The sequence below is a fragment of the Chenopodium quinoa genome, unplaced genomic scaffold, assembly GCF_001683475.1.
Source record: "Chenopodium quinoa cultivar QQ74 unplaced genomic scaffold, ASM168347v1, whole genome shotgun sequence".
Classification (NCBI taxonomy): domain Eukaryota; kingdom Viridiplantae; phylum Streptophyta; class Magnoliopsida; order Caryophyllales; family Amaranthaceae; genus Chenopodium; species Chenopodium quinoa.
Window position 1 is genome coordinate 4,810,114 of NW_018743331.1, and position 72,089 is coordinate 4,882,202.

The 72,089-nt window shown below is 36.0% G+C and overlaps 2 protein-coding genes across 2 annotated transcripts; one reads left to right on the forward strand and one right to left on the reverse strand.

Moving 5' to 3' along the window:
• Positions 1-8,499: 8,499 nt before the first annotated feature.
• LOC110737563 lies at positions 8,500-10,971 on the forward strand. Its single transcript, XM_021917904.1, has 4 exons — positions 8,500-9,657; positions 9,753-9,856; positions 9,976-10,705; positions 10,798-10,971. Exons 1-4 carry the CDS (start codon positions 8,500-8,502, stop codon positions 10,969-10,971), a joined length of 2,166 nt encoding a protein of 721 aa, XP_021773596.1.
• A 430-nt stretch (positions 10,972-11,401) lies between these two features.
• On the reverse strand, positions 11,402-41,842 carry LOC110737809 (histone-lysine N-methyltransferase ATXR4-like). The gene is made up of 7 exons (XM_021918154.1): positions 40,801-41,842; positions 39,285-39,340; positions 37,788-37,902; positions 34,405-34,474; positions 34,128-34,307; positions 33,603-33,674; positions 11,402-12,067 (listed from the first exon to the last, which is right to left on the reverse strand). Exons 1-7 carry the CDS (start codon positions 41,167-41,169, stop codon positions 11,949-11,951), a joined length of 981 nt encoding a protein of 326 aa, XP_021773846.1. The 5' UTR covers positions 41,170-41,842; the 3' UTR covers positions 11,402-11,948.
• Positions 41,843-72,089: the final 30,247 nt, after the last annotated feature.

Genomic DNA, 72,089 nt, shown 5'->3' on the forward strand with positions numbered 1-72,089 from the left:
AGTTTAGAGACTACAAGACTAACTTGGCAAAAGCGGTCATAACAAAAATACTCCCTTCTATTATTTTTATTTGCATCACTTGGGAATACACAAAGTTTTAGGAGAGTAATTATAATATTTTGAGTGGGTAAATAAATTATTATAGTAAAAGTAAGATGGGGATCATGAAAGAGAAAGTATGTGAAAGGATATATATGTTTATTATTTAAGTAGGGATCATGGAAGAGAGAGAAATGATAAAATAATTTGAGTGGGGTTTAAAGTAAGAGAGAGTAATGATAAAATATGATGCATTTAAAAAAAACATCTATAAAAGGAAAGTGATGTAAGTAAAAAAAAAACGAAAAGAGTAGTTTAGAGACCTTTTAATTTACTCGTACTCTAGAAGACTTTGGAAAAAGGGTTTCTTTGAAAAAGAAAAAAAAGATTATTGATAGTGACTATTCGGCTTAAAACTCAAAGGAAAAAAAAAATGAGCTCCATTGTTATGTTTGGGTGGGAAGTTGGAGAATCATCTGATCTTATTATTATCTTTTTTCAGTTTATGCCCTTTTTATTTACGAAAAATGATGAGTTAGGGTTTGAATTTATTAAAGTTTTAATGTGAATTTGCTGTTGATTTACTTAAATTATGCTTATCTATGATGTTCACAATCATATGAACTTTTTGTGAGGTATGGTTTGAAATTTTTAGAGTTTTGATGTGAATTTTTTTATTTTTTATTTTTTATTGTTGATTAATTAATTGATACCATCAATTGTAAATGCAAATATAATTACTTTTCATGCTTTTTAATAACATACAAAACCAATGAAACTGCCACAATTGTAAAAATAATTCATATCATCGTTCCTAATTGAGATAATTATATGTGTAGGTACATGGTATTTGAGTTCCTAATGCACCCGCAACAAATTTTTTGAGCATATGAAAATTTTGGATGATCAACAACAATCTGAAGAATGTACAACAATATATAGCCAAAATCATTTTGTAACAACTATATATATATATATATATATATATATATATATATATATATATATATATATATTAACAAAACGAATTTTTGGATAATTATTTGTTGTCCCTAAACTATTAACTGATTTAGTTTGTTAGCATTTTTTTCTTGTAACAATAAGCATCTTTTAGGGAAGTCCCTAATCTATTGATGACTAAGCAGACAAAGTCCCTAAACTATTGCTAAGTATGCATTACATGTCCCTAAACTATTGATGACTAGACAAGGTCCCTAAATTATTTGGCTGGAAATAGTACTCCTTGGTGGCTAAGGGACCAAATTGCCTCACTCGGATCGATAGTTGAAGGGACTGAAATGCTACAAATACGTTAGTTTAGGGACCGTATTTGACCTTAACTCCTTTGTTGTTCTATAGCTGCAACAATTTACTATGCAATATTTTTGTTTGTTTTGATGTAAGTACAACATATCCAAAGTTATGTTAACAAAAAAAAAAAAAAAGTTTATCACCTTGATAAACAAATATTGTTTTATCCAATGGTAAAATTTTAAATTAATAACAACTTATATTAAATATGGACCCCATAATTGTTGGTATAGTTACAAAAATATATACCATAATAACTAAACATTTTTGTTGATTTATTTACGATTTTGCAACTTAATTAATGAATTTTATTTATGAATATGATGAATAGGGCTCCCTCACTCCCTCTAGGTTGATACCACCCACAAGGCCACAATTAATGAGTACCCTTCTTGAGTTCTTGGCATTTGGTCTTATTAAATGCCACCCAAAGCAACTTTGATACAACCTGCAAATAATGATGAAAAGGGTTATGGCCTTGTACATCAAATTTTATAATAGGTGCACCGGGTGTCATAACTCATAAGAACATAAACACTTAATTCTAGTAGCCAGCTAGAGTTTTTACTTTATCAACTATGCCTATCAAAATGGAGGGAAGATTTAGCTGCCCATGGAAGCTGCATCTGCTCATAGATGACATTAAGGGACTGTTTGGTTGAATTTTTTGGAATGAGTTGGAATGGATTTCCATGATTTTATTTGTTTGGTTGGACTATTTAAGTATGGAATCTCATACTTGTGGAATTCTAACTCTACCCAATTCCATTGGAATCTCATACCCACTTCCTCCCCTAAGGATTCATAATCCATACCACCACTCAAGTATGAGAATCTATTCCATAGTTAAACCAAACAATTTTAGATTGGTATGGGATAGAATCCATACCAACCAAGTATGAGAATTCATACCAATCCATTCCAACTTAGTGAACCAAACGACCACTAAAATGATTTTGCAGTTTTTCTCGGCTTTTGATTCTCAGCATATCTATTGTGAAGGAAATCGAGCAGCAGATTATGTTGCCTCTCTAGGCTATTCTACGCCGACGCATCAAGATATCGACCCATCATGGATAACAAATTTTCTTATTTTTTACTTTTCGATAAATTAGGTTAACGTCTTTCGAGAAGACGTTCCTAATTTTCCCGTATCTTACTTTTCAAAAAAAAAAAAAAGAGGGAAGTATTTATTTACTCGATTTTTTTTTTAATTTAATTTTTATTGTTTACGCTTGCAAACGCATCAAATATCTCACAAGACAAACAAAAATGGAAAATCTAATATATATATATATATATATATATATATATATATATATATATATATATATATATATATAAAGGAGAGTTTTTTCCTAAGATTTTAGAGAGCCACATAAGATTTTTATTTTAAAAAATAATTAGAGTGCCATCTAGGATTAGTATTTTTAGAGCGTAACTTATAGGATTATGCCACGTAGGCTTTTTTATTTTAAAGCGCCACGTAAGATTAAAATTAAAAATTTAAATTTATTATAAAAATAAAATATTATCTTTTTAAATTGGAAATCTTATATATATATATATATATATATATATATATAATAATAATAATAAAGGGTAGTTTTTTCCCGAGTTTTTAGTGCACCACGTAGGATTTTAATTTTTTAAAAATTATTAGAGTGCCACGCAGGATTAATATTTTTAAAATGCTACAATCGGATTATGCCACGTAAGATTAGTTTTTTTAAAGCGCTACGTAGGATTATATAAAAGGGAGTTTTTTCCCGAGTTTTTAGAGCGCCACGTAGGATTTTAGTTTTTACAAAATTATTAAAGCGCCACGCAGGATTAATAATTTTAAAACGCTATAATCGGATTATGCCACGTAAGATTAGTTTTTTTAAAGCGCTACGTAGGATTAATATTTTTGAAACGCTACAATAGGATTATGCCATGTAAGATTAGTTTATTTAAAGCGCTACGTAGGAATATAATAATAAATAAAAATTTATCAGAGCGTCACATAGGAAAATGTTATATTTTTAGCCAATGAAAAAAAGAATTGCAATTTATTTTAGATCTAAAATTTTATATTAATTATAAAAATAAAATCAACGCGTTTACTGTGTGGCTGGCCATATCGTGTGACGGCTGAGACACACCAAAACACTGACCAAGTAGCCTTGATCGTGCGAGTAACCCCTGATCGATTAAGTAACCCTTGACCAACCGAGTAACCCTGACTAAATAATCCCGACCACACGGCGTGACCAATCATATATGAAACTTTGTGAAATAAAATATTATCTCTTTATATTAGGATTTTTTATCTAAATATGAAAAACAAAATTAATAATTCATTTATAGTAAAAAATTCAAGTAGGAAACAAGCGAATATCACAAAGTTTATCAGATAAATATAAATTTAGTAAAATATTTTGTTTGAAAAAATACAAACAAACCGTGCATCAAAGTCTCACTTTGTATATGATCAAGTAGATTAATTGATTGAAATCTTGAGGAATACCGAGTACTAGTAATATTAAAAAAACTTGTGCTCAAATCTCATCTACTCGTACTAGTTAAACAATGTCTTTGCTTATGAATTATGAATTACTCCTTCCATATTTTATTACGCTCCACTTTCCTTTTGCCATCGTAATTTATTACTTGTTCCATTATTTTTTTGGAAATTTTTAACAATCTATAATCTATACATAACACATAATAAAGTAATCACCGGATAGGACACTTGCTAATTTTGAAATTTTTTTTTGCCTCCAAAATGCTATTTATATTTGTAAAAAATTCTATTAAAAAAAATGAAATTCTTTAATAATTTTATATATGTATGCAACACATAAGAATTTTAAGAGTAGACTTTAAATGAAATTCAAATCTAAAAAAAAAAAGGTGTTACATAAATCATTTAATTTCGATTGACTCTGTTTAAATTGACTATCATTATTAATAAATCTTATTATTATGAAATTGTGCATTGTATTGTGCATTGTATTGACAAAAGCTGCGTAGTATTTGTTTTTGATATTTAAAAATAATGAAATAAACTTGAGTTGGAAGTCTTGGACCCAAAATAAAAGTCTCACTTTGTATATGATCAAGTAGATTAATTGATTAAAATCTTGAGGAATACCGAGTACTAGTAATATTAAAAAAAACTTGTGCTCAAATCTCATCTACTGGTACTAGTTAAACAATGTCTTTGCACTTTTAATTTGCAGCTTCTCTGAATAAAAAATAAATTGTAAGTCCCGCCCTCAATAACTAATGGTAAAACCAGTTCTTGAATGAGTTCTATCTTTCTGGTTGTACAATTTGTACCCAACGAAGAAGTTATGTTACCAATTTACCATCGTACGTTGGCTCCAAAACCAGCTGTAAGTAACATTGCACGTTCCAAAAATCAACCAAAAAAGGCTAAAAATTGAAAAGTTAATCCGTAGAATTCGTTGAAAACTCAACTACTAGGAGTTCTATTTTTCATAGCTTTATTAGCTAGTTGCAAGACTAATAAAGACGCCCAAATGAGTAACAGCAAGACTATGATAATATGAAATGACCAAAGAGTGCAGCAGCAGCCAAGACCACAACTTAATGCTAGCAAGCATTGCGCGCCCCTCGTTGATGTGATTAGACATACATGCATATATTAGTACTAGTACTAGTCTTTGATTCTGCAAATTTAGCAGCTTTTGTAATTTTTCTCTTTTCTTTTTGTTCTTTAATTATTTGTTTCCATGTAGAGCAGGCACTAGTGTCTAATCAACTTATCACCTCGTTTTTATTTTTTTATTTACAGTCTGTTCATACTTCATCCGTGCTTTTATAGGTGTTAATTTTTAACCCATTTATAATTTTAGGCAATTTAATTGATTTAAATAATATAAGAGATTAATGAGGGTAATTAAAGTAATAAAAAATTATAAAAGAAAGATAGTAGAGTTAATAGTTTATGTGATATAAAAGAAATAATAAAAAAACAAGTAGAATTGGGTTTAGGTGGAGACTATAAAAGGAGAAATATATAATATTAAAATATACTGTAGCTTTTTGCCAAAAATAGAAGTGTAACATTTATTAAAATACAGTCGCATTTGATAGAGTAACACTTATTTATTAAAACACTGATTAGAGGGAGTATTTTGTTTTAAAATAAATGTCCTACTTTAACCGATATACGGAGTATTTGCTAACGCGTAAGTTTGATTAACAATATTTTAAATTATCGATAAGTATAAATATAAAAAGTTTATATTTGAAAACGAGACATTTAGGCTATTCTAACAAAAATCTACGTGAATATGCTTAATCTTATGTACTCCTTTCGTTTCATAATAATCGTAACATATTAACTGACACACATGTCAATGAAGAACTATGATCATTAATTTTTAATTATATATTATTAAAAAATATAAAAAGTTCATATAATGAAAATATACATAAAAACTAATCCAAAAATATTTCATAAATTTCCATGTGGTTGGCTACACGATGTAGCCAGGGTTATCACTTGGCAGGTCAGGGGGTTACTCAGTCGGTCAATGGCTAGTCGATCAGTGTTTTGGTGTGTGTCAGCTTGCAGCACGTCGTGGCTGGCCACACCAAAAAAAGCGCTGAAAATATTTTACATGACAAATATGTTTTTATTTATTTATTTATTATTATTATTATTTTTATGTTGTCAAAAAAAATATAGTCAAATTAAACATATGAATAATACAAAAATCAAAGTATTTGAGATTATTAAGAAACGCAAGGAGTATGAAATACAGACATTAGTCAAAGTAGTGTAGGCGAATAACATAAAAGTCAAATTGAGACATCTGTTATGAAACAGGGAGCATGCAGTCAGTAATAAATTGCGATAATAGGGACATATTACTCCCTCCATTTCGTAATAATCGCAACGACGCAACACTTTACTTTTATGTCCGTTTTATAATAATTGCAACACTATCTTATTTGATAATAACCCATTATTATTTTAATATTTTACTCTATCATTAACCTCACTTTTATAAATATTTTATTATTATTTCTGTTTGCTACCAAACCCACTTACATTTTTTTTTAATTGTATCTCTCTCTTGCTAACTATACTTTTCATTATAAAATATTCTCTTTTAGTCCTCACTAAATGCATATCCTACTGTTGCGATTATTGCAAAACGAAGGGAATATTCCTTTTATTTTGTAATAATTGCAACACTTTCTTTTTCCGTCAGTTTTGTAATAATTGCAATATTTTTCTTATTTCGTAACAAGTACCCACAAGCCACAACTATTTATTACTCTCTCCTTATTTTATTACCTGCTCCATTTATACTATTCATTTGACCTACTTTGACTAATGTTTGTGATTTATATAAGAAAAAGAATATAGACTTGTGGGTACTTGTTGAAATAATAGTCTCAATGAATAGATTATTAATTTTCTATTGTTATAATTATACTTATTAATAATTAAAGATATTAATTATCAAAGATTTACATCTGCATACGTGCTTATGAGAAAATGGAGCAAGTAATAAAATACAGAGGGAGTATTTCTCTTATACTAACCTCATTTATACTGTTTTTTTTTTTTTTTTTTTTAATTTTCTAACCTCATTTATACTATTTTTTTTTAAATTTTCTTTCTCCTAATAATAATTACTCGTAAATATATCTCCACCAACTATGCTTTAAATGACAAAAATTTTCATTTGGTCACACCCTAAAATGTTTCTAAAATTTTGTGCCCTCTCTACTGTTGTGTTATTATGAAACAAAAAGGGTAGAGGTGTAATTTATTATAAAATACAATATATAATCTCCATGGGAGCACAATCTCTTTTCTTCATTTTTTGTAAAAAATTACTATCCATTACCACTTGGGAGGTGTTATTGATTGAGAATGGAAATTTATGAAGAAATATAGACAATTTGGGATCATCTTGAGTGATCATGAAAATAAAAATTATTCCCCCCCCCCTTTTTGAGGGAGCCCTAGTTTCTCATAGTGAAACAAAATTTGTTTCTCACATGGCATTTTTGTAAATAAACCAACAACTTTATTCAATTGTGGAGCCCACAATAATGAAAACGTTGTTGATTTATTCACGAAAATGCCTCCATGAGAAACAAATTTCGTTTCTCACTATGAGAAACAGGGAATTTCACTTTTTTTTTTTCTCCAAATTGACATACAAATTCATTCACACTATCACTGTTTATACTTCCTCTTACGTATAAATCACAAAAAACAATCAAAGTTGAGTGTGAGTATGTGAATAGTGCAAATAGGTCGTTATTGTATTTGGTTGGAGTTTACCTTACAAGTTACCACTTGGATGTCACAAGGTTGAATCTTCCATAGTATAAGTACTTGGAGGTGAGAATTCATTATGTTAGGCTCGAGCAAAATTATTTGAAGCTTCGAATATCCAATATGAAAATTACAAATATCGAATTGGAAATGAAATTTTGGATTTTTGGATTTTTGGATATCCGATATAATGATATATGATAAACTCATAAACATTTGAAATATTTCGGATTTTGGGTAATGTAAATACTTAATTATTTTAGAATTGGTTAAATTAGATCAAGTTATGCCAAATCTTTGTTGTGTATGAGGAGATGGTTTGACTAGAAGAACATTTGGAGAAGGGGACGAATAACACGATATTTTGAGGTGCCATACGGTCGTGTAGAAGGAATACACAACGAGCGAAGGTTAAATGGGATGCCTTAGGGGAGAATCATTCTAGACTACTTTTTTCTTATATACAGGCCCGTCGCAGACGAAATTTGATTGTTAGTTTAAAGGATGCGAATGGTCTTTGGCATTCTGATCCAGCTAGTATTCGAGCTCTGGGTTTATCTTTTTACCAGGATTTGTATTCTTCCCCACCTTCTCCGCTGGATGTGGATTCCTGGCAGTGGGAACAACTAAACTTATTGTCCTTTTCTGATGCCCAGCGACAAAGTTTACTTGTTCCTTTTTCTTCCATGGAGATACAAAAGGCTCTGTTTAGTATTGATGATGATAAATCTCCTAGTCCGGATGGTTTTTCGTCGGCTTTTTTCAAGATTCACTAGGATGAGGTTGGTCCTTTCATCGTTCCGGCTGTTCAGTATTTTTTTGCCCACGACTATATGTTGAAGGAGTGGAATCGTACTTTTCTGACATTGCTTCCAAAAGTTGAACATCCTGAGCTTGTCTCCCAATATCGTACGATAAGTCTTTGTAATGTTCTCTATAAGTGCATAGCGAAGTGCCTCACCGGTCGCCTTCGCTTGGTACTTTCCTTCTTGGTGTCAGATCATCAGAATGCTTTTGTTCCTAGTCGTCTCATGTCTGACAATGGTTTAATCACTCATGAACTTCTCTCGTTTATGAATGCTTCAAAGGCTCGAAAGCGATTCTATGCTGCGTTAAAGTTGGATATGAATAAGGCCTACGATCGGGTTAGGTGGGACTTCTTATTTCGGGTTTTAAAGAAATTTGGGTTTCCGTCTTACTGGATTCACATTATTCGACAGTGTGTTACCTCGGTGTCTTACCAAGTGTTGGTCAATGGTTCTCCTTCTGCTTCGTTTTTGCCTCAGTGTGGTTTGCGCCAAGGGGATCCACTTTCTCCCTATTTGTTCGTTTTATGTATGGAAGTTTTGTCCGCTCTTCTAGTTTGGGCGGAAGAACATTCTCTTATTCAGGGACTTCGCATTTCGAGAGGGGCTCCTTCTATTACTCATCTGTTTTTTGCTGATGAATCTTTATTGTTCTTCCAGGTTTCTCCTCCATCTTGTGACCATTTAATGGACATTCTCAAGGAATTTTGTGAGCTTTCTGGCCAAATTGTCAACCTTCAAAAATCCTTTGATAAGTTTAGTCCAAATACGCCTCAGGATTATAAGGAATATCTAGCCCAATGTTTGAAGCTCCAGCATAAGCCTTCCCTAAGCTCTTATCTTGGTTTACCTGTGGATTTAGGTCGTGGAAAGGTTTCACAGTTCTCTTATCTGATTGATAAGATTTCTAATCGCCTTTTGGATTTTGCATCTCTTCATCTTTTTGTTGCAACGAAGCTGGTTATCATTAACTATGTCATGATTGCTTCCTTCAATCATGTTTTATCAGTGTTTAAGATTCCGGCTTCGATTTGTGCCTGGATTGATCAAATGTTGGCTAGATTTTGGTGGCGTTCTTCTTCTACTTCTCGAGGGTTAGCTTTGCGTTCGGCTTTTCTTCTCCATTTGCCTAAAGGATTAGGTGGGTTAGGTGTACGAAGTCTAGGCTGTTTTGATTCAGCAATTGTAGCTCGCTAGAGTTGGCGTCTGATTCAACATCCTCAGTTATTGGTCTCCAGATTAATGTTCTTAAAATATCCCTGTCTTCGCTTGTTGGGTAGGGACAAGATCCCTCGTCCTTCTTGGGGATGTCTGAGCTTGATGGTGTTCAGGTTCGGCTTACTAAGGACTCTTGGGTTCCTGGGTCCAGTTCGATTCAAACAAGGTATTTCTGAGTCGGTCTTACTGACTCTAGTTTCTTCTAATTTTAATTCGCGTTCTTATGCGTGGGATCCGTCTTTAGTTCATCGGTTCTTTGATGATCCTACTGCTCTTTGTATTCAGACTATGGAACGACCCCCAAGAGCTGATGGATGACTTTGTTTATTGGAAGTTTACTAGAGATGACGCGTTTTCTACCAAATCGGCGTATGCTTTGCTGATTAGGCAACTCTCTGCTTCAATTGCCTCTGCTTCAGTTCCTCCGAATTGGTGGAAACGCTTTTGGGGTCTCCCTATTCTTCCTAAGTTTAAAATGTTGGGGTGGAAATTGCTTCATAATGCATTACCCCTTTGTTCAGTCTTGCGAGACCGTGGGTTGCTTGTGAATTCGATGCGTGTGTTCTGTAATCAACATGGGACAATATCTCATTTGTTTTGTGATTGCTCCTTCTCTGCTCACCTGCTGGTTTGTGGTCCTATGGGTTTTGATAGACATTTGCTCAGTGCAAAGCCGTCCGATATATGGTTCGCTAATCTGGTTTCAGGGTTTACTGCCTCTAGCAATTGGGAAGGGTTAACTACTCTTTTCTCCTTGCTTTGGGCTGTGTGGCTTACTCGTAATCACATCATTTTTAATCAGGCGACTTGCTCTCCTGCCTCGGTTCTCCAGCTTGCTGCTGCTTGGGTTGACAGAGATTTTCGTTCCCGAGCTGTCAATCTAAGGAGACCTATCCCTCTTATTTCCCCTTCTTTACAGATTGCTTGTTTGCGGGGGGATCCTTCTGATGATCTTGATGTGTGTCTTATGTTTGATGGTGCCTGGTTGGCAGTGGACAACTGTGTGCTAGTATTGGTTGGTGTCTTCGGGAGGCCTCTTCGGATAGATTGTTAGGATGGTGTACGAAAGCTTGTCAGACTTCCTCTGCTCTTCAAGAAAAATTGCAGGCCTGTTTAGGAGGTCTTCATATGGCCTTTCGGAGAGGTGTTCGTCGCCTCCTTATCTGCACTTACTGTGGTGTTCTTATCTCCCTTGTTTCTCATGTACGCTCCGCAGATGTTGCCTATGTTTGGTTACTTCGGGACATTAGCTCTGCTCTTTTGAAGTTCACAGCTTGTTAGATCTACAAGGTTCCACGTCAATGGGTTTCCCCTGCTCACTGGTTGGCTGTGAAGGCTCGTCAATGACAGTTTCTTTTTTGGTCCTTTTAGTTTGTTTGTGTTTTCTTTGGTGTGTTTTATTGTTTATTAGAACCTCTTGTCCAAAAAAAAAAAAAAAAAAAAAAAAGGAATACACAAACATGTACCTTAACGCTAGAACATCACACAAATTAGACTACACTAGGACACTACACTACTGTGTGGTAAACTATACACGACCATGTAGCCCTATTTTCAAAAAGATATTGCTAGATGAATGTTTGGAAACTATTGTCTTCTAATATAGATAGTTTATTTAGTCATTCAAGAATATAATTCTCATTGTAATTCTCTTATTAGAGAGGTTAAAGAACCAATGAGGAGAAGATTCCTGTTTTAGTGCTAAGTTTTTGGTTTTTACCTATACCATCATCTCTTACATTGATTATAGTTTTAGTGCAGAGTTTTTGGCTTTTATTTATCTCTGACGAAGAATATCCATATAAATTTTTCTTGTGTCCTTTGTTATTCTTCTTTGTTAGTTCTGAGTTAATGCCTATATTTCCACATTAGCATACTGTTGATTGCACAATTTCTAATAAAAAAAAACAGCAATAGTAATTTTTAATTTTTCGAAGATATTCCCTTTACTGGGGTTTCACTTAAATTGTTTAATTTTGAGGATATTCCTATTTAAACACCCAAACACACATTTGATAGAAATTGCTAGGAGTTAGCTAATATTGTTGTTCAGTACTTCAGTAGTCCACGATTGTTGTCTTGTGCTTTTTTCAAATCTTCCCAATGACGACGAATCTTTCCACCTATTTTTTGCAAAACTGCATGCAGTTCCTACTTCCTAAATCCTCCTTAATATGTAACGATATGCATTCAATGGCAAGAAAAGATGATGAAATCATGGGATTTCCTCACAAGCATAATAAAGTAGTTATGGATCACTAGTCACCGGATAAACAGCGAGGACACGAGCACTTGAAACCGAATCCTCCTAGAAGAATATCTTGGCGAGCATTATGATCTAAACTAGCATCAATATAACATATCCGAAGCTCTTCACCTGCAGTAACATCAATATAAGCATTTCAGAACTTTTTTTTAATACTGGGAATGGATAGGCCTAGAATCCCTAATGATTAAATTATTAATACGTAGTAGAAAATATTATTTAACAATGTTGGCACAAATACAGAGTAAATGATATTATAATACTCAAGCCAGTTCCATAGCAAAAATAAGTTCTGCTCGAAATTCCAACCTGCACTGGATTACACTTGACATTTGACAATTTATGCAACAGGGAAGCATTCATCATGTCAAATAAATGAACATCATACCAGTAAAATGGTTTATTTTGCTTAAAAGAGTTATAATTGTACCCACCCTTCTCTTCCCAAGTTCTTTATTAGTATTTTCTCTTGTATTTTGTACCCACCCTCCTCTTCCCAAGTTCTTTATTAGTATTTTCTCTTGTATGGGGTCCAGGTGAAAGTTTGGGATACCTTGCTGTCATACATTTGCGCTCTGTCCAGAATTAAGGGAGAAAGAAAAAAGTACAGAAACCTAATGCTGCTTCTTTTAATAAACGAGGCAGTTTCTCAAATCCAGGAAACAAAATCTCAGGGAAAACAAATAAAACATGTATTTTAGTACCCATAGTGCTGACACAAGCAAGGAAACATAGGTCAAATTTGAGGCGACTGACTGACTGGTGAACAATCTTCTCTTCTAAGTTGTTTAACAATGGAGAGTAAACAAATCCCTTCAGCAGTTCAGCTCAAGAAATTTCTCTATATTCTGGAATCAATTCAAGACACACTGGTGCTGAGCATATCAATGGAGCAATATCTCCTATTTAAGTAGTTTGTCAATAAATACTAATGACTACACTTACCTTCTGCCATTGAACCTCTTCCGTTACTAAGTTACTAGATAGTCTAGATTAAGGCAGACGGAGTGGCCAAACCAGGTGGTAGGGCGAACCCGGCATGCCTGGGCTTGGCGTGCGCATACGACACCTCACAGCTTGGCCTAGCGGCTAGCGCTGGGTGAATAAAGGAGTGCGGCGTGCTGGTTTGGGTGCTGGGTGCGCATCCTAGACACTGCCTTGGCGATCAGGGGGTGCGGGCTGATCAAATCCGCGCGCACGTAGCCCCAACCCTTGGTGAGCACTTCAAGCAAACATAGCTAAGCCAGGCATTTCTAGCCGGGGCAACCAAGTATGCTCGCGCGAGCCTTAGCCTTTGCTACCAGGCGAATGCGGCTTGACGCGAGGAGCCGCATGGCCTTGTCGTTTAGTGCTGACACGTGCGGGTGCTAGGCCTTGTGAGCGAGTGTGGCGCACCATCCTAGCATTGGGCATGCTGGCGAACAAGACCCTGGCACTAGACGACGTGTGCCGAGCATTCGCGTTGGTATCTTGGCGCTAGCGCCGGGAGCAGGCAGACACGCCAAACTTTTGGCGTAGGAGTCAGTTGTGAACCGGACGGAGCTTGGCCCCGGGTGTGGGGGTGTTGGATGTCAGAAAGCCACTTGCTGGGTGAAGGGTGATCATGCTCAAAGGCCTTGCAACCGTGGTGCATTGAGAGCTTAAGTGCAGCCTCGATTTGGGCGACCGTGGGATATGACCATTGCTAGAACTATTTATCCAAGCTTTCTCAATGAAAGATTGAGGGATGAAGTAAAGTTAGCTCCCTTACGTTTAATTGACTTAAAATGACATGAGAATAGGAATTTCTTGTCAAGGGAATGTTCTTGTCATTGTGCTAACGTTTTAACACTTGTTTCATGCTTGTAAGCACGAGAGTAGGTTATGACCTTTGCTCAAGTAATCCCTCTAGCTTGAGAGAGTAGTTGGGTGCCATAGATGACTTCCTACAATTTATTCCCTAATTTACCTTATTATGCATGCTAATTGCGGTTTGTGATGAAGTTGAGTGGTGTAGCCCGAGTCTTAGACTTCTCTTAATATTGTTAATCTCCTCTTAGCCTTTAGTTGATTTGAACTAGTAAAAGTTAATAAAAAAACTTAAACCAAACTTGACTTGATTTAGCTTATTCAAACGATAACATATCGGTGGATGATCCAATGCCTTTCTTGGGGTCGACCTTTTCTTACCCTTGCGATTAGTTTAGTGAGACCAAGATAGGTTTATTATCTTTGGTAAGCTCGACGACGGCCTATCACTTATATAAATTGTCATGCGACTCCGGACAAAGAGGAGGTAAGGAAGATGATCTCCTACAACTAGCCGGGTATTGAAAATAGCTAGGGTTGCCCTTATAATCGCTACCTTCGGGTTGGGTGTAGTCATAAGGTGGGAAAGATTGGAGCTAACTAGTTAAGCTACGAGGTCCTTGCTAATACAGATAAGTTGGTTGGTTGTTCTGTCAACCCGACACCAGACCATCTTGGATTGGTCGGTCGGGGTAGGGGAAAGTCACCCTCTCAACTTAGTGTTGGTAAGATTGTTGTGCTTAATATCTTTGATATTCAAGTTGTTGAGAATGCATAAGGCTCATGTTACGAAAAACGGCCTTAAAGTCGAAAGGAGAGGAGGAAGAGGAAGAACATACCATGTGATCGGGTATGGCGGATGTGGTAGCTCTCCTGGGTTCGAGTGGTGGGGCCTCTACATCGGGAATGATGTCTCCCGCAATCAAAGGTTCATAAGAAACCGCCCAAGTCAAAGTTGCTCCCATTGTTTGGGACAAGTGATGAGAGGGAAGGTAGCAATGCTGTCACAAAGTGAGCTTTAACCGTTGCAGGTGCAAGCACCTACAGAAAGCGCGCACCTTGTTGCGCCTCATACCACCTTTGCCAAGTGCAAGGCACTGCGCCTAGGCCGCTTCAGGTTAAAATGTGAGAGAAATAGAAAATTTGAGAAAATCAATAGTCAAAGAGCAAAAAATTATTACATCTTAATTAAATTATAATTTTTGTATTAATTATTTATTAAAAAAATGAAAAAAAAATTATTATTAATTTGTGATTTTTATCTTATTTTAACTTAACCATTACACCTTCTTTATTATCTTATTTTCATTCATATCTTCCTCCTTCCAATCCTTTAATCAAATAAACTTCTATCTAATATTTCTACTCATCTTTTATACCCAACTACCAACCTAGACTTAATTTGATTCAAATACTTTAACAAACCCCAAAACTTATCATATTTTCTAGTAACCATATCATACCTTCAACACTATAAATAGACTTCTTCTCCCTCTCTTTCTTTCTTGTTTGCTTAAACAAACACCGCAAATCGACCACCACTAACTAGCCGCTGCCACCTTATTGATGCCCATCTACGTCGCCTATCACCCCCTTCCGTGCAACCACAGCTAGCACTCGACCACCTACCTGCATCATCAAACATTGCTGCCCGCAAGGTGCTACGCTTCCCCCCTGTCCTCTTACCTTACTTACCACAAACTTAACACTTTTGTTTTATACTACCCATAACGATACGTACTAATGTGATTTCCTTTCCATCATTATTACTTTTAACTAATAATACTATTATCATGGTATTAGTACAAATTATTACTCTAAAGTAAACTATAATGTTTTACACTAATACTATTATGATAATACTACTATAAACTCATTATAAAGGTTTGATTTTATAAGTTAATATTTTGGTAGTTCATGCACAAGTAGAGTATTATTTATAGTTTTGTGTTTATTTTGTTAACCTTATATCAATTAAGGTTATTTTAATTGTGTAGGAGGAGTCCCTCGATCGTGGTCAAGTGTAGTCGTACCTTAATTTTCTTGTTACCAAGGTACGTATAAGTGGCTAAATCCTTGATACAAGTTTTGAATGCATGTTTTGGTGAATGTTTGTTTGAATAGATGTTACGTATGTAAAATTTGAAATACTGATTTTCATGATGAGTTAAAATATAATCCTACAATTTAAAGGTTTGATGTTTAAAAGTGTTAATTAATAAAAGTTGTTTATAAATCACTTGATTACAAGTTATTGAATTAAAGGAATTAATTTAAAAATTTGTAGCTCATTATGGGCCTGAATATTTAATTTTTATTGTACCTCTACCCGGATTGGTTAACTAGGACCATGAACTTTATATGATCTGGTCTTTCCTCGAGTATAGTTTGACTTGCTTGGGGGTGTGCACACTTAGGTGGGGAAAATTGGTTTTGAAAATATGTCTTAAATTGGTAAGTTTATAAATTGGAAATCTATTGGTTCAGAAAGTTTCTATTGATGGACATTACTATTTTTGGAAGGTTTAATTTTGGAAATTCTAAATTTGGGAAGTCTAATTTTGAAAAGTGATGTATTTCGAGAAAGTCATAATTTGGCATGTTTAAATTGAAATTATTATCTCAAAAGCATGTTTGCCTGATAAAAGTATTTACATGCCTTGCACTTATATGCACTTAGCGTTTTGCTAACCCGTATTCCTTTTTGTTTTGGTTCACCCTCTTTACCATTATTGATAAGCAGATATAATTTCAGGTGTGGAGTTAATCGTGCGCATGCTTGAGTTGGGATTGGGATCACCTAGTTAGGAGTTAATTTATTTATGAAATAGACATGTTTTCATTGGAGTATTTTGGAACAATTATTACAATTATTCTCGTTATTATTAATAAAAGTCAGTTAATTTCCGCTGCCATTTTGAGTAGTTAAATAAGCTTTACGTTTTCATGTGGCAGTAATACGCCCAAATCTATCTCTACGGTAACTGTATACGTATAAATATAGTATTTACGTAGAGGGAGATTTGGGGGTGTTGCAAAGTTGTGGTATCAGATTTCCGAGTCTAAGAAAGATTAAAATTGAGAAATAAAATTTGTGGGTAGACTTATGATGGGCATATAGGATCGATAGAGTTTCGCATTCTTTGAAAGTAAAACTATTTTCTTATTTAAAAAGATGATTGAGAAAAGGATTCTCAAGTTCTCTTCGGAGGCCTATAATGGGTATGACTCTCTGTGTCTTGATGCCGTGGGTAACTTTCTTGGGAGATGCGGGCTCGACCGTCTAATATCATGAATCGAGTACATTATTATTTTCGAAAACAAAATGAGTTGAAATTAATTGATTTGAAAACAACTTATGTGCATTAGTCTTAGTATAGGGTCGTCTAGCTATTTGTATGATGGAATTTTAAATTCCATTGGTGTTTATTTTAGATTTATCTTTGAGGAAATTTGAATTGTTTACTTAAATAGTTTATGTTATCACAGATGATGGAAACTGTTAGAAGACACTTCTTTGATGAAAAGCTAGTAAAATCGGATGCTATACTTGTGCGTGACTTTATAACGGATATTGTTTGGCATGCTATTGATATAAAAAGAAAGAGGAATATGAAATTTATGGGCAAAGAACCATGGATCATCCTTCTAGCCTAAGTTTACTTACCAACATACCCAAATATGAACTATTAATAAATAAGTATAAGGATTTAATTACACCTAATGGGTTGGGAATACAAAAGTCTATATACATGAAGGAAAGTGGCTAGGAACCTTAACTAATTTTAAGGCGGACCTACATTGCACTGAGGTTAACTAGAGCTTACCCTGAGCCCAGTTGCTGAAAATTCCCCTTCGACTTACACCACAAGAAGTACAAACCTTAAATAATCTAAACCATGATATGCCACCTTTACCACCTCCACATTTACATCTTGACTATACATCATCCGATGACTTAGAAATGCTAAAGTCTTGTTTGATTAGGGTGCGTCTCATTCTTTTGTATCAAAATCTCTAGTCTAGAGATTAAAGTTAGAGAGTCCAGTGTTAGTGTCTCTAGATGTTTCCGCTCTAATTGGGGAGGTGAAGAATTGTTCCAAGCTATATAAAGGGGTATCTATCACCATAGCTGGAGTAGAGTTTACTTCAGACTTGATTGAGTTCGAGTTGCAAGACTTAGATGTGATTTTGGGGATGGACTGGGTGGGGAAGTATAAGGCTTGCATCAATTGTGCTGCTCAAAAAGTGAAATTGTTATGCCGGGTAAAGTGACAGTGACCTATAGGAAGGAAGGGAAGAGTTCAAGGATCAAGATCATTTCTGCCTTGCAATTTCGAAATTGTGTCAGGAAGGGTTATCCTATATACATATGTAATGTTCAAGAAATGGGAAAGGAAGATGAGAAGAATGAGAGTATTCCAGTAGTTGAGGAATTCCCAGATGAAATACCAGGTATGCCACCAGTGAGGGATGTTGAGTTCACCATTGACTTTGTACCGGGGACTGGACCTATTTCGAAAACTCCATATAGGATGGCTCCAGCTGAGATGAAGGAATTGAAAACTCAATTAGATGATTTGTTGGACAAGGGTTATATTCGACTTATTTCTTGTCCATGGGTTGCTCCAATGTTGTTTGTGAAAAAGAAGGATGGAAGTTTGAGGTTGTGCATAGACTATCGGGGGTTGTGACAGTCAAGAATAAGTACCCTTTGGCTAGAATTGATGATTTATTTGAGTAGTTGAAAGGGTTACCATCAGTTGAGAATTGCAGATCAAGACATTCCCAAAAGTGCTTTCAGGACGCGTTATGGTCATTATGCGTTCACAGTTATGCCATTTGGGTTAACTAATGCACCTGCAGTGTTCATGGATTTGATGAACCGAATCTTTAGGCTATATTTGGATAAATTTGTAGTGGTTTAATTGATGACATTTTGATCTACTATAAGAATAAGGAGGAGCATGAGGACCGTTTATGGAAAGTATTGTTCATGAGGGAACACCAATTGTATGCTAAGCTATCAAAGTGTGAGTTTTGGTTGGAAAAGGTAGCCTTTTTGGGTCATGTGATTTCTAAGGAGGGAGTTTCAGTAGATCATGTGAAGATCAATGCAGTGAGTGAATGGCCGACACCCAGAGTGTGTCAAATGTTTGAAGTGTCTTGGGATTGGCAGGCTATTATCGGAGATTTGTGAAGGATTTTTCGAGGATTTCAAGGACCATGACGAATTTGATGAAGAAGGAATGTAAATTTGTTTGGACCCAAGAGTGTGAACAGGCATTCCATACTTTGAAAGACAAGTTAACCTCGGCACAAGTATTGGCTTTGGCAGATGAAAGTGGGCAATATGAGGTGTATAGTGATGCATCGAAGTTCGGGGGTTTGGATGTGTTTTAATGAAGAATCGAAGGGTCTTTGCATATGGTTCGAGACAGTTGAAACCGCATAAGGTGAACTATCCAACCCATGACTTGGAGTTAGCTGCGGTTGTGTTTGCTGTGAAAATTTGGAAACATTATCTATATGGGGTAACTCGTAAAATCTTCACATATCATAAGAGTCTTACAAACATATTCACAGTTGAACTCGACATTGGTTGGAGTTTATAACGGATTATGATGTGAATATCTAATATCATGAGGGGAAAGCTAATGTGGTAGTTGATGCCTTAAGTAGAAAAACCAGTCATTCGATGAATATGATGATTTTGCCGGACCATGTGTGTGGAATTTCAGAAGATGAATTTGGAAGTGATGGAGCACGGAAAGGTTAGTAAGATGTTGAATGCCTTGGCAGTGCAACCTTCTATTTATGATGAGATTAGGGAAAGTCAGTTAAGAGACTCGAAGTTGAAGGCAACAAAAGAGAAGATGAGGAAGGGCAGGTTTTGGACTTTAGATGGAGGAGGCCCATAGTTCTCCTTATTCAATGCATCCTGTAGGGGATAAGTTGTATAAGGATATGAAAATCTTTTGGTGGCCAAACATGAAGAGAGAAGTAGCAGAGTTTGTGGCAAAATGCTTAACTTGTCAGAAGGTGAAGATAGAGCATCGAAGGCCACAAGGAATGGTTCAATCTTTGGAGGTACCAAAGTGGAAGTGGGATTCGATTTCCATGGATTTTGTGGGAGCATTACCAAGGACCAGGAAGGGAATGACACTATTTGGGTTATTGTGGATCGATTTACTAAGTCAGCAACCTTTATACCTATGAAAAGCACTTGGTTTATGGATCAGTTGGGAGGGCATATGTGAAGTTTGTGGTGAAGTACCATGGAGTACCTACGATATCATTTCAGATCGAGATTCGAGATTCCTGTCTAACTTCTGGCAAAGTTTACAAAAGGCCATGGGAACTAAGCTATTGATGAGCATAACTTTTCACCCTGCAACTGATGGTAAGATTGAAAGGAGCATACAGACTTTGGAGGATATGTTGAGAGCATGTGTAATGGAGTATCAAGGTTCATGGGAGGGTCACTTGGACTTAATTGAGTTTTCATATAATAATAGTCATCATGCAAGCATTTGAATGGCCCATTTAAGGCCCTGCATGGAAGGAAATGTGGGAGCCCAGTTTGTTGGAATGACATAAGTGAGACCGTTGTACTTGGGCTTGAAATGATCGAGGAAACTGTTAAGCAAGTAAAGTTGATCTAGGAGAAAATTAAAGCAGCCCAAGATAGACAGAAAAGTTATGCCGATGAGAAGAGCAGAGATTTAGAGTACCAAGTAGGAGAGAAGGTGTTGTTGAAAACATCCCCAATGAAGGGGGTAATGAGATTTGGTAAAAAGGGGAAGTTGAGCCCAAAGTACATTGGGACATATGAAATTCTTCAGAAAGTTGGGAAAGTGGCATATAAGTTGGACTTACCCAACGAGTTGGAAAGGGTACACAATGTTTTCCATGTGAGTCAGATTCGCAAGTATGTTCCCGATGTTGCACATGTGCTAGAACCGGAGGCAATTGAGCTAGATGAGAGTTTAACCTATGAAAAAAGACCAGTGAGAATTTTAGATAGTAAAGTAAGAAGCACCAGAAACAAGGATGTGAAGATAGTCAAGGTTCTACGGTCGAACCATAAGGTTGAGGAAGCAACTTGGGAGGCTGAGGCAGAAATGTGTAAAAAGTACCGTAACCTTTTCATGGTGAGTGGTTAAGTTACGGGGACATAACTTCCTTTTAAGGGGGTAGAATGCGATAAAGTTTCGCGCTTGTCTTCAGTGAGTCGAGTCCTTAGGTTGTGCATAAACTTACTAAATTTTAACTAATTCAAGATAATTTAGAGTATTAATTTGATGTATTAAATGTCCCTAAGTTTCGTGACTTCTTTTAAGGGGGATAGACTGTAATACCCCGAATTTTTGGAAAATACTTTCTTAATTATTTTAGTAAATTCTTCAATTATTTGAATTTGGAGCCAAAATAAATTTAAATTTTAGCGCCAAAATATAAGTATTTAAATTATTTGAAAAATAAATTATTTTCGGACTTCAAAATTAATAATATTTAATTATCTTGGTTTAATTATAACTATTTTAATATTCTACCTTATGATTTACAACTAATTTCGGTTTTGATATTATCTAGAATATTCTATATATTTGTATTTTTAATGATAAACTTGACTAATTATCAAAAATTAATAATTTCCTTAATTAAATTATGATTTTTGTCTTAACTATTTATTAAAAAAAAAGAAAAAAAAAATATTATTATGATTTTATGATTTTTATCTTATTTTAATTTAACCATTAAACCTTCTTTATTATTTTATTCTTATTCCTATCTTCCTCCTTCCAATCCTCTAATCAAATAAGCTTCTATCTAATTTTTAAACTCATCTTTTATACCCAATTACTAACCTAGACTTAATTTGATTCAAATACTTTAACAAACCCCAAAACTTATCATATTTTCAAGTAACCATATCATACCTTCAACTCTAACTTTTCCACCCTCTAAACACTATAAATAGACCCTAAATCCTTCACAAATTCCTCACACCAAAATCAGAAAACTCCCTTCACTATTTCTCAAACTCACGGCCCTCTCCTTCTCCCTCTCTTTCTTTCTTGCTTGATTAAACAATCATCGCAAACCGACCACCACTAACTAGCCGCCGCTGAAGGATTTATGTCTTCGTCAAGTGCAATTACTAGATATATCAAGGATCACTATTATGGAGATAATTATTTCATTTTTTTGGGTCGTCATTGTCTGTTGCTAGATATGATAAATGACCTTTGGGCTAGTCAAATAGTCCAAAGCCCAATAGAATGGATCCTATGAGGTCACACTCAAGGGTATTGGATTGAACAAATATGAGGCCCATTAATGGGCCTCGTGAGGTAATGACAAGCCATGTGAATGGGAAGGCTAGTGTAGTTAGAATTGGGTTAAGTGTTTGGGCTTCACATGGACTCTAGTTATGTATGGGATATATAAATAGAGTCCTTGCCTAGGTTTTGATGAAAAGTCACAATTAACCGTACAGTAAATTGTGAAGCAAGGGAACCAAACTCCCTAACCCTATTCTCTCTCTCACGCACGCCCTCCCCTTCTCTCCCATCCGTACGGCCGCCCCTCCTTGGCGGCGCGTGGTGTTTGTGGTGGTTGCTCGTGGTTAGTTCGTTCCTCTCCTCTCCGTAGAAGGTTGATTAAAAGGGTTCAATCACAACTAAATAGCATTAGTGGAGGTTCAATTTGTGCTCGTGGACCAAGTAGAGGAATCACGTTTGGGGTTCTAGTTCTCCTTATTATTCTTGCTCGATCACTCGTGGAAGCACGCTTCAAAGGTATAATTATATATTCTTTGTGTGTTATGCATAGACCTTGGTTATTAGATGCTTATAAATATGATTCATGCAATTCCGCTTAGAGTATCTAAAGTCCTACAATGGTATCAGTTAGCCTTATGCATGTACACATATTGATACTAATTCTTTGTTGTCCACAAATTTTAATTCAATTAAGAGGGAGAATAATTTAATAATGGGTCAATTATTATTATTTTAAATGTTGATTTAACATATAGAATCATTAAAGTGTTTAATTTTGCTCAATTTTAGCCTAGAATATGCCGAATTTTGCCCTCTTTAGGTTTAAAATTTTCGAAACCCCAAACCCTAATTTCGAAAAAATTCAAAACCCTAACCCTAAATTTTGATTTTGTGTTTTGGTTTTTGAATAATTTTGAATAGTTTATGTTTCATAAATTTAATTTATTTGATTTCATGTATAAATTGTGAATTTTGCATGATCAAATTATTTAATTTAAGTGTTAAATTGAATAGAGAATTAATTTCATGAAGAACCCTAATTTTGAGATTGAATGTGATTTAATTTTGAAATTAATTGGACCAATTTAATTTAATTATAACAAGTGCTGTTTAAAATAAAATTAAAACTCAAAAAAAAAAAAAATTATTTTTGGGGCTATTTTTGGGTGGCAGTCACGGCTGGGTGGCGCAGCCACGGTGGCTGCCGCCGGTGGTGGTCCAAGAGGGAGGGTGGGGGCGAGCAGCAGGTCAGGTCAGAGAGAGCAGCAACAGCACTAACAGTTGCGTGGCAGTGCTGCTGTTGTTGTGCGTCGTTGCACAACAGGGTACACCTGACAGTGTACGGCCACCGTGGCTGGCTTTGGCTGGCCACACAACGGTGCCTGGTGCATGTTTTCAAATATTTTTTTTTAATGTATTTTAAAATTCAAATTTAATAATCAGATTTTAATTTTTGAAAGATAATTGTCAAAGTTAAAGTTGTTAATTTTGATAAGTTTTTAGGATAATTTGAGCAAAAGATTCTGTATGGATAATAATTGATTAAATAATGAGATTATCCCATAATTATTTTAGGAAATAATTGATTTTAAATTATGTGATTGGCTAAGTAATTAGAAGAGAATCTCCTAAATTAGTTAGGATAATCATGGAGAATAAATATGATTTATCTTTCCTGATTAAAATAAGATTTGATTTCATCTCATAAATTAAAATATATGATATTTTATTATTGGTCACGAATAAATTATGATATTATCTAATTACAGTTTAAAATATGAGATATTTAGGCACCATGTTTCCTTAATTATGAACATTCGATATTGTAGTTTAGGAAAGCATGTTGAGTGATTTATTATATGTCAATTTTATAATATATGATATTATTTTTGCTATATATATATAGACTAGTATGGCCCATAGATTCTAAATACGATCTGCGCATCGTGATGTATTTCTGTTATCTAAATACGGTCTGCGTACCGTTAAGTATTTTTGTAGTTTATTTTATTTTATTTAAGTAGTAGATAGAATAGAATAGTATTACAGGTTATAGTTAATCCAAGAAGCCAATGGAGTAAAGGCCCAAAGGAGCAAGGTGGATGAGATCCATGAAGGTTCAAGTGGGAGTTTTTTGCTTTATTAGTTTTTTTAGGATTAAGGGGCCATACTATGTCATGTTTTATTATGCATTAGTAGATTATGCATGCTAGGTTTTATCTATACTTGTGATGATGCGCTAGAGTTCACTAAATTAATCACAACATAATAAATCTAGATCCCGGTAATATTGAGGTTGTTTTTCCAATTAAAAACCCAACAAACCTTCGATAATTAATGATAGGTCATGCTAAAGCTGGGTGTCATTTTGATATCTTAGGAGACTTGGGGTAAATCAAGTTTTACAATTTTAATTGGTTATACTCAACAAGGTTACCTAAAGAGTTTAGAACCTTGAAGCAAAGGGTAATAATTAAACATGAGATTGTTAATTGTTCAACCAAGAATTATAAGAGTTGTAATCAGTAAAGAGGTTACTCAACTTGAAAATGTAATGGTTGATGGAAGGGCCAAAGTCCTGTCAATTATTGCACAAATAAAGGGTGCTGGAATCACTTAATTCAAAAGGGGATCATTTAAATTGAATAAAGTGTTTTAAAGTAACCAAATTAATTCGCTTATGGTGCTTTAATTTCATTAAACATAATTATTGAACTTTGCCTCGTTTTTATTTGTAGATGAATAGCTTTAACAACAACACTAACTTGCCAACCAAAATGAAAACAAGGCTAAATCTCAGAAATTTCAAGGATTGGGAAAATAAGCTAAGAAATGTTCTAAAGAGCCACAAGCTCGAAGCTCGGTTGTACATTCCCATTGATGCGAAAGATGTTTAAATGCAGAGAAAGTCAGGAACCTCATGTTAGCCTCTATTCCAACTTGTTAGAAGAGAAGGTTTAAGGATTATGAGCCAACCTTACTGTGAGAGTGCCTACATGCTGTGTGTAGAGGCGGTATAGGGGCATTAGGAAATTGAAGCATCACCGACAAGAATGTCAAGGAAATCATTGAATTTTCCCACGGTATATTACTCTGGCAGTGTAAGGTTTGAGACTTACAATATTCATTGTAAGATAATGGCTAAGAAACTCATAATGTCAGTTAGTTAGGACCCATGTTAAGGAACTGATTGAGTTATTCAATTGGATGGATATCTTAGGGAGACCGTTTGATGATGACTCTGCTCATGATACTATTCTGTTTTCACTCCATGCTAGATTTGATCTCGTCAAGCTAATTCATGATGATGGAGGCTCTACAGTCGTGCTTGTCGATTTATTGATCAACCACACAAAGGAGTACTTGAAGAAAGAAGGAAGCCAGTGTTTCTACTGCGGTAGGTGGTCTTACCACTTACCAGAATGTCCTCACAACATGCCGTTGAAAACGGAAGGTAAGGAGTTACCTAGTATATTTTTTGTTGAAATCAATCTTACTCCTTCCACTTGGGTATTCGATACCGGTTATGGTGGTCTTACCACTTACCAGAATGTCCTCATAACATGCCGTTGAAAACGGAAGGTAAGGAGTTACCTAGTATATTTTTTGTTGAAATCAATCTTACTCCTTCCACTTGGGTATTCGATACCGATTATGGTGCTCACATTGTTAATAACATGCAAGGCTTAAGAGAGAGTAAGAAGTTAGCAAAAGGGGAAGTAACGCTTCGAGTAGGAAATGAAGCAAAAGTTGCTGCACTTGCTATTGGAAGCTATCACTTGAAGCTCCCATCTGGTCTTGTTTTGGTGTTTAACAATTGTTATTATGTTCCAACAATTACCAAAAACATTATCTAAGTTCCAGTGTTAGATACTGAAGGTTTTTCTTTTGAAATAAGAGACAAGAGTTGTTTTATTTCTAAAGATAATATGTTATATGCTAACGCAAAATTGATTAATGGTTTGTATGTTTTAGACTATACAACCCATGTTTACAACATTGATCATAAAAAGCGCAAAACAGATGAATCAAACCAAACCTACTTACGGCATTGTAGGTTAGGTCATATAAACCAATCGCGCATCCAGAAATAACATAAGGATGGACTCCTATCCTCATTTGATTATGAATTGTTTGAGAATTGTGAGTCATGCTTGTTAGGTAAGATGACCAAATCACCTGTTACAGGATAGGGTGAAAGAGCTAGCGACCTTTTAGGCCTCATACATACAGATGTGTGTGGATCAATGAGTTCAAAAGCTAGAGGTGGATTTAACTACTTCATTTTCTTTACTGATGATTTAAGTAGGTATGGCTATATATACTTAATGAAGCATAAGTCGGAATCCTTTGAAAAGTTCAGGGAATTCCAAAATGAAGTACAAAACCAGCGAAGACAATTATAGCACTACGATCTGATCGTGGTGGTGAATATTTGACTCAAGAGTTTGATGATCATTTGAGGGATTATGGAATACTTTCACAATTAAATCCTCCGGGAACACCACAATTGAATGGTGTGTCTGAAAGGAGGAATAGAACTTTGCTTGACATGGTTCGATCCGTGATGAGCTTTACTAATCTGCATATATCGTTCTAGGGATATGCATTAGAGGCAGCTGCGAACATACTGAACAGAAGCCCATCCAAAGCAGTTGAGAAGACACTATATGAGTTATGGACTGAAAAAGTTCCAAAATTGTCTTATCTCAAGGTTTGGGGATGTGAAGCCTATGTAAAACGTTTACAAGGCGATAAACTAGGCCCTATATCTGACAAATGTTTCTTCGTGGGTTATCCCGAGGAGACAAAAGGGTATTGCTTCTACAATCGCGCAGATAACAAAGTGTTTGTTGCTCGCGATGTTGTCTTTTTAGAAAGGGAATTTCTTTCTATAAAGCCAAGTGGGAGTAAAGTGGTTCTCGAAGAAATTTGAGATGAGCAACAAATGGATGTGGATAACACCATGTCAGAGGCGAGGGTACATGAGTCAACTAGTTTTTTCAAATCATGCATCGGAGTAAGCTAATTCAACTAGCGAGACTCCTATCGTCCCACTTGAATCTAATTCTTGCGAAAATCTTCAAAGAGTTGAAGAGAACATTTCTACTATTGCTCCTACCCTACGTAGGTCTAGTAGAATCAGAAACAAACAGTTTGTTGATGTTCTTGTTAACTGAGGATTCCGAAATCTTCTTGTTGGAGAATGAGGAACCCACAACCTACAAGCAGGCTTTGGCAAGCCCCAACTCAAAGAAATGGCTTGAGGCCATAAAATCCGAAATGGACTCCATGTCTGAAAATGATGTGTGGGCCCTAGTAGACTTGCTTAATGGGGTCAAAACCTATTGGTTGCAAATGGGTCTACAAGATCAAGACAGACAAAGATGGAAATGCCTACGTCTATATAAAGCAAGGCTGGTTGCAAAAGGGTTCAGACAAATTCATGGTATTGACTATGATGAAACCTTTTCCCTAGTAGCAATGCTTAAGTCTATTCGGATTCTTCTAGCGATTGCTGCATTTTTCGATTACGAAATCTGGCAGATGGATAACCGCCTTCTTGAATGGTTTCTTGACGGAGGATGTGTATATGACACTACCTAAGGGTTTTGAAGATCCAGAAAATCCTAGAAAGGTATGCAAGCTTCATAAATCCATTTATGGAGTGAAGCAAGCATCAAGGAGTTGGAACATTCGTTTCGATGAGGCAATCAAATAGTTTGGTTTTCCCAAGAGCGAAGAAGAACCTTGTGTATACAAGAAGTTTAGTGGGAGTAGCCTAGTTTTCTTAGTCTTGTATGTAGATGACATACTGCTCATGGGGAACGATATACCAATGCTTGAGTTAGTCAAGGAATGGTTGAAAAGTTGTTTCTCCATGAAAGACTTTGGTGACGCCGAGTACATTTTGGGGATCAAGATCTATCGAGACAGGTTTCGAAGGATGATTGGACTAAATCAAGAGACTTATATTGATAAGATCCTTGATAGATTTGACATGAAAGACTCTAAGAGAGGATTTCTTCCCATGTCTCATGGTATTACGCTTAGTAAAACTCAGTGCCCTCGAAGAGTTGAAGCGTATGGCTAGTGTACCTTATGCCTCTGCAATAGGGTCCATTATGTATGCCATGATATGTACAAGGCCGGATGTTGCATATGCTCTAAGCATGTGTAATAGGTTTCAGGAGAAGCACACTGGACATCTGCCAAGAACATCCTTAAGTACTTGAGAAGGACTAAAGGAATGTTTCTAGTATATGGTGGCGAAAAAGAGTTGGTTGTCTAAGGGCTATAAGGATGCGAGTTTCCAAACAGACAGAGATGATTTCAAATTCCAGTCCGAGTACATTTTCTGTCTGAATGGAGGAGCAGTGAGCTGGAAGAGTTCGAAGCAAAGCACTGTCGCAGACTCTACGACAGGATCAAAGTATTTCGCTGCGGTTGAAGCAGCTTAGGAAGCAGTTTGGATTAAGAAGTTCCTTACAGAGCTAGTCATTGTACCTAGTGCTCAAGAAGGAATCGAGTTGTTGTGTGACAACAATGGTGCCATTGCTCAATCAAAGGAGCCAAGGTCACATATCAAATCCAAACATGTTGAGAGGAAGTATCACCTCATTCAAGAGATCGTTAGCAGACGAGCAAGATGAGCAAAGTTCATACGGATGAGAATATCGCTGATCCACATACTAAACCCCTTCCATAGCCTAAGCATGAGGCTCATACTAGGGCAACTGGATTGTAGCAAGAGATGTAATTTAAGTTGTATTTGTTTTGAGAAAACTTATTACATATGTAATACATTTACTTGCAAAATTATGTTTAATCAGAAATTTATTATTTCTCTTATTTAATTATGGTTTTTGATGTTAAATAAGATGTCCAAAATACTTATGAATTTATGGGCTCATCAAGTTGATGACTTGGCGAATGAAACTCCACAGATGAACTAAATTCATAAATTATTTAAGTTCCAAGTTCGAAATCATTAAATTGGACATCAATGATTTCAGTAAATGGACTAGCATGTAAGATTGATTGGATAGTGCAGTTTCATGGGATATAGGGGCATAGAGATGCTCGGTCAATCACATGGGTATGCATGATTGAACTATTGACCTACTTTGAAGTTCAAGTATAAAGCCTCCGGATATATTAGTGGATTCCTTTGACATGAGTGGAACATTGATTTAATTCAATGATTGATTTAACTGTGGTACATCCAAACGTCATTCCGTAAAAGGGGACTATGAAAGATGTTTCCTGGTTACTTTAAAAGTTGAGTGGGAGCCTTAGTTGCCACAAGATTGGATTGAGTCTACGTATTTAATTAGGAATGTGTCATGGCCCCTTGAAGAGGGAGAATTCAGAAAATGCATGGCTGTGCTCAAATGGATTACATAGTAATCACTTATTTTGTAATTCTAACTCAGTTTTCAAGAAAAGATTTGTAGATTAATATGATTTCGACATGAGATGCAATCATATTATCAAATCGACACACATTGACTTAAGGAATTTGAATATTGCACACTTGTCTCAGATAAATAGGAGATTAAAGGATTTATGTCTTCGTCTAAGTGCAATTACTAGATATATCAAGGATCACTATTATGGAGATAATTAGTTCATTCTTTTGGGTCGTCATTATATGTTGCTAGATATGATAAATGATCTTTGAGTTAGTCAAATAATCCAAAGCCCAATAGAATGGATCCTATGAGGTCACACACAAGGGTATTGGATTAAACAAGGGTGAGGCCTATTAATGGGCCTCATGAGGTAATGACAAACCATGTGAATGGGAAGGTTAGTGTAGTTAGAATTGGGTTAAGTGTTTGGGCTTCACATGGACGCTAGTTATGTATGGAATATATAAATAGAGTCCTTGCCTAGGTTTTGATGACAAGTCACAATTAACCATACAGTACATTGTGAAGCAAGGCAACCAAACTCCCTAACCCTATTTTCTCTCTCACGCACGCCCTCCCCTTCTCTCCCATCCGTACGGTCGCCCCTCCTTGGTGGCGCGTGGTGCTTGTGGTGGTTAGTTCGTTCCTCTCCTCTTCGTAGAAGGTTGATTGAAAAGGTTCAATCACAACTAACTAGCATTAGTGAAGGTTCAATTTGTGCTCGTGGACCAAGTAGAGGAATCACGTTTAGGGTTCTAGTTCTCCTTATTGTTCTTGCTCAATCACTCGTGGAATCACGCTTCAAAGGTATAATTATATGTTCTTTGAGTGTTATGCATAGATCTTGGTTACTAGATGCTTATGAATATGATTCATGCAATTCTGCTTAGAGTATCTAAAGTCCTATTGTTGCCACCTTATTGCTGCCATCTTTACCGCCTATCACCCCCTTCCGCGCAACCACAACTAGCTCTCAACCACCTACCCGCATCACCCAACATCCCTGCCCGCAAGGTGCTACGCTTCCCCCCTGTCCTCTTACCTTACTTACCACAAACTTAATACTTTTGTTTTATACTACCCATAACGATACGTACTATGTGATTTCCTTTCTATCATCGTTACTTTTAACTAACAATACTATTATTATGATATTTGTACAAAAGTAAACTATAATGTTGTACACTAATACTATTATGATTATACTACTATAAATTCATTATAAAGGTTTGGTTTTATAAGTTAATATTTTGGTAGTTCATGCACAAGTAGAGTATTATTTATAGTTTTGTGTTTATTTTGTTAACCTTATTTTAATTAAGTTTATTTTAATTGTGTAGAAGGAGTCCTGATCAAGTGTAGTCGTACCTTAATTTTCTCGTGACCAAGATACGTATAGGTGGCTAAGTCTTTGATACAAGTTTTGAATGCATGTTTTGGTAAATGTTTGTTTGAATAAATGTTACGTATGGAAAATTTGAAATAATGATTTTCATGATGAGTTAAAATATAATTTTATAATTTAAAGGTTTGATAAAGTGTTGATTAATAAAAGTTGTATATAAATCACTTGATTACAAGTTATTGAATTAAGGGAATTAATTTAAAAATTTGTAGCTCATTATGGGCCTGGGTATTTAATTTTTATAATCCTACCCAGGACTCCCTCTACCCGGCACTGGTTAAGTGGGACCATGAACTTTGCATGATCTGGTCTTTCCTTGAATATAGTTTAACTTGCTTGGGGGTGTGCACACGAGAAAATACAAGTTTCTCAACAAGAGAAACATGTATGTTTGGTATTTCCGTCTTTTTGGTTTAACGGAAGCTTAACAACATTAACCCACAAATAACATACCCATCTCTCCTCGAGAATGGAGTTTGAGAATCCTTCACCAATGGAGGTAGAGAAACGCTACAACAATGAAGGAAACGCTCACAAACAATGACAATTACCTACCATTTAGGGTTAACCATGCCCTTAATTTACATATGTTTCTTAGGTTTTTTCACTAAATTTGGCGGCGAAGCCCCTAAATTGGTGTGTTGGGTCAGGGTTTGTTGCAGTGTTAGTGTTGTCGAGGACAATGTACGTTGTGGTGTTGGGCAAATTACACCATAATCACCATTGTTGCAGAAAATTGAAGAAGGAAGAAGAAGGGAGGATGAAGAAGGAAAGAGTGAAAGACAACAACTAACGACAAGAGGATGGGAAATAAAAAACAACATTTAATGCTAATTATGTGAGTTACCAAAAAAAATAATAAAAAATTAAAAACTTTGTAAATATATACATATTTTGCCATTAGAGAAACAAAAGACGTTTCTCAATTTGAGAAACCGGGCAGCCCTGTGTGCACACTTAAGTGAGGAAAATTGATTTTAGAAATATGTCTTAAATTGGAAAGTTTATAAATTGGAAATCTATTGGTTCGCAAAGTTTCTATTGATGGACATTACTATTTTTGGAAGGTTTAACTTTGGAAATTCTAAATTTGGGAAGTCTAATTTTAGAAAGTGATGAATTTCAAGAAAGTCATAATTTGGCATGTTTAAATTAAAGTTATTATCTCAATAGCATGTTTGCCGAATAAAATTATTTACCTGCCTTGCACTTATATGTACTTAGCGTTTTGCTAACCCGTATTCCTTTTTGTTTTGGTTCGCCCTTTTTACCATTATTGGTAAGCATTCTTAATTTCAGGTTTGGAGTTAATTGTGCGCATGCTTGAGTCGGGATTGGGATCACCTAGTTAGCCAAAATCTCTTGCATAGCTTTCTCTCTCAACTAAACTGACTTTAGCATCGGAGGGGCCTTCCTCGGCAACCACCCCCGAGGCTAGTTTACGTGTTCTTTGCTGTGCAGGAAACCCTCGCCTCCGGTGTTCTTTGGACCGAGATCGGTCTTCTCCCTCAAAAGGGATCTGCCGAAGATCCCATTGTTTCCATCCGGAACAGTTATTATCTTTAAAATATTAATTTTTATTATTAAAAATCAATTATTATTATTATTATTTTTAGTAATAATAATTATTATTATTATCATTATTATTATTACTATTTTTATTACTGTTATTATTATTATTAAATATTAATTATTATTATTATTATAATAATAATAATTATTATTAAATGTTATTATTAAATATTGAATATTGAATATTTATATTAATTAAATATTTATTTATTATTATTATTATTATTATTATTAAAAATTAATAATTATTATCTTTAAATATTAGTTATTATCTTTAAAATATTAATTTTTATTATAAAAAATTAATTATTATTATTATTATTATTTTTATTATATTATTATTATTATCATTATTATCATTACTATTAAATATTAATTATTATTTTTATAATTAAATATTAATTATTTATTATTATCATTAAATATTAATTATTATTATAATAATTAAATACTAATTATTATTTTTAAGCATAGCAGAGCAGAGATTGAAGCAGAGTAGAGCAGAACAGGACTCAGCAAAGCAGAGCAGCTCTAATGAACAGGGCCTTACTTTATTTTTATTTTTGGGGAATTTTAAATTTCCTTCTTTCTTTTTTTCTTTTGGGGAAGTTTAGAAACTTACTCCATTTTCGGGAAACTCTCAAAACTCTGTATATTGTACATCTTTTTTTGTTTTTCTTTTTCGGGAGAAAGTCGGTACCCTTCACTTATAAAAAAATTAGGGAAAATTTTTCGCGTCATTATCTATACACATTCACACACAAATAGTCACACTTGCCACACACTAAGTAACCAGTTGTTAGCATTGTACACATTAGATTGATTTTTAACTCTCAGTTAGGAACAACCCGTCTTATCTTCTATCTCTCTCTCTCTAGAATTTCTTGTTTTAAATACAAAGTAATACATAATCTTTTTCTCAGTACTATAATATATGTAGTATTCTATTATAATGATCATTATTTGAGACGCACTATACACCTAATGTATAACGTTTATGATGTGACTTTAATGTACAATTTTTTTCAATCTCTAGATCAATTATTATTCTAAGGCCTATTACAAATTGTATTAGGAAGTCTATGTATGTATCTTTTGGACTATGACTAACTAATAATCAGTAGTGCCAAGATAAGCCATCAAATCGCACTTCTAATGCATGCAACAATAAGACATACCTTCTTCGATGTCACGAAGTGCTTTCAGCCTTGCATGAACAGAGTCCATCCATATAATATGCACGTTAGGATCTGAAAGAAAAACCACTTTTCATCAATGCTAAGTATGACAAAAGTGAACAATTTACTCAATGCTCCATTAGATGTGATACCCCTGGCCAAGCTTGTATTCAGTTTTTTACTTTTGGACTAAGTAGATTAGGGGGTATCATTGAGTCTTTCATGGAAGATATAGGCAATAATTTAAGGCGCATAATTTTTAAAAAATCTTTGAGCTCCAGCCTATGCTACTTGGACTCAAGATTTTTTACTTGTCCAAGTTTTAGAATCAGCCTGTCAAAGTTTCCATGTTTTTGGTCCAAAATCAAGCATTAAGAGTCTGCATCCTTGTCAAAGTTAAAAGGATCAGACACGTACCGAGGATAAAATAGAAGAGTCCAAATAACATAAGAAATTGTTATGTACATGGGTCAAGAATATTTGAGCACTCGAACACAAATCTTTAATTAAGATAGGAGAGCTCACCACAATCATGATTGTAGAATGAAGGAAGGATATAAACAGCATTCCCAACTCCAGATTCAGCTTCTACTGATGCTGCTGCCAGTGCATGGAGATCATCATATGACCCAGCAACCATTTCAATTCGAAATGCATTAATACGTACACGAGCCAATACATCAGCATACCACTGCTCTGACAAAACTGGTATTGTAAAGGATCACCAGCTACTCCATGGATATTTCATTGAATGTTAAACGTATTGCTGATAGTATGCAAGTAACTCAAACGAAGAGGATACAATTTAAATTTTCCTTCGTTATATTTAATCCTTCGATTGCACTCCTAAGCATGCTATATTCCACTTCAATCTGAAAACATATACATTAATAAGCAATCTACATTTGTTGTATAACCTATCGAAGATTTGGAGTAAGGATTCTCATCACATAGCACATTGACTAGTTAGGACTACCCACCAAAAAAGAGCAAAAACAATTGAAAAATATTAGCAAGTTAGAAAGAACTAAAAGTTATGGTTCCAATATCGAACTGTAGCAGCTCATGTCTCTAAAAAGAATTCAAGATGAAATTCGTTTGACATCCATCAGCTGCTAACTGCTAGCGCAATATCTTGGCAGTTGACCAACATCATATCTAGGCATGAAGAATTATCAATGGCAACACACCAACACATAGCAATTTTCAAAAGCTTGCATTGAACACATGGACTCCAAAAGTCAAAGTAGCATCAAGAAATAGTGAAACTTTAATCATCCATAATTCGGAGTTTTATGATAGATTTTGCAAATAACAAATATATCGGACAACTGTAATCCGTATCTTAGTATTATATAGTGGCAGTTGACACAACCATGACAAGCCTTATGTTGTGTACGGTGTCCTTTGTTCACACTAAACTCCGATCATGTTGTCATTATTCAACCTGAATCTACTAAACACTATTGTAGGTAATTGAGCAATTAATATATCACTTGATAACTAAAATAGCCACATATGAAGGCAATGAAGTCATATCTAAGTTCATTCTACATCAGAGAATCTATTAAAGATAGTTAATACGAAGTGCTGGTAGCATAAAAAAGCAAGTGCATCAACTATAAATCAACTAAAGTGCCTTTAGATTATTTTCAAGAGTATGAACATTAATGGACAAGTATAGATGAAGCATTTTATAGTAGATAATAGCACAAATAATATATATGGTAGTAGTAGGTGACTCATTGCAAATGCTACACTTCCCTTTGACCGTGTTTTGTGATTTATACGTAATGAAAAATACAGTCACGATATACATTTTCAAAGTATCAAATGTATATAATTTTTACTTATCAGTAATTAAAGATATTAATGGTTAAATTTGTGCATTAGCAAACGTGACTAAAGAACCGTGTCAACTAAAAAGAAACTCAGGAAGAATTTTATTTTGATTGAAGCTTGAGATGCAATTTTTTTTTTTTTTTTTTTTTTTTTTTTTTTTTTTTTTTTTTTATCATTCCTCAATGTATCTAATAAAATAGTTAAGGCTGTGATATTTTCACCTTATTTTACTTACTTAATGCCCATTCATATTAGAATCAAGACAAATAGATCAAAGTAGATGAGACCACCATTTTTTTATTTACGTTTGTGAAAATGTTATACTCCCTCTGCCCGTATAACCGCACATGCTTTCAGGCAGTATCATTAATGTCTTCTTTACCCCTCCCCCTTTATTTTACGGTGCGATAGTAATTACAGGGTTTATTATTTAATTTTAATCTTTAATTATAGTCATTGGGTAGTGTGGTATTATTTTTATTATAGTTTTTGGGACATTATATTTATTATAATCAGTGGGAACTTAGGGTCTTTTTTTAATTATTATATTAAAAGAGTGGTGGGTTATTTTTTTTTATTTAATCTATGAAAACAGTTAGTGGATAGTGTGTCCAAAGTTGCGCCAACTTGGCTCATTTGCCATAGTTTACCCCACATTCTGTTTAACTTTATATATGCCCAGTAATTTTCTTGCAAAATGTGAACTGTTAAGAGTCTATTGAATTACACATACTTTTTTTTGTCTTATGAACAGATAGAGAAATTTTCAAATGTTGGAAATAATTATCAAATTTCCTTCTCAAGAAATTATTGAATTACACATACTTTTTTTTTTCTTATGAACCTTGAGAAATACTCAAGAAATTATAATGGAAGATGATTACGACATATGAGTGCTATTTTTCATAAAGTAGAGCGAAGTTGTCTTAGGCCCTGTACTTTAGAGCTGCTCTGCTGAATCCTACTCTGCTTTGCCCAATCCTGCTCTGCTCTGCTATGTTTAAAAATAATAATTAATATTAAATTATTATAATAATAATTAATATTTAATAATAATAATAAATAATTAATATTTAATAATTATAATAATAATAATAATTAATATTTAATAATAATAATAGTAATAAAAATAGTAATAATAATAATGATAATAATAATAATAATAATTATTATTATTATTAAAAAAAAAATAATAATAATAACAATTGATTTTTTATAATAAAAATTAATATTTTAAAGATAATAACTAATATTTAAAGATAATAATTATTAATTATTAATTTTTAATAATAATAATAAATAATTAATATTTAATAACTATTATTATTATTCTTCTTCTTATTATTATTATTATAATTAATGTTTAATAATAATAATAATAATAATAATAATAATAAAAATAGTAATAATAATAATAATGATAATAATAATTATTATTATTATTAATAAAAATAATAATAATTGATTTTTTATAATAAAAATTAATATTTTAAAGATAATAACTAATATTTAAAGATAATAATTATTAATTTTTAATAATAATAATAATAATAATAATAAATAATTAATATTTAAGAATAATATTTAAATGATTATAATAATAATGCGATAATAATGTAATTATAGTAATAATAATTATGCTCTGCTTTGCTGAGTCATGTTGTGCTCTGCTCTGCCAGAACCTCAAAAGAACAGGGTCTTACTAGTTTATTATTAGAGGAACCAGGGAGCAAGCTAGTGCTAATCAAGAAAAGTCATGACATTTCACATAGAATAGATGTCACTACATGGCGCGGAACCATTGAAACACTAGAATTGTGTGAAAAAATGTCACAAAGTTGAAACAAAAAGTTGTGCTTGCAAATTGATAATCTAAATTCATACCACACATGCATAATACACATGATTTAAACAATTCTTAAGAAATATTTGTTCACAACACCAAGTAACCTTGTGTCCAACTGCTATTAAAGTCAACAAGATATTGAAAACATGGCAAATTTATACTTCCTCCGTTTTTTTTTTTTTTTTTTTTTTTTTATAGTTGCAACAGTCTGACTTTTACACTGTTTATGCACTCTACTTTGACTAGCTTTCACAATTATAGTTAAACAAAAATATAGTCATGTGGGATCTTGTTAGATTCGTTTCGTTTTTATACTATTTTAATATCTAATGTTTATAATTTTTACATATTCACAATTAAAGATATTAACGATTAAAATAATGCATCAGCAAGCGTGAAAACAGAAGAGTTATAAGTATAAAGAAACAGAGGAAGTATACTACAAATGCTTACATCCTGGTTTTCAACAAGTTTAAAAAAGATAGTCATGGAATCACCTTGGGTAGTATATGAGCAGGTTGAAGTATATGAACGCAGTCCGCAGATGCTGCTCCAGCTATTACCATACATGCTAACCGCTTTACCAAAAGCGGATACTTCAATCCCAAATCTCTTCAAAACCAACAATATGCAAGTGATACATTGTCAGCCATTGATATAGATGTCAAAGGGAAAATCACCTCAATTAAATTAGACAAATGAATAAGTTCAATTGTGAGATAATACAAGTTTCTAGGGCTCGATGATTTCCTTAATAGCTATTTATATTTGAGGGAAAACTTTATCTTGATTGGGTTACATCTTTCCTTCTCGAGTGTGAGCATTGCTTTTTTAGTTCGCTTTAGCTTAAATTTTAGATTGTTTTGTTCACCTAGAAATTCTCAATTCATGACAGGTCATATGTTAGCTCATGACCTCATCTCATGTCCCTGTCAGGTTTCATCATGGAGAAATAACTAAGGAGTCAGAAGTTTCTATACCAATTGACATACTCTCCACAACTAATGCTTTTATGGAACTTGCATAAAGAATGAATAATTATGAGGACATACATCTAAATGCTTCCAATGTGACTAAGGAACCTTATTCCTATTATAAATATGCTCTTAATTTGTTTGGGTTGCTATACGCTCCAGAGCTCATGCTTTAATCACAAATGTAAGATTAGGAGGACTTTACATCTAAGTCTCTTCACATGACTGTTCTTATCACCCTAGCTAATATGTGCTCAATTTGTACAATATCCTAGATTGATGTTCAAATTATTTTTGGGTGGATGAATCCATGAATTGGAGTTCTTATACTTCAGGTTCATATCTCTCATGCAGAATTATGGCTTTCCATTAGGTTAATTGCTTCTTCAATGCAATGCCTCTCCGAGTACAAGCACAAGCTTGCTTGAATGGGTTGCAGTGGGTTCAACGACAAATCCACGACTATTTCTGCTTCATAAATTCAAAGTTTTCGGTATATATATTACCTAGTTACATCGGTTGTCCATCTCCTTAAAGTATACTAGTCATGAATTTTTTTTATACTTGCTGCATTCATGAATTGTTAATAATTAGAATTCTGTTTAAGATTACTTGCAAGAGTAGTTTATTGTACCATCTTTTAACGGTTAAAGGAAGAAATAGAAAATAAAAAATTAAAAGGATAATTTGCCAAGAATAATACTACTTTTCACTGGTCTTCCAATAATATAACCACCTTTGGTAACTTGTTTAATAAGTTACTTGTGACACGTGTCACAATGTGATTGGTCAATTCTTTTTTATCAATTTTTTTTTTTAAAAAAAAAACCCCCCAGACCACCTTCCCCAACCGAAAACCACCAGCATCCAACCAAATTTTCCACAAAGGTTGGGTTATTTTGAGAAAATCCAAAGGTACTGGTGAAAAGTGGTATTATTCTTGGCAAAATATTCAAAATAAAATAAAAAGATCATCCTTATGAAAACCTAATTATGAAAAAAATGAAAAATCTCATTTACCTGCAGTATTTGTTGTAATTGGACCAATCTGCCTTCTTCTCTAGTTCATAATATGCCTGCGAATAATCAGTAGCATAGCTCAAAATCTCAAATCCCTTTAGATCAAACCCTCAATGACACTTCAAAAGAAAAAAGAAGAGGGAATGGGGGGTAGTACATATATGTTTCATTAGTTTCATAATTTCTTCCAAGGATAAACTTTCTATGGGAAAAACATCAACTACAATAAATTCAATTGAGTAGAATAATTGTAGCAATTAAAAAACCTCTCAACAGATGTCAACAAGATTAGCTAGTAAAAATTATAAGTGGCTTTGCAAAGACTGTCATAACAATCATGATTTGATGATTTGTATCATCAACCCATGTGCTTCCTAACAAGAACACATGAAATCCTATATTATACTGTCTCAAAACAAGTGCTATGAAGCAATATAATTTGTACTTGATTACTCTTCTGAAAAGCCTTGAGAAGTAGCTACCCCAATGTATAAAAAGGAAATATAAGTATACGTCTCATGTCTCATCAAAATCGTCTCCCCTAGACCACAAAAGGCGCATGACCCCTAACGCCTTGCACCTTAGCGCCTAGGCGTGCCTTTTCAAACACTGAGCTACCCAAAGGAAAAGCAGAGCAAAATGCTACCAGTACCACTCAATAGTTGCTAATGATTCAGACTTTTGAAACATCTATTCAATTACTAACAACTTGGGAGATAGGCTCAAGTTCCGTTTCTATAATCTAAGCACAATTGTACCAGCAATCAACCCGTTACGATGAAGCCCGGCTTACGAGGTTTATACGATTTCTTTCACACTATAATCTTTTCCAATCGTCATTCATTTTCATCTCTTGAATGCCCCCTTATACAAATCAACCTAACAGATATGACAACTGCATCTCCCAGTTTCAAATTCGAAAAAACCAAACATCAAACACTTGGCATGCATAAAATTTTTTTGAAAATAAAAAACCTAATTTCTCTCCATATACCATACAATTCAAACAACCACACAATTAACTGAAGCAAACAAGTAATCTAGATCATCTATCCAACTTTTCAATAATGAACGAATGAATTAATTTTTCAAAAATGCAAATTAACATCCCTAAATTGAAACATTAATCATTAACCCGTGATTTTGTTATAAATCTGTCATGCTTATAATTGTCTAACCAAATTTTCAATAGAATTTGTTATACACCGGGTGCACCGTATACCCAAGGAGTTTTTGCTTTTCATTTAATGATTAAATGAAAACAATCGTCAAAATGAGTACATATATTAGTGTACGGTACACCCGGATATATATAACAATCATTAATTTCATACTTTAATTTTCCAAACAGAAATTGACAACCCTAAGTTTAAACAGTAATCATCATAACACCGATGTGATTTTGTCTTAAAACTATTAACACTTATAATTAGACCTTAGAACTGCATAAATCAAAACCGGAAAAACAAAAAATCACAGAAAAAAAAAAAGAAAAAAAAAATTAGAATTAATTTACCTTAGCTTCTTGACGACATTCTTCGGAACAAAATCCATCAATTCGAGTATGAGAATCGTTACTGAACTTTAATTTCTTAAGGCAAAGGTAACAAACGCAATCGATTTTGGAGAGAGAAGGGTGAGAAACCACTGGTTTTGCAGTGTGAATGAGTTCAGCAGCTTCGATTCTTCGAGTTGCGAAAACACCTCGACCAGCTGACTCGGTGATGTCAACTCGGATTGGTGGAGGTCCGGGTCGACTCGGTGGATCTCCGACATGGTTAGTTGTTGTTGTTGAGATAGTGGAGATGGAGAATTTCAAAAATGGGTTTGATGGTGAAAGTAGTTTTTTGAATTGAGGAGAAAGATAACGGCTAGTTCCAAACATCAGAGGAAATTTTCAGCACTCCTTAGATGTATTTTAAATTTTTATTGTCTTTTTCATATTTGTATTTTGCTTTCAGTTTGATTAATGTTGAGAAACAAGCACGGATATTCACTTTGCAAATCGGTTAAATTATTTATATATTTTTTTATTCTAGTTGGAAAAATTATTAATAATAAAACGATATTGGCCGATCTTTTAAAAATAAAATGGTTTTTTAATTATTTTAAATAAAACAATATTTGACAAACATCAGCTTAAAATAGAATGTGACCGGTTGATAACCTGTTTAATAGGTTATTGTCATACGTGTTGCAATGTAATTGGTAGGTTTTTTTCTTTACATTTTTCTTCTCAAAATATTAATTTCAATTAAAAAAAAAAAAGCAATCATCTCCCCATCAAGGTGCCTTTCACAGACCACCAACCACCACCATCAATCCCCTCCCTTTTCCCACCTCCTCGAAACCACTAGAAATCCCACCCACCCACCTCCCTTTCCCCGAAACCACTAGAAAACCCACCCACCTTGTTAGGATTGGTGAGTGCGCAGCAAAAATAAATTAAAGACGTAGAAATTGATAAAATAAAGTAATAAGGCAAGAATAATAAACAAAATACACACAATATTTAACGTGGGAAAAATTCAGAAAAAATTCACAGACGACGAGCACCCAAATAATCCACTATATGAATAATAAGAGAGTACAAGAACCCTTGAAAGTGTGAGTAGTATAAGCAAACTCTCACTATAAGTCGCAAAAGAGTATTATAAAATAGGAATAGAGGATTAGGGAGATTGTGTGTATGTAGAAACTCCGATCATGATATATTAGAGAGGTGAAATGTGCAGGTAAATTCTCTCTAAGTCATAAAAATGTATGGAGGGACACTCATAGAGTGTATTTAAGAGGATCAAAGCATTAGAGGATGATGTAGGTGAAAATATGCTCCCAAATGCTGCCCAACGCCAATATTTATAGATGAGATATGGAGGTGGAAGAAGTGTGTGGAAACTTCTACACACATGCTCTTTAAATTTCTCCACATAAATCTAAAATCTTCATGAGTATTCACCAAATCTAGAATCTTTCACAATTTTCCCATCAATTTCTCAACATACTAAAATTTTCTAAAAACCTTGAGCCATAATAAGGCCCTGTTCATTTGAGCTTCTAGGCAGAGTAGAGCAGAAGTCAGTAGAGCAGGACTCAGTAGAGTAGAGTAGAGCAATTGCAGCAGAGCAGATTTCATTATTATTATTATTATTATTATTATTATTATTTTATTATTATTATTATTATTATTATTATTATTATTATTATTATTATTATTATCGCATTATTATTGTAATCATTAGATATTATTATTAAATATTAATTATTATTACAATAAAAATAAAAATAATTATTATTATTACAATAATAATAATTATTATTATTAAATATTAATCATTTATTATTATTATTAAAATTAAATATTTATTATTATTATTATTATTATTAAATATTACTTATTTATTATTATTATTATTAAAAATTAATAATTATTATCTTTAAATATTAGTTACTATCTTTAAAATATTAATTTTTATTATAAAAAAAATTATTATTATTATTATTATTATTTTTTATTAATAATAATAATAATTATTATTACTATTATTATTATTAAATATTTACTATTATTATTATTAAATATTAATTATTATTTATTATTATTATTATTATTAAATATTTATTATTATTATTATTAAATATTAATTATTTATTATTAATAAATATTATTTATTTATTATTATTATTATGATTAAAATTAATAATTATTATCTTTAAATATTAGTTATTATCTTTAAAATATTAATTTTTATTATAAAAAATCAATTATTATTATTATTTTTATTATTAATAATTATAATAATAATAATTATTATTACTATTTTTATTACTATTATTATGAAATATTAATTATTATTATTATAATTATTAAATATTAATTATTTATTATTATTATTATTAAATATTAATATTATAATATTTCAATATTAATTATTATTTTTAAGTAGAGCAGGACTCAATAGAGCAGAGCAGCTCTAAAGAACAAGGCCTAAGTTAGGCTTATGGAATTTGGGCCACACTTAACCAAACACACCCCACCTCCTTTTCTCCTAAAAATCGAATCACGGCCTCATTCGCCCTTTGAAAACCATTGCACCCACCACTTCATCCCACACACGTTGATGAGAACCACCACCAGCACACCTCATCAATCCCACAAAAATCGCTGCTATTCTTGACTTGGTTAGTAAGGGGGTTTGAAGGAAAGAGGTGGTCCGTGGGGGGGGGGGGGGGAGGGGGCTCTGATGGGTTCGTAAGGGGGGTCAATGTTGGGGTGGCATCTGATTTCCAAGGAAGAGGGAGATAGGAGGAGAAGGTGGATGTGGTGGCTTGTGGGCAGTAGGTGGAGGGGAGGGGAGAGGAGAGGAAGAGAGGTGAGTCGGTGAGGTGAGCTGGTGGTGAGGAGGAGGTTCAATTGACAAATGGGGAGAAGGAGGGAAGGAGAAAGAAAGGTTTTTTTATAAGAAAAAAATAGTTTTTTTTTTAATTAAAAAATCAAGTTTTTTTAAGAAAATGAAAAAATAAAAATAAAAAAACTCTAACCAATCACAATGCGACACGTGTTCGATTATAACCTATAACAAGTTACCTATTTTTTATTCTATTTTAAGTAGACGTCTGTCAAATATCGCTTTATTTTGGAATAATCGAAAGGTTGTTTTATTTTTTAAAACCGGCCAAAGGTCGTTTTACTCTTGACAATTATTCCTTTAATTTTTTAAATGAATGTTCTAAATTATTGAGAAAATACAAGTTTATTTACTTGATCGATAACCACTGGAAAATTTGTAATTGAGTAGTGTAATTTTTTAATGAAAGAGATTAGATAACGTAATAGGATTTTTTAATACAAAAAAAATATAACAACCAATAAGAGAGATAGGAGGTTATTTGATACTAGTTTATTTTATTTTGTAAATGTTTATCTTTTCAAATCACTTTTTTAAATTACATGGCTTAGGGTTATAAGTTAAGTAAATAAAAAAGCTGGTGGTACAAGTATTATTTATATAGCAAAAACTACTTATGGTGTTAGCAATTGCACCTAGTTTTACCCAAAATATTACAAATTTGTCATTTGATAACTGAAATATGTTTATATTGGAGACAAATCAAGGCTCCCACTAATTTAGTATTTCCATAACATAAATAATTAAATCAAATAAATTTAAAATCATATCTGTTTGAACTTATTACTCCCTTCGTTCCTAAATAATTGACACACTTGACTTTTTTTTTATTTAACTTTGACCATCTTTTATTGATATTCTATTCAGGAACGAAGGGAGTACAACCAAATTTCAACTTATTCGCATCGATCTTACAGCTTATTTTACCAATTTCAACTCATACTATACATTATGATATGAAGATCATAGCAAACCCCAAAACAATCATGCTCTAATACCATCTATAACATCCACCTTTAACTAGGTTGTTAAATAATAACTCTTAATCACTAATTAATTACTCTTAGCTTATCATAAACTTCAGAATATAACTTAATCTAACAAAACTCTTGAATAACATAAGATACTCTGTATTACAACCAATGAATTCTTGACAAATATAATTCAACTCATATAATCTCAACTCAATAAATCTCCATAGGCATAAATATAGAACTTGATCCAATTTTGGCTTCCAAATATCCAAATACAAGTAAAACCATTAACAAAGTTTGTCCATATTAATTAGGACTGGTTCATAGAATAAGGTCAGGAAATTAAGTACATACACATGATCAAACCCGAAATACTTTTAAATGGCTTAAAACATTCTTCTGATTGTCTTTGATTTTCAAACAATTTTTTGCTCAACAATGGAAAATCAATCTCAAGCATTTTGGAAACTCATTGATAAATTGCATAGCGCTTTTATAGTTGAAATAAATTCAAAGTATATGTCACATAATAAATCTAAAATAATCAAACTTATTGAATCAACAACATAGTCCTTACAATCAGAAGAAATTCTTATGAAAATATAACAAAAGTAATCACAATAATTATTCAAAATTTGCTTTTAGTTATTATAAATGCATTCTCGACATCACTTACTGAAATTACTGGAGCAAAAATTGCCTATGGTAGGTGTAAGGAATTTTTGCACACCCTACCGTGGGTCATGTTTTTAGGCATGCCGGCGATCCTAGGAAAGAAGCTAGAGAAAGAGAATCGCCAACAAGTTTTAGGAACTTGTAAACCGTTTACGATTGTGAAGGTTACCCCCCATTCACAATCACAGAGATTGCTAACTCCATAGTGGTCTGGAACCATGACTGGATATTCGGGGATGATGGTACGACCTTGACTTTTAAAGAGGTCAAACCCGCCCTAGAATAGGCCTCTACTTAATCCTTATTGACGTTCATGCGCGCTTTTCGATCAACATACATACATCAAATTAATCCTAAACCTGTTTAATCTATGTTGGTTGATTATTAATGCACAATCAAATCTAATGCTTTGTGATCACTTTGATTAAAATCATGTTAAACCTAAATCCAATTATTTATTATCTTATTAGGTGTGATTTCAATTACAAATTCTCTTTAAACCTGCAAAAAGGGGGCGTGATCAAGCAATAGCAATAAATCATTGATAATCAAGCAACATATAATTAACATAATAATCATCATCATAAAAATATCGTTAGTAGCATCCTAGACATTGGTACTAAATAGATTAATAACAATCCTAGAATGTTACTAATAATGAAATCAACGCGTTATCCTAAACATGATTTCTATCCAAAAAGTAATTAAATTACTTACTTTGGTGCTTCGACTTTCTTGCTACAAAATAATACGCACGTTAGTAAACTTCAAGAAAGTAAATCAATAAAGTAAATAATTAATTAGAGATAGAAATATGGATTTGTGTCCTAACCCTCGAAAATATCAACCTTTCATGTCGAGGTCGAGGATGACGTCGAATATGGCTTGGAGTATTCGAATCATACAAAGGAAGTATGGTGAATGATTGAGATGTATCAGGATGTGTTTAGGCTAAGAGCATGGAATTTAGGAATTTGGGGTTTATTCTATTCTCCATTAAATTCTTTTTATCAATCCCCGTTCTCCCTTGGAAATCGGGGAAAACGATCTCTATTTATAGGGAAAAATAGGGTCAGACGGTCAGAAAAAGATCAGAAGAAAAAAGTGTGATAAATTTTTTTATCGGTTGTCGCGTCGCAACGACCCTTATTACGTCGCAATGGGAGTATCGCGTTGCGACAAAGAAAAAACACGTGAAAGTTCATAAATTTTTCCCTGAATTCCATCGCGGCACGACACGCTCGTCGCTTCGCGACAGGATCTGTCGCGTCGTGATGAACCCGTCGCTGCGCGATGGTTCATAGGATAGAAGATGTTCGTACTGAGTTTGTTTCTAGTGGTTTGCCTTTGATTCCGAAAGATTTAAGGTTTATCGCATAAAAATTCTATTCAATCTCAAACTCTTGATCTTTATCTTTCGAGAAGGATAGATTAGAACCTTCTAGAAGATTCTAGCTGACTTGGGGTTAAAAATATGATCATATGGGGCCTAAATGAAATATTTGGACTCCATATAAGCATTGGGTTGTACAAAAGGTGGGCCTAGACTCGTTTTAGGCTCGGTTTAGTATTTTGGCCATATCTCATTCGTTTTAAGTCGGATTTGGACTTATAATATATCGTTGGAAAGCTCTTTTCAAACCCCATCATTCTAAACAATTATTGTATTGAGAAAACGGACTAAAATAATCAGGTTGGACGTTTTTATGGTTGTAGGTACGAAAAGGATGTTTTTAGGCCAAAAGGCACGAAATGAATCTTTTTGGTTTAAGGACACGAAATGGATCTTTTTGGATTTAAAGACATTTTGGATAATAAGGTTAGAAAGATGGTCTAGGCTTAAGGAAACTTTGCGCGACGTTTCGACTCTTTGCCGAACTTGTCAATAAAAATCGTGAAAGGCATTCATCACTAGGTTTGGTGTTGGAGACACAATCAGGTGTCTACAGAAGCCCCCACTTTGATTGAGTTTGGAGAAACGTAAGTTTTAAAAACGCTAGTCAAAGTAATCCGAAAGGGACGGAGAATGGTCTAGAACGTTCTGCTGATCCCAAGCCATTCTTTTAACGCCGATACCTACAGAAAACGTCAGTTCTACAAATAAAGGAGTCAAGGGAGGAAAATACGTATCTAATGTTGGGTTTCGTAGTGACCCTCACTACGCGTAAAGAAACCTGCCAAGACCCGCCCCCATAATAAATGCAATTAACAAGCAAAACATAATTAAAACATAATTAAGGATAAAAGATTATACCTTTGACGCGGGCTTCGCTCTACTATGAGCTCTTACTTGAACCCCGAAAATACGAGGTCTCCAACAGGATCGTACCCTCGAACCCGACCCGAGCGTCCTAAGTCTCGAAGGTTAGTCAAGACCCAAACAAATAAAACTATGAGTTTTACGAATTAAGGTTTACTCAAATCAAGAGTTGCCTTTTAATTCCACTCAAGGTTGTTGTTTCCCAAATACCCAAACTTTGGTATTTATAGGGAAATGAACCCTTGAACTTCATTTCCCAACCAATGTGGGAGAATGAATAATTTTGATAATTAATTTAATTCCAAAATAAATTATTAATCAAATCAATCACAATGCAACAAGTGTCAAGGGGAGAGAGAGGGTTAGGTGAGGACCATGAATCTTAGGGGGGACCATTTCCTTGCTCCCCAAGGCATGCTCCAAGCCTTTGGTCCCCACTCACCACAAACCGCCTCAAGAAAGGGCTGCTGGGCTGCTGCCAGCTAGCACGTTAGCTAGCACTGCCAGCTAGCCCAGCCAGCAGCCTCGCATCCCCAGCCAGGCAATGCGTGCTGGCGCTGGGTGATGCTTGTGCTGCTGCTGCGTGCTAGTGCTAGGCGCTGCTAGCTGCTGGCGCTGGTGCTGGCCCTTACCTCTCTCGCCATCGCACACGCACAAACCCTCTCGCATAGCCAACACAGCTAGGCCAACATACGCATAGCCCAGCCAGCGCACTCACGCACGCAAGGCTTAGCATGCGTGCTGCTAGCGAGCCACGCATGCTGGGCTTGGTGCTACTTGCTAGCTTGTTGTGCTTGGTGCTTCCATGCGAAGGCATGCACGCAAGCACATAGCTACGCGAAGGCTCGGTGCTGCATTGCGAGGCTGCTGGGCGATGGTGCACACGCACACGCACACACGCATGCGCCTAGCACTGCGATGGTGCTGTGCGTGGTGCTAGGGTGCTGCGATAGTGCCCACGCACATGCACACACACATGGGTGTTGTGCTTGGTGCGATAGGGCTGCGATGGTGCCTAGGCATCATGCTAGGGCTGCGATAGCGCCTAGGCACTCATGCCTCGCCTAGAACACCATGGTGCGCCTAGCACACACATGGTGCGCCTAGGCTTGCGATGAGCTAGCCTAGCCTAGCTACGGCCACACTCATACTTGTCGCTTGTGATTTTGCGACGCTTGGTCTTGACGCCCTAGGCTCGATATCCGACGTCTGTATTCGTAAAACTCTATCGACTCATTAAATTCTTCGGATTAATTCTCCGTCTCGGATCGGTTGTTCGATTGGGTTCGACCCGAAGGGTTCAGTTAAGATTAAGTTGTAATATTAATTGTACCTTAATATTACTGATCGGAAGCGGCGTCCACCTAGGCATTCCGATCACTTGACCTTACTGAAGAATTAGCTCAGTAATAATTCTGAACCTTCTATCAGAATAATACACTTGTTGGAAGGACACCATTCCTTTGAATCTCCCACTTGTCCTTCCGGACAAGTGTGCATACAGTGTATAGCCCATTTCCTATGTCACTTAATGTCTCTTCGTGAACTATAAGGTAAGATTCATCGTCATCCTTATTACGTTCAGAAGTGTTTCTCGATCTCCGAGTTTGACTGTCAATAAGCAGATGATTTCTAAAATCCATCTGAGCACGGCCATGCATTTTCACAGTCTTGCTCATCGAGCGGCCTTGTAAAAAACAAAGACATATTCCCTATTTGTTAATAGGGGGACATTCCCAGTCTTGCATTGTAAGTTTCTCTTACTAAGAGGACCTAATCTCCCCAGTGTTCCCGTTATGATCCCCAGTTACGGCAGACGTTAGGCAACATCAAAGAGACTAGTTCTCAAACAAGAAAACTTCACAATACTCATGGTCGAGGAAACGAGTTCCGATAGCTATAATGAGAAATGTACTTATGAAAATTTGAATCTCTTAAAGTACTCTCATAGGTTGATCCAGTGCAGTTCCAAACTGGCACCTGTGCAAATGATTTATGACCATCATGTCCTTGCAGCACAATAAACGGTGCTGTAAATCATACTACACACTAATCTCTGGTGGTCATCAATCGTCCATCAGTTAGATGACCTCGATTAGGGATAATTTTCGATTTAAATATTCAATGTTCACTTAACAGGTGTTTCTTTATCCAAGACATGGTCTTGATACCCTGTTTTGAATATTTTCATAAATCGAATGGACTCATTATTTAATTCTAAACCACAATTAAATAGCAATGGAGTGAAAAATAATTTTGCACAAAATTAACTACTCCATTAATGAATGGTTTCAATACAATGTCTTACATTAAAACAACCAGTTTAATTAAAACACATGTACAGGGTATTTTAAAGCCAATCTCCAATGTGCTTGATTCCCATTGCCTCAACATGCTTGTTGTGTTTCACTTGAGGCAAAGGTTTAGTCAAAGGATCGGCCACATTATCATCCGTGCCGATCTTGCAAATTCTGATTTCACCCTCGGATTTCCATTCCCTTATCATGTGAAATCGCCTTTGGACATGTTTGTCCTTCTGGTGGTCTCTTGGCTCTATAGCCTGAGCGATAGCTCCATTGTTGTCACAGTAGAGATCTATCGGACCCTTGATGGAGGGTACAACACCAAGTTCACTGACGAACTTCCGAATCCAAACAGCCTCCTTAGCAACTTCTGAAGCAGCCAAGTATTTGGCTTCAGTTGTAGAGTCTGCAGTTGTGCTCTGCTTGGCACTCTTCCAGCTAAATGCTCCTCCATTTAGGCAAAATATGTACCCTGACTGTGACTTGAAGTCGTCTCTGTCAGTCTGGAAGCTAGCGTCGGTGTAACCTTCAACAACCAGATCTTTATGGCCACCATAAACCAGGAATTTATCCTTGTTCGTTTTCAGGTACTTCAGGATATTCTTGGCCGCAGTCCAATGCCCCTCTCCTGGGTTTGATTGGTATCGGCTCGTAGCACTCAAGGCATACGAGACATTCGACTTGGTACATATCATGGCATACATGGTCGACTCAATTAGCGAAGCATATGAAATCTTATCCATTCTCACTCGCTCAACAGGTGTCTGTGGACACTGTTTCTTGCTGAGAGTTATGCCATGGGACATGGGCAGATGCCCTCCTTGGCATTCTCCATGTTGAATCGTGCCAGTACTTTATCAATGTAAGTACTCTGGCTCAATCCAATCATCCTCTTAGATATCCCTGTAGATCTTGATCCCCAATATGTACTGTGCCTCTCCTAAGTCCTTCATTGAAAAGCACTTTCCCAACCAACCCTTTACGGACTCTAGTAATTTTGTGCTGTTTCCAATGAGCAGTAAGTCATCGACATATAAGACTAGTAATGCGATGTCACTCCCACTTACCTTCTTGTATACACAAGATTCATCTGGATTCTTGATAAAACCAAACTTGCTGATGGCTTCATCAAATCGCAGATTCCAACTCCTGCTGGCTTGCTTTAGTCCATAAATGGACTTCTTAAGCTTGCAAACCTTTCCAGCGTTGCTCGGATCGACAAAACCTTCTGGATGTGTCATGTACACAGTTTCTTCCAAAATCCCATTTAGGAAGGCGGTTTTGACATCCATCTGCCATATTTCATAATCGTAATATGCAGCAATCACTAGAATAATCTGGACAGACTTAAGCATTGCAACTGGTGAAAAAGGTTTCATCATAGTCAATCCCGTGGACTTGCCTATAACCTTTTGCCACCAGTCTAGCCTTGTATATCGATACATTTCCATCCTTGTCTGTCTTCAATTTGAAGATCCATTTGCAACCAATGGGTGTGTAACCCTCGGGCAAATTCACCAAGTCCCAGACTTGATTTTCAGACATGGAGTCCATCTTGGATTTCATGGCCTCTTGCCATTTAGCAGAGTCGGGGCTCGTCATAGCTTGCTTGTATGTCGCTGGTTGATCTCCATCCATAACTAGGATGTCTTGATCATCGGTTAAGACAATACCAAGGTATCTGTCTGGTTGAGATCTTTGCCGTTGCCACCTACGAAGGGTAATAGGTTGAGCATTTACATTGTCTATTTGATTCTGACCAATCTTCCTAGCTGCTTCCAAAGCACTTAGATTGTCAGTTTTATCAGGTTGACATTGTTGCTCGTCCTCTCGAACTTCGTCGAGTTTGATTTTCCTCCCACTTGTCATTTTGGAAAGGTGTTCCTTCTCCAAAAAGACACCATCACGAGCAACAAACACTTTGTTCTCGGATTTATTGTAGAAGTAATACCCTTTGGTTTCTTTTGGATATCCCACAAAGAAACACTTATCCGATTTGGGGTGAAGTTTGTCTGAAATTAATCGCTTGACATATGCTTCGCATCCCCAAATCTTGAGAAAAGACAACCTAGGAGGTTTCTTAGTCCATAATTCATATGGAGTCTTTTCAACAGCTTTTGACGGAGCGCGGTTCAGTGTTAGTGACGCGGTTTGTAGCGCATGTCCCCAGAAAGAGATAGGAAGTTCACTAAGACCCATCATTGATCGGACCATGTCTAACAAGGTTCGATTCCTCCGTTCGGATACTACGTTCCACTGAGGAGTTCCAGGAGGTGTCAACTTTGAAAGAATACCATTTTCTTTCAAGTGATCGTCGAATTCATGGCTCAAATATTCGCCACCTTGATCCGATCGAAGTGCTTTAATTTTCTTGCCAAGTTGATTTTCAACTTCTTTCTGAAATTCTTTGAATTTCTCAAAGGATTCAGATTTATTCGACATTAAGTAGATATAGCCATATCTACTAAAATCGTCGGTGAAGGTGACGAAATATCGGTAACCTTGTCTTGCGGGTGTACTCATTGGTCCACATACATTCGTGTGTATTAGACCTAATAAGTCACTTGCCCTTTCTCCCAACTTGGAGAATGGTTGTTTTATCATCTTGCCTAATAGACATCCTTTGCAATTTTCAAACGACTCCAAGTCGAATGAGTCAAGAACACCTTCTTGTAGAAGTTTCTTGATGCGTTTGACGTTAATATGGCCAAGACGACAATGCCACAAGTAGGTTTGATTCGACTTGATGGTCTTAGCCCTTTTGGCGGTATCATCAGTGTTATAGACTTGTTTGTCAAGAGAAAGCACATAAAGACCATTTTCTAAATATGCTTTACCATACAAAACATTATCGAAATAAAATGAACAACTATTGTTCTTAATTCGAAATTCAAAACCTTTGGCGTCCAACGCCGATATTGAAATAATGTTTTTGGTAATTCTAGGAACATGATAACAATTGTCAAGTTCTAAGATAAGCCCAGAGGGCAATGACAAACTAAGAGTTCCAACGGAGACGGCAGACATTCTTGCTCCATTGCCGACCCGAAGCTCGACCTCTCCCTTCTCTAGCCTTCTATTTATCCTTAGTCCCTGAGCATTGGAAAAAAGGTGTGAGCCACATCCGGTATCTAATACCTATTATGTTTTGCTAGCGAAGTTTAAGTCTATAACAAAAATACCTGATGAAGAAGCAACGGTGCCGTTCTTCTTATCTTCCTTGAATTTGAGGCAGTCCCGTTTCCAATGTCCCTTCTTCTTGCAGTAGAAACATTCGGAATCGGATTTAGAAGAGGCTACCTTCTTGTCCTTGCTGCCCATGGCAGTGTTTGACTTAGGCAGAAAATTTCTCTTTTACCCTTTAAAGCTCCTCTTCTTGCCCGGACGTTTGAATGGCTTGCTCTTCCTCACCATGAGCATGTCATTCTTACCCTCATCCTTGAGGCTTTGTTTGGCTTGCTTCAACATACCATGAAGCTCGGTGAGGGTTTTCTCCATGCTATGCATATTATAGTTCATCTTGAACTGATCATAGCCTTTGTGAAGCGAGTGGAGAATGATGTCAATTGCCATCTCGCTTGAATACCCAGCATCAAGCCTTTCCATGTTCTCAAATAATCCAATCATTTTGAGGACATGCAGGCTGACTGGCTCTCATTTCTTGAGCTTGCTCTCAAGGATCTGCCTGTGGGTTTCGAACCTTTCAGTTCATGCCTGCTCTTGAAACATATTCTAAAGCTCATAAATGATCTCAAAAGCCGCCTCCTTTTCAAAGAAAGTCTTTTGAAGGTCTGGAGACATAGTGGCCAACATGATGCATTTGACATCCCGATTGGCACTTTGCCATCGCTTAAGGGCAGCCTGAGTGACCTCCTCATTGGGAGCGTCGGGCATTTCCTCATCAAGGACGTATTCCTTTTGCTCTTGCATTAGTACAATGCGCAGATTTCTTTGCCAATCAAGAAAGTTTGGCCCGCTCAACTTCTCCTTATCGAGAATTAAGCGTAAAGAGAATTGGTTGTTGTTTGAGTTACTTGCAGACATTGTTCTACAATTGAAAGAATTTGAAATGAAAAACCATTCATAAATCAATAAGTTGAAATTTAAAAGCGTTGATGCATATTTTCAATCTTATTGAGCATTTTATCCACGCATTAATAAAATTGTCCCTTTTAGGCGAGAATAAAATGATTCCGAGATCCCAAAGATCAAGAAATGGATTAAGCATGCTTTGGCTTGTCTTAATCATTAAATATCTTAAGGTAAGCAATCCAATTGCTAATAGCTCCAAGCTACTCTCGGTTTGATAAAATGTCGCATCTAATGCATCCTTGACATTTTATCTCTTTTGCCACGACATCTAAGGACTCCTTACTGATATCGTTGAGCTTAACCAAGACAACTTGTATACCTAGTATACCTTGCATTCCTAGGGAAGTAGTGATGCCTCGCTTTGGCGTAGCCCATCACATACGCGCATTAGTTCGGTAAGTGTTGTTCTTGGAACGACAAATTTTAGCTCAATATTATTAAGGGACCTAGGGTTTCTATGTTAGTTTGATTTAAGTGAACTTAACTAATCGTCAAAACATAAGAAATCCTAGACATGCATCTAACATTCATATATAACGATAATATATAAAGCATAAATTGATTCATTTAGCAACTAGCATGACCCCTTGAAATCTTCAATTTCCATGGGTCTTCATCTTGGCTCGTCTTCATCAAAACACCGTCTTGAGACATCTTGGCCAAAATAAAATAACTAGCTAGAACGACTAAGATTAATCTAAAGTACAAAAATACTTAACGGTTCGCAGACCGTATTTAGATTTACAAAAATACATAACGCATTGCAGTCTGTATTTTCTATCCTAGTCGGGCCCCACTAGTTGCCATTTTCAATAACCTGTTTTGAAAACAATGTTCCATTCACCCATTCACTATTTGTGAATGGCCCATGCAAATTACGAAATACATAATTAAATACGCAAAACTAGTAACTAACTTAGGTGGTTAATCCAATTAACGCGCCTAATTAAAACTAGTCAAAGTTGTTTAATTCATTATTTCTAAAAGCAAATTGCTCAAGCAATCAACTAAGCTCCCACTAAATTCCGCATCCATACTTTAATTAATCCGATTAATTAAGTTGGCATAACCCATAATTTGTCAAAATCAAAAATTTTGCAAAAGCCGGAGAAATCGAGGTCTAACCTCGTTAAAATAATTACATAAATAATTTAAAACGACAAAATTTTTGCAAAATTGCATAGCTCAAAATTAAGCAACGAAGCCTCACCCAAGCATGGTGCATTGTGCACCATGGCTGCTAGGCAGCAGTGGGCTGGCTGGCTGGGGCTTGCTGCCTCGCTGGCCAGCAGCAGCACAAGCTCGCCAGCAGCCTACGCCACACACGCACCAGCATTATCAAGGGCTGTGCTGGCGCCTAGTGCTAGCATGCTGCGCCCAACACACTACGCTGGCCAGCACCACGCACGCCTGATCGCATGCTGGCGCCTGCCAGCAAGTGGGGGCTGGCTGGTGCTTACTACCACGTTGCCCAGCAGCGCCCCAAGCAGCCAGCAGCCAGCAGCCAATGCCACTGCCCAAGCCCAGCACCTTGACACCCCTCGCCACACAGCCACGCAACATTGATGCTTAGCCATGCGCGCACCATAGGCAGCCTACATGTGGGCTGCTAGGCAGCCCGGCTAACCTTGGTGACGCTTGCGGTTTTGCATCGATTTGCATGCATTTTACTCGGGATTTTGATCCCGATTTATGTGTGGCATAAATTAATTTTAAATTTTATTTTAGAATCAATTTGAGGAAAAAATTAAAATAAAATAAGTCTAACTTAAATAAATTTAATTTTAGTGGTGCACAAGCCTAAATCATCCAAAATTTTATTTTTGAACAAATTTAGGTCTTTCTTTATGCTTAAAATTAAATGAGCTATGTCCATAATTAATTTTTGGCCAATATGCAAATTAATAATGGATTTGACAAATGGGAGTTGGAAAAATAAATTAACCATCTAATGATAAAAAATTTTCCAACTTTTATACTTGTGTAAAATAACAAGATTATATCTTCCAATATGAATATTAATCAAAATTTTACTCACAAGTATTTGAACTTCATGGATTTTAATCAACCAAATGAAAAAATCTAAACTTTGTTCAATATGGAATTTAGGGTTAGAGTTCCAATCATTTAAACCTTTAAAGATTGGAACTTTAACATATTTGGGAACTTAAAATTACACATTCACATCCAACATTCACACATTCTTGCAATTAATTTGCAAAATTTGTGAAAAACAAGTTTATGTGAAAAGGCATATCAACTCAAGCACTAATTAAAACTCCATAATTATGCTTAAGGTTATTTAAAATAGCAGTAGATTAGGGATGCAATAATGCATTTAATCTAACCTTGTAAAGCTTGCATTAATCAAGGCTTAAAAAAATTTAAAATTTTCGTTGAAAAACGAAAAAACCCCAAAAACTTGGGTTTCTGGTTCGAATTTGGCTTCTGGATAGTCCTCATAGAGAGTTGAATCTGTTTCAGAATGTCGATTCCACCCAAAAATCACTATTTTTGAGCCAAAATCTGGGTTCGACAGCCAAATCGATAAAAATACGAGTTTTAAAATTAATTAAAACGAGCTTCTAATCTAATTAGAAAAGAAAAACCAGAAATTAAATCTTACTTTAAAACACCTTAATTAACCAACAATTGCAAAAATTAAAAGGAGCGTGGCTCCGATACCGCTGTTGGGTTTCGTAGTGACCCTCACTACGCGGAATGAAACCCGCCAAGACCCGCCCCCATAATAAATTCAATTAACAGGCAAAACATAATTAAAACATAATTAAGGATAAAAGATTGTACCTTTGACGCGTGCTTCGCTCTACTATGAGCTCTTACTTGAACCCCGAAAATACGAGGTCCCCAACGGGATTGTACCCTCGAACCCGACCCGAGCGTCCTAAGTCTCGAAGGTTAGTCGAGACCCGGACAAATAAAACTATGAGTTTTACAAATCAAGGTTTACTCAAATCAAGAGTTGCCTTTTAATTCCATTCAAGGTTGTTGTTTCCCAAATGCCCAAACTTTGGTATTTATAGGGAAATGAACCCTTGAACTTCATTTCCCAACCAATGTGGGAGAATGAATAATTTTGATAATTAATTTAATTCCAAAATAAATTAATAATCAAATCAATCACAATGCAACAAGTGTCAAGGGGAGAGAAAGGGTTAGGTGAAGACCATGAACCTTGGGGGGGACCATTGCCTTGCTCCCCAAGGCATGCTCCAAGCCTTTGGTCCCCACTCACCACAAACCGCCTCAAGCAAGGGCTGCTGGGCTGCTACCAGCTAGCACTGCCAGCTAGCCCAGCCAGCAGCCTCGCATCCCCAGCCAGGCAATGCGTGCTGGCGCTGGGCGATGCTTGTGCTGCTGCTGCGTGCCAGTGCTAGGCGCTGCTGACAAGGGTTAAATCGGTCGCTACAATCTAACTCTCAATCAAACAATACTTATACGAACACCCTATAACCAAGTACAATGGCAAATAAAGGTTCGGTCCACGAGGAACGAGAGTAATTGCAAATCAATCTTAAACCTAAGCTAGTTCGAAATCAATGAAAATGGTGTTCTAAAATACTACTAATAAGATGGGATAAACCAAATAAACTAAGACACTAGGGAGAACGGGAATTCACCAAACCATCGGTAACTACGCAACAAGGAATCATAGAGACAAACGGGATATGCAAAGACTATATGTCTGATCAATATCGTGCGGTAGGAAGACAACGTGCAATACTAAGCTTGGATTTCTCATGCACTTAACATTACTCGATACATAATCAAACCACATTCAATAATGAAATACTCAATTCACAATCTCTTGTTCAAACCAAGAATAACATGTAATCAAATTCAAGACTCTAGGTTAGCTACTCCTATTATAATGAATTAACATGCAATCGCATATAATCAGTTTAATCACAATCCGTTTATCAAAACCAATCCTCTATTACATAGATTACCTAGGCCGAGTTTCATCCCGAAACCCTAGCTAGGAAACTACTCACACATATTCATAATCACAACAATAATAGATTCCATAAACATCATAGATGTAAACATAAATTCTGATTAAGTAATAATAAAGCTAGATTAATAAACAAGAATGAATAATACCAATTGTATTGATGTGAACCAATGGAAAAGTTTAGAATTTTGATATCCGTCGTCAATGAATAATACAAAGAATCTTCACAAATCTTGCTTCAAATTAATCCAAGAAACTAAAATCGTTAGAATAATCTTTAAGAAAACTAATGAATCTCTAATACTAAGAACGTTCTCCAATAGCTCTCAAAAACTATCTCTAAATCTGTCTAAAAACGCCCCTTAAAGTCGGGCCTTATATACGTCTTCTAATTCGGAGAAGTCAGGTGCGCGGTCAACCCTGGATCAGCACGGCCGTGCTATATTTGGCACGGCCGTGCTAGCTTGTCAGTAGCTAAACCGGATTTCTTCTTCAATTGGGCACGACCGTGCTATATTTGGCACGGCCGTGCAGCTGCCTGGCACGACCGTGCTGAAAATGACACGGCCGTGCTGAATATGCTCTAGTGCGGGGCTCATACTGAAGCTGACACGGGCACGGGCAACATCTGGCACGGCCGTGCTAATGGCCTGCACGGTCGTGCTGGTGCGTGGATACTGACACGGCCGTGCTATTGGCTTGGACGGCCGTGCTGCCTTGCCTGGGGCTGCTTGCTCATAGGCCAGCATGGGTGTGCCTATGGTAACACGGCCGTGCTGCCTGTGCTATGTAATCAATGCACGGCACTTGAACTTCCTTAACTCCTCGGACTTCGGTAAAGGCTAGCTCGGTTATGCATCAAGGGCTCGGGATCCGACTAAACTCGGTTGATATTACCTGAAAACACATCAAAACAAACCGAAAACCCGTGAAGCACGTAATATAGGGGACATAAGCATAACAAGGTAATAATCGGTCAAAACGGCCCCACGCACATGCAAACTCGGTTGATAGCACGTAATATATGCTCTAAAGCGCGCCCTAAAGTGCGCTTGTCAGCTGCTAGCTGCTGGCGCTGGTGCTTGCCCTTGCCTCTCTCACCATCGCACACGCACACACCCTCTCGCATAGCCAGCACAGCCAGGCCAACATACACATAGCCCAGCCAGCGCACTCACGCACGCAAGGCCTAGCATGCGTGCTGCTAGCAAGCCACGCATGCTGGGCTTGGTGCTGCTTGCTAGCTTGTTGTGCTTGGTGCTGCCATGCTAAGGCACGCACGCAAGCACACAGCTACGCGAAGGCTCGGTGCTGCGTTGCGAGGCTGCTGGGCGATGGTGCACATGCACACGTACACACGCATGCGCCTAGCACTGCGATGGTGTTGTGCGTGGTGCTAGGGTGCTGCGATAGTGCCCACGCACATGCACACACACATGGGTGTTGTGCTTGGTGCGATAGGGCTGCGATGGTGCCTAGGCATCATGCTAGGGCTGCGATAGCGCCTAGGCATGTTGCTAGGGCTACGATAGCGCCTAGGCATGTTGCTAGGGCTGCGATAGCGCCTAGGCACTCATGCCTCGCCTAGCACACCATGGTGCGCCTAGCACACACATGGTGCGCCTAGGCTTGCGATGAGCTAGCCTAGCCTAGCTACTGCCACGCTCATACTTGTCGCTTGTGATTTTGCGACACTCGGTCTCGACGCCCTAGGCTCGATATCCGACGTCTGTATTCGTAAAACTCTGTCGACTCATTAAATCCTTCGGATTAATTCGTCGTCTCGGATCGGTTGTTCGATTGGGTTCGACTCGAAGGGTTCAGTTAAGATTAAGCTGTAATATTAATTGTACCTTAATATTACTGATTGGAAACGGCCTCCACCGAGGCATTCCGATCACTTGACCTTACTGAAGAATTAGCTCTGTAATAATTCTTAACCCTCTATCAGAATAATACACTTGTTGGAAGGACACCATTCCTTTCATCTAACACCGCCAGGCATGCGCTAGTGATGACAATCCACTTTAGGAACAGTTGCCATCACAATTCTGAATGATGAACGACCATTCGGTTTAAGGAAAGTTGTCAATGCCATGTAACAATCCTTCATAGTAAATGTTTCCACAATGAAACGACAATCCGCATCTCGAAAAAATTGCCAAAATCCAATTCGGGAAAAGTTGTCAATACTGCGTAACAGTCCATCATAGGAAATATTGCTACAATCGACAATCTATATCATAGGAACATAACTCTTGAAAGACAATCCACTTCAAAAAATTTGCCAATGCTATGCGACAATCCATTTAGGAAAATATTGTCGCAATCGACAATTTGCGTCTTAGCACATTTGCTAGAAGAGCCGAGTGACAACCTGCTTCGGGAAAATTTGCCACTAATAAAATGAATGACAATCCACGTCGGGGAACCTTTGCCGAAATATTAAATTGAATAACAACCCATGACAATCTTCTTTGGGAAACTTTGCCATGGTTAACTCAGTGAATGACAATCCAATCTCGTAAATATTGCCAAGGGATCTGATAAATGTATGACAATCCAATCTTGCAAAAATTGCCAAAAGAGATGACTTGTGACAATCCATTTGGAAAAATTGCCAGATGAAGAAGATATGTGACAATCCACTCTTGGAAATATTTCCAGATGATACATGACATTCCAATCTTGGAAAAAATTGCCGCATAGATGATGCACCTGAGCTTTGTAAAAAAAATCAAATTTTGCCAAAGGACCCTGACAGTTGGTTGACTTGAGGTTGACTCATGACTCGACGTACATGACTCATTGTGTAACTTGATGTACTCAAATTGGCTCGATATGATTTGACATGATATGACTTGTGTTGTGATTGTGCTCATGCAACTCGAAAATGTAGAAAAGCAAAAATTTTCCGTCATTTTATGGAGGGTACCGATTTTTCCCGAAAAGAAAGACGTGAAAATGAAAAGAGGCAAATTGTTGGTGAAAAACGAAGTTTTTGAACTTCCTCAATAGGAAAAAAGAATGAACTGAGTAATGACATGTTGAATGAGCTTAATCAAGTGTATGCATTAATCGTTGTATCTCATGGTGCAAGGATTGTAGCATCCTAGACTATCTTAGTTGATGATTCGATAATGAAAATATTTGGGTAACTTAGGCTCGGAGGCTAAGTACCTCATACTTTGTGATGATGATTATGATAATGAGTGATTCTAAGATGACAAGGCGTGCTTAAGAGTCGTATCAGGATTTCATGACAAAGGGTTCCTAAGGGAAAGATTATTTGGCTACGCATTTGTGATGTGTGTGAGAATGACACTAAGGTTAGGCTGCAAAGGCTAAGGGTATGGAAAAATATTTTGAGAGAGCCAAATGATGGTGACTCTTAGGCTGGGTAGGCTAATGAAGTAGGGATCAAGCCCCCAAGTCTAGCTCTAAATGGATAGGGATGAGCATATGATCATGATGTGAATATTAGTTAATGCATTTTTATTACGGCCGCACCCCAATGTGAGGTTGCCTACGTATCCGTTAGGAATCAGGCCGAATGTAGCTTTAGCCGAACCTCGCACAAGTGTGTGTACACCTCAAGGAGGTCTTTCAAGGGCTATAATGGGGTCAGGCTAAAGGTTGAAGAAGAAGGGATAAAGGCTCAAGACCCAAAATAAGCCCCCAAGGTGAGCGACCTTGCATTTGAATCTTGGTATTTGTATGCTTGAGGTTTCTCACTTTTGAAATTTTATTTTATTTTATTTTATTTTTTTGCATTTGAGATTTGTATTTGAATCTTCTTTGGATACTAGATAAGTGTGGGAATCTCGATCATGTGGTCTATCACTCAGTTGACATTCATGTTTCTCAGGCACAGTGTCGAGCACTTGATAAGAGACGCAATCTGAGACGTGTTTGTATCAAGGACATTGGAACACTTGCCCTTTGCACACTTTAATTTCCATTTTCTCTAGGAATTGCTCAGGCCTTTTGTATTAGTCTTTGAATCACTTAAGCTATTGTACTTGGCTTTGAAAATTGCATAAGCTGCACACCATCCCATCCCAAGACTAGGTAGATGGGGGTAAAAAAAAAAAAAAAAAAAGGGCAATCGTTAGACGAGGCTCAAAGTGGTTTATCAAAAGAGATTATATATTTGAAAGGGTAAAGGTGATATGATGTGGTTACAAGAGATGCCTCAAATCATTGGTATACCTTGTTCTTAGTTCGGTATTGACCTTTTTTTTTTTTTTTTTTTTTTTATATTTTTTTACAATGCAATGATCACATGCAAAGAAATAAATGCTCATTTTATCGAAATGGAAAGGGTAAAAACAAACTCATGAAGTAAATCTAGGAAAAAAGATAGAGGGCGCCTATGCTAGAGTTATTGAGGGAAAGGGAAAACAAAATAAGAAAGAAAATTCATGAAAATCCTAAAAAATTGTTTCTTCTTCCTTTGAACCGTGCTTTCAAAAAAGATCTCGCGAATATAGAAGTTGTTTCGAACTAATAGACCCTCTTTCCTTGACCAAAGGCTGTAGAAAAGGAAACCATGGACATTCTTGTCAATCACATGACTTGAACTCAATTCAACATGCATAGATAAGGAAATTCCTGAAAAAGCATAGTGTATGAGGGGGAATGATATGCATGGGGAAAGTGTTTAAGATGGAAAGTATGCATGAAGGTATATGTGTATAGCGAAAGTATGTGAATGTGGAAAGTGTCTAAGAAGGAAAGTATATCTATGGTAAGGTATGTAATGTACGGAAAGTTATGTAAAGGGAAATTTATTTGTAGAAAGACATGGAAATTTCCGGGAATAGGACAGACCCTCAACTCAAATGACAGAAAAAGATGACTCATGCATGGATCTAAGACATTGTCATGGTAAACAATATGTACAAGGTGCGTGTGAAGACTTGTGGGTGTAAGTGATATTTACAAGCACTACTAGAAAACAGGTCATTTCTGACGGAAAAATTCCATCGGAATCACCCTGAATATCGTCGGAACCGGTTGTCGGAAAACCCTTTGTAGGAAAAACGACCTTTTCAGACGGAATTTCCGTCGGAACAGTTTTTTTTACGGAATTTCCGACGGAATTTTTTCTTCGGAAGAGGAATTCTGGCACCGGAAAGTCCGTCGAAAACTGCTTTAAAAAAACAAAAAAAAATACACTTCCCACCACCCCCACCACCAGCCCACACCACTAGCTTAACCAGAACCCATCCACCAGACCCACCTAACCTGAACCTACCACCTTTACCCTCCCAGAAACCACCCAGATCTATAACAAACGGCCACCCACAACCACCACCCAGACCTACGCCACCAAACCCACGAAACCACCAAAACCCTAACTAACCCTAACCCACGCCACCAAACCCATGCAGATAACCCAGAAACCCGAAACCACCTAAAACCACACAAAAAAAACCCGAAACCACCCAGATCTAGAACAAACGGCCACCCACAACCACCACTCAGACCCACGCTACCAAACCTACGAAACCACCAAATCCTAACCAAAACCCACGAAACCACCAAAACCCTAACCAACCCTAACCCACGCTAGAAACCACGAAACCACCCAAAAATTCACAAATTGCCACCCACCACCAGCCCACACATCACAAACGCACACACAACAACTCATAACCCAAATTTTTTTTATAAAAACTCAGAAAAGCGAAAAATTAAAACATAAAACATACCTTGAATTGAAATGGGCTTCGAATTTCACCACGAAAACGGTTTAACAAGGCCAAATTCGGCCATGAAAAGTCTAGATCTAGGCTTTTAATGGTCGAATTTAGCCTAAAAAACCTTCAAAATAATCAAAACAAAACTCATGGTGGTGGTGTTGATTGTGCAACGGCGGTGGTGTTGGTTGCGCAGCGGCGGTGTTGGTATGTGAAGGAGAAGGAGAAGAGATGAGAACTGAGAAGGAGAAGAGAAATGAAGGAAGGAGAAGGAGAAGAGAGAGAAAGAGAGAGCGGAGGAGATAGGAGAACTGAGAAGGAGAAGAGAAATAAATGAAGGAGAAGGAGAAGAGAGAGAAAGAGAGGGCGGAGAAGAGAGAAGGAGGGAGGAGAAAGAAGGGGGAAGAGAAGAGGAAAGAGGAGAGGAGAGGAGAGGAGAGAGAGAAAAGATCAAAGATTAAGGGGGAGGGTTGGTTTTTTTTATTATATAATTAAATTCCGACGGAATAATCCGTCGGAAATATCCGACGGATTTTAATTCTGTCGGAAAATTAAATTTCCGACGGAATATTCCGTCGAAAATCCCATATATTCCGACGGATTTTTATTTCCGTCACGAAATTTTTGACAGATTGTTAAAATTCGTTGGAAATTTCCGACGGAATAAAAATCTGTCGGAATTTCTGATTTTTCTGACGGAAATACGTGTCTGTCGGAAACAGTCCGTCGCGTAGAAATTGGCCTATTTCTAGTAGTGAAGACTCGTGTCATGACCATGCGAATAGACATATGGTTAGACTCATACAAGACCAAGAAAAGATTGTATATTGACGTTAAAATTGGTTAACCATAGTAGTGGAACTCGATTTAAAGACTCTGAAAGAGAGACGGAACCATCGCGTAGCGATGGGACCGTCGCGTGACGATGGGTTCATCGCGATGCGATAAACTTGTCGCGGCACGATGGTTACCATCGTCATGCGCCACAAGTCTAAAGTGGTGCGCCAATATTGGAGCATCACAGTAACCTATTTTCAGTCGTTCTTTCGAAGATTTAGGCCTAAAGTCTTCTAGGTCGAGCATATTTAGACTTTATAAGTTCATTTTAATTAACCAAATTAATTAAGAAAAGTCCTTTTAGTCTTTGGGTTAATATGTATAGACATATGTACAAGAAACAAGTCAAAACAAAGGGTTAGCTTAATCACCAACAAGGTATGCACAAGTAGTCAAGTATCACTACTAGAAATGGACCGTTTTTCGACGGATTTGTTCCGCCACACTTAAATTCCATTGGAATGAAAATTCGAATATTCCGACGGAATTTTGGTCTGTCAAAAAAATCCGTTGGAAAAGATAAGTTGCGACGGATTATCTCTCGAAAATATTCCGACGGATTTTTTCCCCCTCGGAATTTACTGCTTCTGACGGAATATTCCCTCGCAATATTTCTCCCGACGGAAAATTCCGTCGGAAGCTTTAAATTCCGACGGATTTTAATTCCGTCGGAAATTTCCGACGGAATTTAGGCCTTTTCCGACGGAAATTTATTTAAAAAAAAAAATTAAAAACAAAACCCTAAATGAATTCCGTGACCCCCTACCCCCTTCCCTTTTCATTTTTCTTTCTCTCTCCCCGTCCCTTTTCCATCTCCTCCTTCTATTCATTTCTCTTTCTCTCTCCTTTCCTCCTTTTCTCCTCCTCTTTCTCTCTCCTCTCCTCCTCTCCTCCTCTCTTTCTCTCTCCTCACCTCCTCTTTCACCGCAACCCATACGCAACCCCTCACTAACCGAAGCTTTAACACCCATAAACGGCTCCAGATTTCCCGACGAACTTTCAGGGGACGACTGAGGTTCGGCGTCGAAACGAGGCTTGGAATCATTGATCTAGACTCAACGGCTACTGTTTTGGTTGTTTTGGTGCTCCATCTATCCGAGTCGCCGGCTAATTTCACTATATATTCATTCCGGTTTCATCAACAACAACCTAAACATCAATTGTAGATCTTGTAATTTAGGTTTGTGTTTAGATCTAGTTAATTGCATATATAATTGTAATATTAATTTATAAAATTTATTAGACAATTATATATTTATACATTTCTATTAATTCTCCTTGTTTAAGTTTGGTTTTTTAAATTTTTTGGGGTTTTTTTGGGGTTTTTTCCGGTTTTTTGGGGTTAATGGTGGTGGGGTGGTGGTGTCGGTGGTGGTGGGGTGGGCTGTTGTGGTGGTGTCGGTGGTTATGGGGTGGGGTTGTGGTAGTGTCAGTTTGGTTTGGTGTGGGTGGGCTGTTGTGGTGGTGTCGATGGTGTTGGGATGGGGTTGTGGTGGTGTCGGTTTGGTTTGGTATTGGGGTGGGAATGTGGTGGTGTCGGTGGTGTTAAGGGTCTGGGTTAAGGGTGGGTCTGGGGTATGGGTGGGTAGGGGGCAGGGGGTGGGCTGGCGGTGGGGGTGGTGGGTGGGACTTTTTTATTTTTATTTTTATTTTTCTATTAAATTTTCCGACGGAAATTTCCGTCGGAAGGTAGTAGATTTCGACGGAATTTTCCGTCGGAAGAGGTGTATTCCGACGATAAATTCCGTCGGATGAGGTGTATTCCGACGGAAAATTCCATCTGAAGCTTGGCTTCTTGCGACGGAATTTTCTGTCGGAAACTTGCGACGGAGTTCCCAATTAAGTCAAACTTGACTCCGACAGAACATAATCCGTCGGAAATTCCGTCGGAATGGACCTTTCCGACGGAATTTCCCTCGGAATATCGCAAAATTCCTACAACATGTAATGTGACGGTGCTTTCCGACGGAATTTCAGGGTTTTTCGATGAATTTTTTCCGTCGTTGATTGGCTGTTTTTAGTAGTGTATTCACAACATGATGTAATGAGTTTGCAACCTAACCATGACTCTAGTTCTCTAAGGTCAAGGATTTTGGTGTCCAAGAGGGTCCATGGTTAAGAGTCCGGATGCATCGCACAAAAGCCTTACCTTAGAAGGGTTGGTGCAATGGACGGGACCCCGCAAGTTAAACTCGACTCCTCGGTTTGGTGAATTCAACAAACTCGGATGAACCCTTTTTGCACGGAGCGTTTATTAAGGTCAATGGAGTGAGAATTCCCAAGGGCTAAAACCAAAAGTAAAACACATACGGGTTCAGAAAGGTCGAAAAAACTTAATCAGGAAGTAAAATCGTTAAGACAGTACTAGAATCAGGTAAAACGCAAAGACAAAGGACTGGCGCAGAATCGTCAGATCTTGTCGCTGGACGGCAGTGTTCATCGTCCGACGACAACCTTGTCGCGACGCGACGGGGTTGTTGTCCGGCATTGACCGTAATCGCCTCGCGATAGTTCTGGCGCTCTACAGCAGACTCAATCTTCGATACTTTTTTCGATTTTCGCTGCGTCTTCTCGATTTTAGTTGTGAAAAATATTTCTGGCCTTTCCTATGTGTATTCCTATGCTTTGACGTATTACGGATGGTCTTTCCAATGCGTACCTTTTTATGCTTATGCCACAATGTTAATCAAAATTATACGCATGAACATCAAGAATCTTTCAAGTCTCATCCACTCATTCTAATTTTGCCAAAAACTATAGGGAATTTTTGCTCACCCTAATGTGGGTCACGTTTTTAACGCCGGCGATCCTAGGAAAGAAGATAGAGAAAGAGAGTCGCCAACAAGTTTTAGAAACATGTAAATCGTCACGATTGTGAAGGTTACACCCCATTCACAATCACATAGATTGCTATCTCCATAGTGGTCTGGAACCATAACTGGATGTTCGGGGATGATGGTACGAACTTGACTATTAAAGAGGTCAAACTTGCCCTAGAATAGGCCTTTACTTAATCTTTATTGACGTTCATACGTGCTTTTCGATCAACATACATACATCAAATTAATCCTGAACCTGTTTAATCTATGTTGGTTGATTATTAATGCACAATTAAATCTAATGCTTGTGATCACTTGAATTAAAATCATGTTGAACTTAAATCCAATTATTAATTATCTTATTAGACGTGATTTCAATTACAATTCCCTTTAAACCTGCAAAAAAAAGGGGGCGTGATCAAGAAATAGCAATAAATCATTGATAATCAAGAAACGTATAATTAACATAATCATCATCATCATCATCATAAAAATATCGTTAGTAGTAAGATCCTAGACATGATTCTAAATAGATTTATAACAATCCTAGAATGTTACTAATCATGAAATCAACGTGTTATCCTAAACATGATTTCTATTCAAAAAGTAATTATATTACTTACTTTGATGCTTCGACTTTCTTGCTACAAAATAATACGCACGTTAGTAAACTTCAAGAAAGTAAATCAATAAAGTAAATAATTAATTAGAGATAGAAATATGGATTTGGGTCCAAACCCTCAGAAATATCAACCTTTCACGACGAGATCGAGGATGATGTCGAGTATGGCTTAGAGTATTCGAATCACGCAAAGGAAGTATGGTGAATGATAAGGATGTATCTAGGATGTGTTAAGGCTAAGAGCATGGAATTTAGGAATATCGGGTTTATTCTATTCTCCGTTGAATTCTATTTATCAATCCCTGTTCCCCCCTAAAATCAGGGAAAACGATCTCTATTTATAAGGAAAAATTGGGTCAGACGATCAGAAAAAAAAGTGATAAAATTTTTTATTGCGACGCGACAGAGTTATCACGTCGCGACGACTCTTATCGCGGCGCGACAAGAGTATCGCGTCGCGATGAAGAAAAAACGTGTGAAAGTTCATAAATTATCCCTGAATTCCATAACGGCACGACACGCTCGTCGCTTCGCGACAAGATCTGTCGCGTCGCGATGAACCCGTCGCTGCGTGATGGTTCATAGGATAGAAGATGTTCGTACGAAGTTTGTTTCTAGTGGTTTATCTTTGCACAATATATCCGAACGCCTTTGATTCTGAAAGATTTAAGGTTTATCACATAAAAATTCTACTAAATCTCAAACTCTTAATCTTAATCTTTCGGGAAGAATAAATTAGAACCTTCTAGTAGATTCTAGCTGACTTGGGGTTAAGAATATGATCATATGGGGCCTAAATGAAATATTTGGATTCCATATAAGAATTGGGTCGTACTAAAGGTGGGTCTAGGCTTGTTTTGGGCTCAGTTTAGTATTTTGACCATATCTCATTTGTTTAAGTTGGATTTGGACTTATAATATATCGTTGGAAAGCTCTTTTGAGCCCCATCCTTCTAAAAAATTATTGTACTGAGAAAATGGACCAAAATAATCAGGTTGGACGTATTTATGGTTATAGGTATGAAAAGGATGTTTTTGGGCCAAAAGGCACGAAATGAATCTTTTTGGATTTAAGGACACAAAATGGATCTTTTTGGATTTAAAGACATTTTGGGTAAGGTTAGAAAGATGGTCTAGACTTAAGGAAACTTTGCGCGACCTTTCGACTCTTTGCCGAACTCGTCAATAAAAATCGTGAAAGGTGTTCATCTCTGGTTTGGTGTTGGGGAGATACAATCAGGTGTCTACAATAGGCAACTAGGCGTCGATGAGTCAACCTACCTTTATCATATGTGAAAATTCTTGGCAACATGTAGGAAGTCGTGAATTTGACATATTATGATTAGGGATAAGGAATAAAGTGGCGAGTAGCCAACAAGTTTATAAAGGAACGAACTTGTAAACCATTAATGGATTAATAAACGAAAGAGAAAAAAGGCAAGCACAATCAGGGATAAATCCAAAAGGTAAAACAAATTAATCCATCAAGGTTACACCCCTCCAATAATCCATGAGATTGTTAATTCCATATGGTCTTGAAATACTAGATGATTAAGGGATGAAGGTATGAAATCAAGCCTAGAGTTCAATTCCTCCCATATTGGCCTCTACTCACTTCTTATCATGACATGTATTATTTGTAATTCGAAGAGACATATATACAATAATACAATTGTTCAATTTTCTCCAAACTAAAATATACTAATAAAATTGATGAATATTAATGTACACATAATTGCTAAGTATCGTGGTCACTTTATTAACAATTAAAATCAATGGGATCCTAACCAGTTGTCTAAATAATCTTATTAAATGTGATATCAAATACCGATATTTATTAACAAATAAATATGATGATCATGATAATAAAGCAATAAAAACATACATAACAATTATATACGAAGCAACAAAGCATTAAAATCAATCTAAGAAGAGACCAATAAAAAAAATTAAATACGCAAAAGAAATGCGATAAGTTACATACTTTAGTTGCGTAATTTGAAGACTACATCACGAATAAATTGTTAGTAACTTCAAATAATTATAATAATTAAAGGAATAAATTGATTTATATAATTTAAATCACCCTAAAAATTTGTACCTTTCATGTCTTGGTCATAAGGTAGAACTTGGAGTATTGAAATGGACCTTCGAATTGGTTGGATATGGGATTAAAATTGATTAGAAGTATCAGAATAACTCGTAAAAGCCTTCGGTTATTCTACGTTCATCCCCATTGTAAGAAAATTCGAGTATTTATAGTATAACGAGCCAGAAAATATAGAAAATTTGAAGATTAGCATGTGTAGTTATTGTATGAGTTTGGCCTACCTTTCCATACGTGAATATGCTAGGCAATGCGTAGGAATTTTTGAATTTGAGATTGTACGATTAAGGACAAATGACAAAGTAGTGAGCCGCCTACATGTTTTTAAAGGAACTTGTATATCGTTAATGGATCCTTATACGAAAGGGGAAAAAGATAACCATGATTAAGGACAAATCCAAAAGGCAACACGATTTGATCCATTAAGGTTATACCCTTTCAACAATATATTAGGTTGTTGACTCCATATGGTCTCGAAGCATAGGAATATTTGGGTATGGAGGTATGAAATTGATTCTTGGGGTCAATTCCACCCATATTGACCTCTACTCGGTTCTTATTGTGACATGTATTATTTGTAATTCGAAGAGACATGCAAACAAAGATCCAATTCAATCCAAACTAATTATGATAAGTTGGTTGAATATTAGCAATAAAACATGCATAGAAATAATATTTGAAGCAACTAAGCATCAAACAACAATGATAATTGAAGTAAAAAATTGAATAGGCAAAGTTAGTACAAGAAATTACATATACTTTGATTGTGTATCTTGGAGACTACGTAAACTTCAATCAATGACAAATAATTGAAAGAATTAAATTAAACTATTGAAACCACCCTTAGGATTGTACTTTTCACGCCTCTATCTTAAGGTAGAACCTTGAGTATTGCAAGGGACCTTCGAATTACTTGAATATGGGAATTTAAATTGGAATATAAATGCTGAATATGGGAATTGAAATTCGAGTATTGTAAGGAGCGTTCGTAATTGTTGGTGCCTTTAACCGTTAAAAGTAGGGTATTTATAGTTTAGTAAGATAACAAAGATAGAAAATTTGGAAATTTGGCATAAGATGTTGGATATTCGCATATCACAGCAGGGGATTGATAGCCATTGTGGCGTGTCACGCTATTAAGTGGCATGTCATGCGAGTTGGATGGACAAATTTTTGATTTATGGATAGAAATTGGCAGAAGAAGAGTTCGGACGGGAATAAAACATAAAAAATGGCGCATCACACCAGAAACTAGCGTGTTATGCCAATCTCTCTAGCGTGTAACGTGAATCTTAAAAATCTGTACAAAATAATTTTTAGCTTTCAGATCTGATTTTCTTATAATTTTTATCCATTTGGGACTTGAATTAGCTGTAATCAATCTTTATTGGACTGCAAAAGTGTTGTATCAGGTTGGTTTAGAATAATGGGCCAAAATGAAGAATTTGGGCTATTTAAAAAGGGCTTTCGAGCTAATTAAAAGGCTTTTATGCATGAAAAAAGGGTAATGTGATAGAACAAAAGGCTTTAAAAGGCTGACGAGTTAGGATAAAAGCAATTCAAGTAATTCTTAGGTCCATTGCGCAACTCGAACCAAATTAAGCGATGGGGTGATGTACGTTTCATCATCGGGCTTTATTTTTTAGTGAGACACAAATTGATATCTACAATCCCACCGGTTCTTAAACTTGATTATTTAGATTTTTAAGTTAAGAACAACATTTTAGAGAGAATTTAATGTAAATTGGATGTAAAATAAGCATATTTAGACTATAAATGAATTTATACATGATTGATTATATTACTTTATCCTAAACTCGAAACCCTAAATCAAAAATCTACAATTTACCCATAATTTATAACCTACTATTTGGGTTATATATTACGGGTTAATTGTAGTTTTTTTACCCTAATGTTTTGATTCATGTGGATCATTGATATGCTTCAAATTCTTTAAATTATGGTGAAAAATTAGTTTTTATGGGGATTTAATATTTGTGTCTACATAAAGATTTTAAATTAGAGA

Coding starts and splice junctions, on each gene's coding strand:
- LOC110737563 (XM_021917904.1), top strand. CDS start 8,500: ATGTTGAAGGAGTGGAATCGTACTTTTCTGACATTGCTTCCAAAAGTT. Junction 9,658..9,752: donor GCTGTTTTGATTCAGCAATT/GTAGCTCGCTAG, acceptor CTTGTTGGGTAG/GGACAAGATCCCTCGTCCTT. Junction 9,857..9,975: donor TCCAGTTCGATTCAAACAAG/GTATTTCTGAGT, acceptor CTTTGTATTCAG/ACTATGGAACGACCCCCAAG.
- LOC110737809 (XM_021918154.1), bottom strand. CDS start 41,169: ATGTTTGGAACTAGCCGTTATCTTTCTCCTCAATTCAAAAAACTACTT. Junction 34,475..37,787: donor CTGCTCATATACTACCCAAG/GTGATTCCATGA, acceptor ATATGTTTTCAG/ATTGAAGTGGAATATAGCAT. Junction 12,068..33,602: donor ACTTCGTGACATCGAAGAAG/GTATGTCTTATT, acceptor ATGTTACTGCAG/GTGAAGAGCTTCGGATATGT.